The 72,089-nt window shown below is 37.5% G+C and overlaps 2 protein-coding genes across 2 annotated transcripts; one reads left to right on the top strand and one right to left on the bottom strand.

Moving 5' to 3' along the window:
* Positions 1-16,773: 16,773 nt before the first annotated feature.
* Positions 16,774-18,021, bottom strand: LOC108704595 (C3a anaphylatoxin chemotactic receptor). The gene has a single exon (XM_018241215.1). It carries the CDS (start codon positions 18,019-18,021, stop codon positions 16,774-16,776), a length of 1,248 nt encoding a protein of 415 aa, XP_018096704.1.
* Positions 18,022-43,412: 25,391 nt separating this feature from the next.
* Positions 43,413-49,191, top strand: LOC121398240 (lipopolysaccharide-binding protein-like). Its single transcript, XM_041577156.1, has 7 exons — positions 43,413-43,588; positions 45,527-45,641; positions 46,477-46,605; positions 47,031-47,186; positions 47,649-47,712; positions 48,265-48,328; positions 48,816-49,191. Exons 1-7 carry the CDS (start codon positions 43,474-43,476, stop codon positions 48,827-48,829), a joined length of 657 nt encoding a protein of 218 aa, XP_041433090.1. The 5' UTR covers positions 43,413-43,473; the 3' UTR covers positions 48,830-49,191.
* Positions 49,192-72,089: the final 22,898 nt, after the last annotated feature.

The following is a 72,089-nucleotide window of genomic DNA, read 5'->3' as shown; positions in this document are numbered from 1 at the left end:
TGGGGACTGTGCTCATTCATGAATGGGATCAGTCATTCTGGGTGCTATGATATTTAGGCACATCACGCACATTGTTTGCGGGTGCTTTCCATGTAAGTGACTGGCACATCCAAGTTCAGTAGCCTCTCCTGCAGCAGAGATATGCCACTCGAGAAAACACCCCATGTGCCGTGGTCCTTATACTCAAAACAAAAAATGTATTGGCTCTAATAAAAGTATAGAAATCCTTTTTTGCTTTGATGTCTTTCAAACATGGAAACTTTTTTACAGAGAAAAAGGCAAATATAGTGTTTATGTAAAATGCCATTATAATAACCTTTTAAATATTTGTTATTTAGAAAAAAACAGGAAAGCATTTCAATGTTTACAGCCATTTAGTCTGTTGCTGCTATAACAGGCTTGTACCATTAGGAACATTAGGGTAATTAGAGAAGAGGGAGTAATTGTTTGCACTCAAAATATAAACCTTGTATACTTCAAAGGTACTCATGCAGAGCAATTCATGAAATAAGAGGAAGGCCATCTCCCATAACGTCCATTTAAAGCAAATAATTTAATTTCTTCTCTGTAATAATAAAACAGTACCTTGTGCTTGATGGCAGCTAAGCTGCATGAATCTAGCTACTACTTTGTGAAATGCACATTTTTTTTACAATTTTTTTAATAAACAAGTCAGAAATGACATCAGGGGGCACATTTACTAAGGGTCGAATATCGAGGGTTAATAAACCCTCGAATTCGACCTTCGAGGTAGAATCCTACGAATTTGAATATCGAATTCGAAGGATTTACCGTAAATCCTACGATCGATCGAAAAATTGTTCGATCGAACGATGAAATCCTTTGAATTGAAGGATTTTAATCCATCGATCGAAGGATTTTCCTTTGATCAAAAAAACCTTAGAAAAGTAATGGGGAAGGTCACCATATGCTAACATTGTAACTCGGTAGGTTTAAACTACCGAAGTATGTAGTCAAAGTTTTTTTATAAAGAGACAGTACTTGGACTATCGAATGGTCGAATAGTCGAACGATTTTTAGTTCAAATCGTTCGAGTCATAGTCGAAGGTCGTAGTAGCCTATTCTATGGTCGAAGTACCCAAAAAAATACTTAGAAATTCTACGTTTTTTGTACCTCGAATCCTTCACTCGAGCTTAGAAAATGTGCCCCCAGATGTACAAGGGACATTTTATTTGTTAATAAATATTATGTATACAACCATCATGTTACATGTGTAACATAACCATATCCTTATATTTTAGAAGAGTATACATTAATAAGTACAAACAAATACTGTATTTATTTTCTACATATATATTATCACCAAGAGATCTAGAATCAGAATCTACAATAGTGTTTCCAGTGTATATTGCTATTGATAACTATGAGAGAATGACAGTTCTTCTCCCATAGATGTCCTACCCTTACCAGATTTTCTTTATGTCTATTACATCTCTAGTGTGACTTCTTACATTTTTGCTAACAAGCACATAAACAATTGGGTTTAAGCAACTGGTAAAAAAGTGATAGAAACCAGGAGGGGGAAATGAATATAGATGCTTTTCATCAGCCTAGTATCTTCTGTTTACTTAGATGCTAGGAGGACAACATATGATGAAGCCAAGTAAGAAAATAGACAAGAACTACCATGACTGTAATTTTGCAAAACGGTCTTGGATTTTTGAACTTGTTGAGCAACAATTTAATTATAAAATAGGATAACAGACAGGTACAACATAGGCAAGACTTAAAATAGAATATAATTACTTTCAAACTGAATCTGCTGTAATCCCTTATTAGAACAACATTTCTTTTAATGATAAGAATATCCCTCTAACTCATTTTGTGCCAAGGTTCTATGCAGCATATAAGATGTCTAACTGGATCACATATTGGGTGATTGGACCAGGTCAGAAATAGTTTTTTGAGTATTTGGCCCATGACCAAAGCACATTGTTAAAGAAAAAACATTGAATTCTGTTTTTTTTATTGTATATTCACCACCATAAAATATAGCAAGGCTTAAGACCAAATAAACATGCACGTCCAGATCTGCTCTTGCTTTTCAATAGGGTTACAAAGATGATAACAGCATTGCCAACTAGACCCACTGGACAAGATAACATAAGCAACACTGTGCTGCTGTAATTAATCATAGTACAGTTCTACTTTGGATTTCAGGCTCTGATGTGTATTTCTTAGTAGAAAGGCAGCCATTTTGAGAGATTATTTTATCTTTTTCATTACAGCCTGCAATTAAAAGAACATTTACAAAAGTTACAATTGGTAATGAAAGGCACATTTGTTTCAGGGCAGAGAATTGAAAGGGACAGACAAAAGCATTACATATACAAATAACTTAAAAAACTATAAAAACAGCGTAATGAATTTATATAGCAAAATTGCTTAGAATTATATTTTCTTAGATTAGGTAAGATTTGGGGAGAATGATACCTGAATGCCCAGCTTGATTTAAATGTAAGTTCTGTCCTAGCACTTGGAACTTTTTCTGAAAGTGTATCAATATTTAGATTTGTTTGTAACCTATATTAGTTAACATCCCTGACTAAAGGCTGGACCTAAAGAAGTCACTGCTTTAGAGTACAATTTGGTGTTTGCAGAAATTCTTGCATTCTCTTGTTGCTCTTGGGTGCAGTACTATAGCTGTTTACAGCTTTTAGCTTTGGTTGTGCTGGAACTAATACTAATCATATTACTGGGGACATTGTGAAAATTCTATAGAGCTGAAATGTTCCATTTAGAAATACACTAATTAGGTATAATAGAGCAAACTGATACAGTAAATCTCATTTTAGCAAATGCTTAGAGATGATGATTTCCATTTAGAAATACACTAATTAGGTATAATAGAGCAAACTGATACAATAAATCTCATTTTAGCAAATGCTTCGAGATGATGGTTTCTAGTCATTGTAATACCATAAAACATTAATGTGTGCTGCTTTCATAAACAAGACCTTCCTGATTTTTAGAGCTTGCTGTTATATGCTTAAAGGAGAAGGATAGCTACTGTGGCAGTTCATTGTTGATAGATTAGCCAGAATAGTGCAAGCTGGAACGCTATATTTATTTTGTAGAATGCTTTAACAGAACTAGGATAGCAGCTTCCATATTAGCTTGGCGTGACATCACTTTTTTCCTGAGTCTCTCCCTGCTCACTCATAGCTCTGGACTCAAATTACAGCAGGGGGGGAGGGGGAGAGAGGAGCAAACTGAGCATGCTCAAGCTCTAGCCCTGGAGGTTTATGCTAAAACATTCTGATACAGAAGCCCATGTGTATACGATAGAAGGACAGAAATGTGACAGAGGACTCAGAGCAGCATTACTCTGAGGGTTTATTGGTATATTTATATAGACCTTTCTGATAAAGCTTACTTAATTTTAGCCTTTCCTTCTCCTTTAAATTGTAGAGGTGCTGTAAACTTTGGGAGCAATAGAAAACATTTCCTTTCAAGTATGCGAGAGGTACTCATAGGTGATCTGTGTTTACAAAAAATAATTAAGGTTAAACCTAAGTGAAACCTATGTAGCTGCTAGCTAATCTAGAGGAAGGATAAAGAACCCTATCTGAAGCCTCTCCAATTTGCCTTAGAAGGGGGAAAGATCCTTCTTAATGCTTAAGATGGCAATTAAACCAATATCTGAGTCATCTTTTTGCCAACAGCTAATTTCATTTACCATGTATTTGCTAAAAAGTCAGCCCTTGAAGTTATCTATCTAATGTATCTGCCAGAACAACCACTTCGGAGAAAGAATTCCACAGCTTCCCAGCTCTCACTGTAACAAAATAGTTTTACAAATTAAGATGGATCATCCATTCTTCTTTTCTGAATGGGTGCTGGATATGTCTGGTGGAAGGAACTGCTGGTTATTAAAGCATCAGAGGGCATGGTGCAAATTGCAAAAAAATGGGTGCCATCTGCAATGTTTTTGCCACTTGCCATGCATGCAGAAAAAAAGACCATTCTTCGCTAAAACTGAGTGCAGGGACCTGTGTTCACCCCCATGAATACAGCTTTTGGCAGAGCTGTGTTCATGAGGGGCAAGTGCATCCCTACATCCCTAGCCTTCGACAAGTTAGGGGGTGTTAACCTAAGTAATGAACAGAATGAGCAAACAGATTTCCAGCAAGACTGAAGTCCATGTGATACAGTTCCTTTATTGATTAACAAAATTGCTATAGTTCATAAATAATGCAATTGATATGTCTGCAATTTTTGAGAAGCAGATCTGTTTGTTTTTGCTTTGCATTAATTCAACAATTCTGCTTGAATCCTGATCTTGCCTTCAAGGAGAATTTCAAGTGGGTACACTTCTGGTTTGTATGTTGTGTGTAATATATATGTTGAGTGACGAGCCCTATCTCAAAGCTACCTTCATAAAGTTTCTCTATGCAGTGTTATATTAACTTACTGTTTTTCAACCACCTTAGTGAGAGAGAGTGTGTTTTTGAAAATAACCATAATGAAGAATTTGTGGCACCTGATTTCAACCTCAACTAAATAGCGCCTATTAAAACTTTTTTGGAGCTCCCTATGGATCCTTTCTGGTCTCTGTCTATTAGAATTGCGTGGTTGGTGTATCCTAAAAGGTCCTCCCTTTAAAACCTCTAATATGTGGGTAGCCACAGCTCTACCTTCACACAGGGAAAGCTGTTCTCTTTTAGATCTACTGAAGAGTAACTTGTCAATTCAGAAATAGTATGATCATTTTCACTGATTATATATAGTTTCTTATTTTCATGACTTGACACTTTGCCATTTCTTTTGTTTCTACCTTATTTATGTACTGATATTCTGTTCCATACCATTTCAATCACATCACTAATCTGATGCCTTATTCTCCTGCTGACCAGCACATACATGATGGGGTTTAAACAACTGTTTAAATAGGATATACTGATCAGCAGGGGTGTGTGGTTATGCATGCTGTGTAGCAGCTCACTGTTTTCATTGTGCTCCGCTACCAAGAGAACTACATAGGAAGAGGCTAGTGGAGTCCAGGAAAGAAAGTAGACAAGCACCACCATGACTATAATTTTGTAGAGCCTACTGGAGTGGACAGTTTGAGATTTCTGCACTTGCACTGCCATCATTACATTGGAAGATATGATTACACACAGGGGCACAATGTAAGTTAATATTAAGAAAGAAATCATAAAATAATCTCCTAAGAATCTAATCTCTTGAAGTCTCTCAAGTGTCTCACTACTTGAACAACACCATTCACCGCCACAATGTTTCTGATTGGGAAACCCCTTAGGATCCTGTGGTGGAGCTGAACCCATTCTGTGTGACATCTCCGTTGATGACATATTATGTATTTTGACCAAACCAGTGATTGCCCTGCTAGTATTATGCCATTTTCCACTTTCATCAGAAATATATGAATACAAAGTTTTAAAGGGGAGGCAATACGTTTTTCCACTACTTTTATATTCACCACTAGAAAAGTATACAGGAATGCTTGTTGCCAGTGCTAATGCCCAAATACAAGCACAGGTCCAGTAGGAAATATTTTGAGAGTAAAATCTCATGTGCCACATTGGTTTAATAATGGAAAGAGCACGATCAGTATTTAAGGCCATGATGATTAAAATGCTGGCAAACATATTACATACATACAGAAAATTATTCAGTTTACAAAGTTGCAACCCAAAGCTCCAGCATCCTCTTATAAAAACAATAGCATCTAATGGAACACAGAGGAGAAAGGCAAGGTCTGCCACGGCCAAGTTCAGAAACCAGATCTTGCTCTTGTAGTCCTTCATTTTAAACAGTGTTACAAAGATGACAATGGCATTGCCAACTAGACCCACAGGGTAGGCTAGCAGAATCACAATGAAGCTGCTGTACCAAATTGCCGTGTCACTGTTATTTGAATTTTCCATCTTTGAAAGGTATTCGATTATGGCAAAGCAGAAATTTTGAGTGATCATCTCCACCTTTTCTGTTAGAACCTAAAACTAAAGCAGAAGGGTGAGTCGGCATTAGCATCTGATTTACAAGATGCAAGTCAGTTGGGTTTGTAGCTGTGGCCTGCTAAAGGTACCATACTACCTTGCAGCTGAAGGCTGGTGTTATTTCCAGGTTTCTTTTTTACCTTTATGAATAAAATAAATGTGCACACAAAATTTTGTTTGGTTTAGTGCTTTGTATCTGCACAGTTAAAATGAGCTCTATTCAGCCAATAGTTTACATTTAATTGCATTCATCTTAATAATAGCATTAAGGGCCAGATTTATCAAAATGTGAGTTTAGAGACAAATTAAAAAAAACCTCACCCACGTTCTATTCATTCCTATGGGATTTTTCTAACTGTATTTATCAAATGGTGAGTTCTAACTTTCACCCATTGATATACAGGTATGGGATCCGTTATCCGGAAAGCTCGGCATTACAGAATGGCCGTCTCATTATAATTAAATAATTCATATATTTAAAAATGATTTCCTTTTTCTCTGTTATAATAAAACAGTACCTTGTACTTGATCCAAACAAAGATATAAATAATCCTTATTGGAAGAAAAAACAGCTTTTAGGTTTATTTAATGTTTACATGATTTTGTAGTCGGTACGAAATCTAAAAATCTGTAGTAGGTATGAAGATCTAAATTACGGAAAGATCCGTTATCTGGAAAACCCCAGGTCCCGAGCATTCTGGATAATAGGTCCCATACCTGTATACATTTCTAAAAATCCCATAGGAATGAATGGTGAGTTTTCTTTTATTGAGCTCTAAACTAACACTTTAATAAATCTGCCCCCTAAGTAAACAATTCATATATGTTTATATGTCTTCTGTGTTTTATTAATCATCTTATTCTTCAGCTCTCCAGTTTGTTACTGGGTAGTAAACGTTAATACAGGTATGGGACCTGTTATCCAGCATGTTCGAAACCTTGGGTTTTCCAGATAATGGTTATTTCTGTCATTTGCATCTTTAGACCATAAGTCTACTAAAATGGATCTTCTTTGTATTTGGATCAGTCCTTTGAGCTGCTAGTAATATTTTAGATGGTACATAAGTCTACTAAAACATTGAATAAACTGAATTGGCTGGTTTTGCTTCCAATAAGGATAAATTACATCTCAGTTTGGATCAAGTACAAGGTACTGTTTTTTTTATTACAGATAAAAAAGAAATAATTATTAAAAATCTGGATTATTTGGATAAAATGGAGTCTATGTGAGACGTCATGTCTGTAATTTGGAGCTTCCTGGATAACGGTTTCTGGATAATGGGTCCCATACCTTTATTAATCATTCTGTAAAACTCAAGCAGTTGTCATTTTTACTCCCTTTCTTTGACAAAAAATGTACTGATAAAATGTTATTTTGCCTATACAAGTATGGGATCTATTAGTAGGAATCCCATTATTTAGAATGCTCAGAATATCATTTTCCAGTCCTATTTTAGCAAACAGTTCTTATTTTTTTTACTTGCTTTTCCTCTTTTTCTCTGTCACAATAAAAATGTACCTTTCACTTGATGGTAACAAATCTAGCATAAATCCCCATTTGTAGCAAATAAACGAATGCAGTTTTTGAATTCTAAAATATTTCTAGCAGCTCTAAGGACTATTCTAAATAGAGAGAAGATCCACAGGTCCCATGCATTCTTGATAATAGCTCACAACTTCCTTGTGAACCTATCAGACAATTCACAGGCACATTTCAGTAGGATAATTATGTTCTAAGGAAATATATTGACAAATTGTGTAATAGATTCATCAGAAAGTTGAAGAATATGTCCCAGGCAAAATGTTTCACATTACAGAAATACATGTCCTACCTGAATCCAGCAATTAGTATCTTATGTCGTTGCAAATCCTTAAAAGATAATTGCTTTCTGCAGCTGATTCCAGCAGTATCTTTCACTGTGCCGTACAACAGCTTTTAGCTCTGTGCTGCTCAAATATTAGCTATAGCTCTAGGGAAAATACATCATCTACCAAACACTCCATTTTGAAAAACACAGTAGAGAGTAGGCAATTTAAGAAAAAACACACTGTTTCCAGAATAAAAAGTACATTTATTATAGCATTATTATACATTTATTGGCTTATACAATGTTAATGTTTATACTGAGCAAATAATTATCTAAAAGGGTAATACAATTTAATGCAATTAGTCCTTACAATTCAGTTAGGATGTATTCGTATCTATAACGATTCTCATTACAAATATTGCCCATGTAGCAAGAAATTATAACATTTTCATATGATTGACGGTATATTGTATTACTGGTCTACTGGTGATGTTGAATGAATGGAAGGTTGTATTGAATTTTAGTGGATGAGTGTCTTGTACTTCTGAATACTATAAACAGATATATTGATGACTGTGCTTCTGAGACTTGCCCTGGCTAAATTTGTTTTCGTAGCCATCATTGTGTTTTAAGAAGCATCTGGGTCAGCGTCCCATTGACTTATGCCAAGTTAAACAACAATAGCAGTTTAGTCCTGACCACTAAAAGTTTCAAAATAAAAGCAAATGAATGGGGTATAATTGAAGACTGGTCAGAAACAGTATGATATTTTTCGCTGATTATATTAAGATATTTCTGATTATTTCCATGACATAACAAATAGCGTTTTTATGATTGTTACCTATTCTTTTGTTTCTGTCACCACTTTATTTATATGCTGATATTATATGCTGATATTCTGTGCCATATCATTTCAATCACATCACTAAACTGACACCTTATTCTCCTGTTTACCAGCACATACATGATGGGGTTTAAACAGCTGTTTATATAGGATATACTGATCAGTAGTATATTCCCCACTAGAAAGGTATACCGGAATGCTTGTTGCCAGGTCCAATAGGAATTTTTTTTTAGAGTAAAGTCTTATGTGCCACGTTGGTTAAACAATGGAAAGAGCACAATGAACATGAAAGGCCATGATGATTGAAATGCTGGCAATCATGTTACATGTATACAGAAAACTATTAATTTAATGAAGTTGCAACCCAAAGTTGCAGTCCCCTCTGAAAAAAGCAATAGCATCTAATGGCACACAGAGGAGAAAGGTAAAATCTGCCACGGCCAAGTTCAGAAACTAGACCTTGCTGTTATAGTGCTTCATTGTAAACAGTGTTCCAAAGATGACAATGGCATTGCCAACTAGACCCACAAGGTAGGCTAACAGAATCACAATGAAGCTGCTGTGCCAAATCACTGTATCACTGTTAGTTGAATTTTCCATGTCTGAAAGGTATTTGCTTATGGCAGAGCAGAAATTTTGAGTGATCATCTCCATCATCTCTGTTAGAATCTAAAAGCAGAAGGATGAATCAGAGTCTGTTGCTTGTGCCTTGGCTAAACCAGTGCTGTATGTTTGCTCATATACATCACACTCTAGGCTTACATGAGCTCATGTTCAAAATGTATCCACCATGTAGCAATTTTAGCTGAATTCCACTGTCATAACAGGAAGCCCCTAAATAGCGTGTATTGCAACTGCTGAGTGATGTGCCAATATGGCAAATTGGCGGGCATGGTGCCACTTTTGGTGTGCTTATGTGCATGGTGTGAGTAACGGCATTAGCATCTGATTCACTGGATGCAAGCCAGTTGGGTTTGTAGCTGGGGTACCATAGAATTTGCATCAGCTGAAGGCAAGTGGCAGGTTTTCCTTTGTTCTTGGTTGCTTTAAATAAACCTAATAACTTACATAACTAGCTCCAATAGGAATGTGTAGAGAAGTAAGTACCTTTGTGAAGGGGACAACGAACCGACTGCTACTGGAACCTTTGGATTTCGTCTGACCAACAATGCCTAGTATTCCAGATCCGGGGAACTTGCACAAAGAAACACCGACGAGTGGATCAGAAAAACAAGTTCCGTTTATTGAAGGTCAAACATAGGCTTATATAGGTTATAAGTAAAGACGTCCCAAGACGTATCAGCATAGTTATTAGCATAGTATATGTCTGTAATAGGTATATCCTTCAGGATGGACAAGATAGAAAAAAGAGACAAATATGTGCATGCGCGTTAGCTAAGATATTTTGTCTGAGGCAAGCTGATAATATTGTTTATAGTACATGATGACACTTATGCAAGGTTGTGTAAGAAGAGACAGTACAGGGTCGTACAGAAAAACAAGTACAGAGGCCTACAAGGGTCGGCACGTAGGCATGTTAACCCTTCAAACCCCTCTTTGATCATAACATGATCATCTAATGGGAAAAAGACATATGAGAATGTATTTTCTTCAACTGAGAATTTTCTGAAGTACGTATCATAGAGCAGATATGCTTCCTAAAAGAACAGGAAAGATATAAATTGAAAATAACAAGAAGAACAAGAATGACTGTAACAATAACAAGGGGATAAAAAATAGAATGCATGATAGCAGAACCAGTAGGTGACCAACCAGTAAGCACATCATAACAATGGTGTTGTAAATCATCTTGTAACCGAGAACCTAAAGAAATTAATCTGTGTTTGGTAGCAACAGTTTTAACAACAGTATCATAAAATTTATCAGTGTGTTTGCGATATGCAGCAACAGTGTCAGTATGATGATGAATAAGTGAACGAAACAGAGAAACAGGGAGTTGATAATTGGCAATAGGTAAAATTAACCTAAACTATAAACTCACCTAAATGCAAATAACTGTATTGAGACTACTATGCTCTGAAGAGGGGCTAGGCCTGTCTTCAAAACCAAGAACTCATTCTTGACCAGCAGAATTAACACAACTACATGCTGGAGAATTCCTAATCCATCTCAATCTTGTTATTTGCCTAACTATACAAACTACTTCAGTTTAAAAGAATTATCATGAAGTATTACATATCTAATTCAACCAACACCCAAAAGATTCCATGCCATGTATTTTGAAATATTGCGTTTAGTAAACACAAGTCTCTTTATCCATGTTCCAGTGCCGTTTAGAAAAGATGGTTTGAATAAAAGCATCTGCAAAGATATTGTCCCACTTATAGTTCTTAGAAGTGATGAACTTAGTATACTTGCATCTCCCATGATATAGTCGTGTTCTTGTAGAGACAGGTGTCAGCAAACATTTTCTTTAAAGTGCTTTGGAAAGAGACATGGAAAAGACGTCCGTAATTAAAGTTAACTGTGAAATAAGAATGGTTCCCATCTATCACCGATTTTGAATTATCAATAAAGAGTGTACATTTGAAATCATCATCATCATAAACATGTAGCAAGAAAAACGAGTGCCAAAATCTTCCACATGCTCAGTTGTTCTATAGAAGTAAACAAATTATAATGTTAGAAACTACTTTTATAAAGAATTTCAGAGTCAGGATCTTAAATCCTGACACGGTAGATTTGTTTAGCCTTAGGTTTTGTACTTTGAGAAATTATAAACACTGTAAGTTTATAAAGGGCATAAAATTATAGCAATATAATGAAAACCATGAACAAGAAAACACTATCTTGCTTAAGTAAAACTAAATATATCACTAAAATGGAAACCTTTAAAAGGGTCAGAAAAGAAAGTATTGCCAATACCTGTATTTGATTTCAACGGGGTGCTCCCACTTTTATTCAAGGTGCTTCCAGACACTTAACAATGGATCAAACGTTTCGGGACCGCATGGCCCTTCCCCTCATCACTGAGGAAGGGCCATGCGGTCCCGAAACGTTTGATCCATTGTTAAGTGTCTGGAAGCACCTTGAATAAAAGTGGGAGCACCCCGTTGAAATCAAATACAGGTATTGGCAATACTTTCTTTTCTGAGATTTATACTGGCGTGTGGCTAGGCCAGGGCCATATATACCTGCATCCCCTGCTACGATTATTTTCTAACCTTTAAAAGGGTTCCACCCCTTATGCCTAATTGCCCTTGTTTCATATTGTAACTCTTATTTACAATTCCCCAAAAAATATTAAACTTTACTATGGTAAACAATTCTCTTAAAAAGATTGTGGCGTGATATTAAAAAAAATAGTTGCTGTTACATTATCCTAATCTACAATTGCTATGGCAGGAGCTGAAGTAGCAATAATACAGGTACCATAGCTATTCTCTGGTAACCAAACATAAGCCCATGTACCACATATAAAGTAGTAGGTAGATTTCTATGTTATTAATCCATAAATAGCTAATTTTATTTTAGAATAGAATAGGTTCCAACACTCTATACTTTTCTTAAAGTTAGTATCTGTCATATTAAGAGTTGTTTTATAAATACCATCTTCTGCTCGATGCTAAATTCATTAGCTTCATCTTTAGTTGCCTGTAAAAACACACTTAGACCAATCATTATTTTCCATGTGTCATTTAAACATGTTTAATGCTTTAATAGTGCTATTTTCCAAGCCGTATATAAATAATAATTGTTATTGTTAAACTAGTTTATGAGCAGAAATTGGGAAAACTACCATGGGTAGTCCCATTGAATCAGTTGGCCTAATGCCACACACCCAACAGTTAGTTTTATTGGCTCCCTTAGTTATTCTTTTTTTGTAAAGTTATGTAATGATTTGATTGTTCATAAAAATTACTTTTGCTAAAGGACATATGAACGAAACCAAAAATCAGCACTACTCAAAATACAAATACATGCTTGTCGGGTACACTTGCTCTACTACAATTTGAAACATGTATCTATATATCTTTGTTATGTAATTTTACTAAAGTAGGTATTACTGATTGCACTTAGAAAGGACCTTCAAACCTTTGGTCCAAGCTGTTCCTCACATGCTTTTTAATCACTACCCAGTCACCCGGTTTAAGATAGTGTGAACCAGTATTCACATTTGGATCTGGAATAGAATCAAAAACATATTTGTGTATTTCATTTAGACATTTCTGTACAACAGCTACATATACAATCCCATTCTTAGGGCTGACCCAAACAGAATGTCATAGGGTGACAGGCCTCTTGGATTAGTGCATATTGAAAACAAAGCAATGGAAGGAAGTTAACCCAAGATTTTAATGTTTCTTTCAGAATCTATTAAATTGTATTCTATATAACACCATTTAGGCTTTCAACCTTCCCAAAGCTCTGAGGGTTATTTTTATTTAAGACATCTGCCCTGTAAAATGTGTACCCCTGTTACTTTCAATATAGGTTGGTAAAGAATACCTACACATTACCTCATTTAAAGTTTCTTAGCAGTTGCTTTTGTTGTAGCCTTAGCAACTTGGCCATGCCTCAGGCCATCCTGAGAACATGTCAATACATACTGGTACATATTCATATGGACCTACTTTAGAAACATCACCTTCTGGAATTTTGCAACCTGCTTTGGTAGTCAGATTAGGCACTACCGGATGGGATGCAATAACAACTTTGAGATCCTGCTGTGAGATCCTGAACAAAACACCACTCATTCTTGCCGGGCTTTTTAATTGGCAAGATGGGTTGATCTTGTGAATTAACACTCCCCTGTCAAGTAACCCTTGAATGACTGGGCGAATCCCCTCTCCTTGCGCCCTGTACAGTGGGTGCTGTGAGAGTTTGGGCAGGGGGGGCCCGTGGGTCTACTTGTTTGGACACAGGTGGGATGGATGACATCAACTAAATGTCCGTCGGTGATAAAGCCCATACATCACCTAGGACACATTGTAATTCGGGAAGTACCTTTCTGTGCCGCTTGCTGTAACCGCTTCTGACACCAGACTGAAGGGGACAACGAACCGACTGCTACTGGAACCTTTGGATTTAGTCTGACCAACAATGCCTAGTATTCCGGATCCGGGGAACTTGCACAAAGAAACACCAACGAGTGGATCAGAATAACAAGTTCCGTTTATTGAAGGTCAAACATAGGCTTATATAGGTAAAGACGTCCCAATATAGTGACGTATCAGCATAGTTATTAGCATAGTAATATGTCTGTAATAGGTATATCCTTCAGGATGGACGATAGAAAAAAGAGACAAATATGTGCATGCGCGTTAGCTAAGATATTTTGTCTGAGGCAAGCTGATAATATTGTTTATAGTATATGATGATACTTATGCAAGGTTGTCTAAGAAGAGACAGTACAGGGTCGTACAGAAAAACAAGTACAGAGGCCTACAAGGGTCGGCACGTAGGCATGTTAACCCTTCACTTTGTGAATAAAATAAATATACACACACATTTGTGTCTATTTTAGCCCTTTGTACTTGCAGTTTTGAAATGAGCTCTATTAAGCCATTAGTTTATATTTATTACTATTCATCTTAAAATTTACATTTACTGAGCAATTCATATGTTTTTTGTGGTTTCTGTGTTTATTAATTATTTTGCTCTTCAGGTCTGTGATTTGGAATATAAAGTGGTACCCCTAATGCTAGCCAAAATGGGGGTGGTATGAATGACAAATGGTAAGAAGAATACGAGAGGGACCTAATAAAAAGACAAGTATTAAAATTGCTTTGAGGTTCTTGAAAGTGGCGGAACAAGATATTGAGCCACAAAAATGTACAAGGAATACCAGTGGGATCTTGTCTCAGTAAGCATACTAAAAGATAATTATAAGATGAACTTCCCATTTAAAACCAGCTATCTAAATATCCAGTACAAAGCTCTGACATTCTGAAAGTTAACTCTTGTTTAAGGACCCCAACATTGCAGGCTTTTAGAACCTTAGGAGAGCTCCCACGTGTATACTGGATATTAGGTGTTAATTTAACTTATTGTTACATTCAAATGCCAGTATGTATTTAAATAGTTTATATTGCAATGTATCATAATTTGTTATTGCCCATCATTCCATTTTCTGCATTAACTTCCAATTTATTCCAGACCAGTTTAAAATCTGGATTGACTTTCTATTTGTGTTGGTGTTTACTGGGAATTATGGATGCAAACTGGGTGTTACAATAGAGAGAAAACTGTCCTGCTCATCAATACAATGTTTCAGAGACAAAAACGAGTATAGTACAGTATTTCATCATTCTAGCAATAACCTTGAAACATGAAGCAATTGTCATTTTTACTGCTTGTCTTTGACAAAATAGGTGCTATTAAAAAGTTTTATTTTGCCTCTACAGATATTGACTCTATTATCAAGAAACCCCTTATTAAAAATTTTTATTTTATGATTTTCCTTTTCTCTTTCATAATAAAACAGTAACTTTTACTTGATGGTAACTAATCTAATGTCTACATGATTTATAGCAGCCATAAGGACGCCAAAAACACCTTTTTGAAAAACACAGTAATTAAGCAAAAATGCTGTTTCCAAAATAAAAGTACATATATTGTAAAATTATACATTTATTGGATAATGAAATGTTAACTTTTATACTGAGCAAAAAATTCTCTAAAGGGATAATGAGATTTTATGCAGTTAGTCATTACAAATCATTGCCCATGTTAGGATGTCCCTAAGTAAAAAAAGAAGGGAATTTGAACATTTTTCAATGACTCTTGGTATTTTATTCTACCCTAATGGTGATATTGAATGAGTGCGAGGGTGTATTGAATTTCAGTGGATATCTCACCATACAAGGTAAACAACTCTTGGTCAGGAGACACATTTGCCAAAAAATGCTATCATGCAGGTTAGGTTTGTAGGAGTTGTCATCCTACCAAATATAACCAGAGTTAAATAGTTAGGGACCATTATATGGGGTTTACTTTGTTGTGGTATGGTGGTGTGACAATTTTGAATTCAAACCTCCTGTTTTTGAAAGTATATGCACTTGCATAAATACTAAATAAATAGTGAGATGGGAACCAGAGAATTTTTATTGATCAAAACCCTCTCTTCCTATACCTGTATGATAACAGGAACAGGTACATGAACTACATGTATTAATTAAACAATCCGTTCCATACACATCAGAATATGAATGTTACTGTTAAAGAAAGTCATTATTAATAATGATGTTTTTGGAAGAGCAATCATTAAACAGAAAGCAAACAAACAAACAAAAGAAGATCACAGGTGTCCCCTAAGGGGACGAGCGTCAATTTTTTTTGTTGCAGCAAATTTCCCACGGCTAATTTTTGTAGCAGTTTCGCAAAAACACTCGATGTTGGCGAAATATGGAAATTTGCCGCAAATACATGCCTGGTGAATAAATTCGTCCATCACTATTTGATCTATTTGGGTTCTAGAACTGAGGTAAACTTTGTGACTTTTATTACATCATGCCTTTAGTCTTCATACACTGTTCCATTACTTTCCAACCATAAATATGTGGGACAGATGTGTCCCTCCAAAACAATTGTATGGTTCTAACCTGACGAATGTACCACTGATGTCTTTATATGACATCATGCTTTTATCACATATCAAATACAGGGTATTTTTTCTAAAATGGTTAAGGTGCAACGTTAGATTGAATTATCTTTACTGTACGCACTTAAAACTGTGTGTGCATAATAGTGCCTGGGTTAAAATGAAAACATAATTTTTTGTTTTCAATCAACATTCTTTTGTATGCACCATAATTTGTTCTAAGGTTTTGGCTCAATATATGTATGCGTATAGCTTAGAGCTGCCAAATTGTTGGGCACCCCCAGTAAGAATAATCTCGAAATTTTTTGCCTAGGGTGGTGTGCCTTTTTATAAAAAAAAACACACTGGCCAAGGGTTCTTTGTTGTAGAGCACGGCACCCTCATGTTTTAAGATGGAACCTATTTTCTTCTAATCTCTAGTGTCTAATTATCTGCAACATCTATAACTATATTGTTTTGTAATGTTTGAAATATTTAAAGCACAGTGTTGTTTAAAGCCATATTCAGTTGCAAATGTAGAACACTTAGAATGTGAATGGAAAAACTTGGAATTTGGTGTTATATTTACTTCTCTATGTTGTTTTTCCCTCATTAGTTGTCCTAGTTGAACTGCTCAGTGTTAATTTCTCTGTGCGCTCATTCGTGCTCCTCTTTGAACTGGTATTAAACTCTTTTAACGTTAAACTCTTTATGGAAACCAATAAAATGTCTCGAGCTTGCTTTCCTATCAGCACGTATATAATCGGGTTCAGGCAGCTGTTGGTATAGGCAATGCTATTCAAGAGAGTCAAAAACACACTAACGTTGAAGACCAGTGAAATATTCATAGTAGTCATTGCTGTCAAGAAAACAATGTAAGCTATAATCAGTGGTGTCCATGTTATGAAATAGACCAGTACTACTGAAACTGTGATTTGATATGCTCTAGAGGTCTTTGTTGACTGAGATTTCCATATCTGACAAAAAATTACTCCATTGGAGATAAGGATAACACAGAGTGGGATGAAATATCCAATGACCACAATAGAGATTATAAAATAAAGTGTCTTAGATATGGCTGCAGACCATATTGCCACTGTCTCTTCATTGGCACAACACTCATTGTCTATACACTGTTCTCGCAGATGTGGAAACCTGATGAATGTCCCATGATCATTATTTGTATTGCTTGTCGTGTTAGATATTGACAAGCTGCTCCCAGCATAGCTAAACACATCTTTTTTTGCAGTGCTGTTACTGTATTCCTGGTCATCCTGTCCAAGAATTAGCAAAGAACACACTGTTTGATTACCTCCTGTATTATATACAGCACTTACAAAAAGTGCCGGAAGACTAGACAGAGCCGTTAGTATCCAAATACATGTGCAGGTCCTGTAACAAATGGTTTGAGTAACAAACTTGTGATGCCACAATGGTTTGGCCACTGATATGGCACGATCAACATTGAGGGCTGTCATGATGAAAATACTTGTGTACATGTTGAATGTTGAAAAGAAATGATAAAGTTTACATGCATAGGATCCAAAAGGCCAGTTACCTGTTATCGCATTAGTTGCATCAAGTGGCAACCACAAAAGAAATAGAAAATCAGCTACAGCCATGTTGAGGAACCAAATTTTGGATTTTTGCTTTTTAATTTTGAACCCTGTGATGTAGATGACAATGGCATTGCCTAAAAGTCCAATAACACTAGTCAGAACAAAGATCCCAAAAGTAACATAACTTATAGCTGTTGTGTCAATGTTTGCTGCTCCGCCATTAGCATAGAGATAGTCCCACAAATAAAAGCAAAGGTTTTCTGAGGCTTTCTTTATGTCCATAATTGATCTGAAAATTGAAAACAATGACACTTACTAAAGAGAGAAAGCAAAAACAGTGGTATGAGTTAAATAGCTATTCTTTTTAATTTCCCTCTACCTTTAAAGCCTACTTTCAAGTAGCCCATAACCAACAGATATTTGATTTTTTTTTAATATTAAAGGAAATATTTTTGTTCAGAACTAATTCATTGCCTAAGGTAAATTTGAACAATGTTTCTTAAAGTATTCTGTCATAATTTTTATGGTGTAGTTTTTATTTCTAAATTACACTCTTTACACTGCAAATAATTCACTCTACCATATTGGTGTGTAGGCAGCCATCTCAGGTCAATTTGCCTGGTCATGTGCTTTTAGAAAGAGCCAGCACTTTAGGATGGAACTGCTTTCTGGCAGGCTGTTGTTTCTCCTGTTCAATGTCACTGGATTTTTACTGGATTTTTGAGTGCTGTTCTTAGATCTACCAGGGAGGTGTTATCTTGTATTATGGAGCTGCTATCTGGTTACCTTCCCATTGTTAGGCTGCTGGGTGGCCGTACGGAAGGGGGTGGTATCACTCCAACTTGCAGTACAGCAGTAAAGAGTGACTGAAGTTTATCAGAGCATAAGTCACATGACTGGGGGCACATGAGAAACTGACAATATGTCTAACCCCATGTAAAATTTGAAAATTAAATATAAAAAAAACCAGATTACTCTTTTAAAAAAAACAGATTTCAGTGCATAAGTCTGTTGGAGCAGCACTATTAACTGATGCATTTGGAAAAAACATGTTTTCCCATGACAGTATCCCATTAAATGAAGTAAACAAATCTATTTTATATCGTTTTATCCAAAAATGTAATTGCAATTTTCTGAGCCATATAGCAAAATCATATTAGGGCTCCAAAAAACTCTTCATAAATGTGTATTAAACTGTCAGTCAGTGTTCTACTTTGCCTCTTCTTCCTCAGTAGCTACACTCCCGGCTGTTTCTCCTAGGTAAAGTTGGCTGCCATTGAGAACCTTCTGTATTTTTCACACAGTGGTCTTTTTAATAAGTTGATTGTAAAAATCATTGAATGTAAGACCAGTACATGCCATATACTAAAGCTTTTTTTAAATAACCCCTGTGTTGTGTTTACATGATGCATGTGCCCCAACTTGGCCCCCCATTATCAAAGGCTGAAAATGGAACTCCCTACCTTCATATAATACCCTTCCTATCTGATATCTCTCTCTTTATAATAAAATGGCACATTATAAGCCTATGGAGTAATATTTACACATCCAATTCCTTGCAAAATCATATCACTTCTGCCTTTAAAATATTTCTTGTCTTAATTTTCAGCTTTAAATAATAATAGAAATCTCATTTACAGCCTCAGTTTTTGAATCTATGAGGGTTCATTCATCAATGTAGCTTGTTTTACAGTTGAACTTCCTCATTCACACAAGTCCTTGCAGCAATTCAATGTTCCTGGTTTCAGTGGTGATTAGTACATTTATTTAAAATATTAAATTATAAGCTTCAAGTGATTAGAGTCCGTCCTATAAATAATGTTATGAACTGCATTTCAAAATATAAATATAACAAGTCGTAGGTTGTTACCGGTCCTACCTGAATTATTAGTCCTGCTGCTACGTCTTGCAGTCCAAAGGAATTACTGATTATGCGTATTTCCTTTATATCTGCAGGGGTTTGCCCTTGCTTTGCATATTTAATCAATATAATTACTGTAAAAGTGTTGAGTTTTTATTCATATGGTCTTGGATAGTTTTTACTGGAAAACAGACATTTTCCACCATTAAATTATTAAACATGCAAACCCAAGAAAATAAGTATAATACAGTCTTAAGTGATTTTTTTGTACCTAATACAGGTATGGGATCCGTTATCCGGAAACCCATTATCCAGAAAGTTCCAAATTACAGAAAGGCCGTCACCCATAGACTCCATAATTATCAAATAATTCAAAATTTTAAAAATGATTTCCTTTTTCTCAGTAGTAAGAAAACAGTACCTTGTACTTGATCCCAACTAAGATATAATTAATCCTTATTGGAAGCAAAACCAGCCCATTGGGTTTATCTAATGTTTTCATGATTTTCTAGAAGTCTTAAGGTGTGAAGATCCAAATTACGGAAAGCCCCGTTATCCGGAAAGCCCCAGGTCCTGATGATTCCGGATAATAGGTCCAATACCTGTACTAATTTATTAATCAAGTTTATAAAGCTACATCTTAAAGTGCTCTCCAATTTTTGATACACAAAAATCCAGTTACAATAGCACAGTCTAGAGCTGAATAGTAAATACCGTGTGGGCACTGTCCTAATTTTTGGGAAACCTTGCCTACAGCTCAGGTGATATTCATGTGCAAAAAAATATTGGCCTGTTAAAAAAAAATGTAGATTTTTGCAGTACAAAATAAATCAAAAATTGGCTCTGATTCTGATAAACAGAATTTTATACAGTGCATGTAGAATTGTTCATGTACTGTTTACAAATAGGGGAAATAAGTAATAATTAGGATTAGGAGACCCTGTAGGTCTGCTTCCCACCAGCAGTGGAATAATCCCTCACCATACTTTAATATATTTTGTTAGATAACTTCATTAAATTAAGTTTCCAGTGGTAAGAAGTAGTTATTAAAGTAGTAAAGATAATGAAAGTTCTAAAATGCCATCAAATGTCAATAATTGTGACTAGATTGTAAGTGAGAATGAATATATGGATGGCACAATACATTTTTCATTCTTCCAAAGGAATGTTGCTTAGAGGAAAATAAGCCAGGATGACATATGAGAAGAAAGAGCCAAGTGAGCCTAAATTAGATAATAAAAGATATTTTGTATGGTATAAATACTTTATAGCCGGTAGAAGAAAAGGCATTTTTTATGCAGGTGGTGTAGAGGTATGGTAACATGTACATGTAAATGTAAATTGTCATCTGCTTGCAATTATGTTGGCACGTATCTCTACTAGTGATGGGCGAATTTATTCGCCAGGCGCGAATTCGCGGCGAATTTGCGCGATTCGCGCCGAGCGAATAAATTCGCGAAACGCCCGCGAAAATTCGCGGTAAAAATTCGCCGGCGTCAAAAAAAAAAATTTCCGAAAAAAGTCGCCGGCGCCAAAAACGGGCGCCGGCGTTGGAAAAACGGGCGCCGGCGTCAAAAACGGGCGCCGGCGTCAAAAACGAGACGCCGGCGCCGTTTCGCGAATTTTTCGCCGTTTCGCGAATTTCGCGCGAAATTCGCGAATTTTTCAGCGAAGCGAAACGGCGCAAATTCGCCCATCACTGATCTCTACATTTTGTTTAGTGTATATATATAAATTTGTGAGGTTTAGTCAGGTCTGTGGTATGATATGCCTCTAATTTCATTTGGCATTAAATGTAATTGAAATGTATGATCCTATGGAATTAGAATCTCAATTTTATGGAGATTTAATTTGTAGTTTGTATGGGAGCCAATTATTTAGCAGCACACAACTGCATTGTTTCTAACATTCACACATTTCTAACATTCAGACCAATGTCTTTAGCATCATAGCTTTTGAACACAAATTGAAATTAGAGCTAACTTTCTGCCATCTTACAAAAATGTATATTCTAACAAAACCTTCAAATAATTTCAGTCCCTCCTATATCAACCCTAAAAGGAGATCTTAGAAATAAAGGCTGTTGTTACCATTTATCTTATACACAAACCTGCAAGGTTAGACCGGGTTGTGGTTACTTATTGCAACCAAACAGCAGTTCGTTTTTTCTGACTGTTTTCTATTAGTACACGACAATTGTCAAAATGGAGTAAAGTCTGTGGATAACAAATTTTTGACGTGAGAATTGCGAGACAAAATTTTGACGTGCAACAAATTTTTACACCCATTAGAATCTATGGGCATCATTTTTGCGGTAAAACTTCACTGGTTGCTAAACATAAGTAGACCAGGCACATATTACTCCAATTAGGTATCTCTATTTATGATTGGTCAAAAAGCTTGCCCCATATCCAGATGTGTAGATGTGTTTCAAAATCATTTCTCATTTTTGGGAATATAACATTTAAATTTTAAGCCAAACAGTAGCAGTCCTTTAACCAAAGAAGAAACTATACAGTATATTTCATGGATAGGTAAAAATAATTGTAATTCCAAACAAACAGCTTTAATTCTAATGACTTTCTCTTTGCAGTTTTGATCCATATACTGTACAAAATTGTTGGCAACAGTACAAGTGCACTGCTTTTGAGAATATAGGGAAAAAAACTGCATGTAACAGAATATTTTGTATGTTTCAGTGGAATTTTTTTGTAGTAAATAAAAGCCTTGAGTTACTGTATGTGATCAGCTCTGTTTTAATAATCTATTAATCAAACATTAATAGTACAACAATGCCATATAGTTTACAATTAACCAACATAATATGCCGTTATAGGCTGAAACACCATTAATAAATTTTTTTTTTAATCTAAAGATTTAATTGAATTGTCGGCAAAACAACTCAAATTTATCGGATTATTGGACGAAAGCAAGCACAAATCACGATATATAGAAACACCTTCAAGGACATCTGCCTTTGACTTTTGACTTTTGCATGACCTCGACAGGTTTTAGCTGGAGTATTTTATGATTCGGATTTTTATTCATACAGAAAGGACTGGACTACTGTAAGAGGCACATTTATCAAAGGTCGAATTTCAAATTCATGTGAGTTTTTTTAAAATGCCCCTAAACTCCCATAAATTCATAATTCATCCAATCAAAATGTATTAATACAATCAAATTTTTAAAACTCATATTAATTGAAACGACCTGAAAATTTAATTGAATTCAATCAAACTTGCTTTGAGTTTTTAATCCGAAAAAAACTTGAATGTCAGGAAGGCTGCAAACAGCTCTTAATTGATCCCTGGACTTCTCCCATTGACATTGACTTAAACAGCAATTCGGCAGGTTTTAGGTGGCGAGTAGTTGAATTCGAATTCTTAAAGAGCCAGAATATGATAGAATTTTTAAAAAAACTCGAATCAAATTTGAATAACTCCCTAGTCATATTTGACAGTTTTAATAACTGTGAGAATTAGAATTTTCAATTTGACCAATAATACTGTAAAACTGCCTCTTAGTGTCATATTTCTCCAAAAAGAGGAAAACAAATAATAATATGGGTGGTATATACACTGCTTTTCATTCTGGGAGACTTTACTTTGTCCCATTCCCTGTGCCTGTACATTGCTTTAAATGTTGCTGCTTTGTGTCTTCCTCTACAATGAATTTTTTTTCAGACGCTATGGGGCCAATTTACTAACATTTGCATTTTTTTCATTTCCCTGAGTCAAAATTTTATTGCGAAAACTTATTTAACGAATTGCTCTAAACCATGAAAAAATTGATATTATTTAAGTGTAAAAAACACAAAAATCTCAACACAAAACTTGGCCATCTGAAAGATGGAGAGGTCATATATAGCAGCACTTTAGGATGGAACTGCTTTCTCACAGGCTGTTTCTCCTGCTCAATGTCACTGAATGTGTTTCAGTGGGACTTGGATTTTTACTCTTGAGTGCTGTTCTTAGATCTACCAGGGAGCTGTTATCTTGTATAAGGGAGCTGCTATCTGGTTATCTTTATATTGTTAGGCTGCTGGGTGGCCGGAGTGAAGGGGGGTGGTATCACTCCAACTTGCAGAACAGCAATAAAGAGTGACTGAAGTTTATCAGAGCATAAGTCACATGACTGGGGGCACCTGGGAAACTGACAATATGTCTAGCCCCATGTAAAATTTCAAAATGAAATATAAAAAAAATCAGATTGCTCTTTTGAAAAACAGATTTCAGTGCATAAGACTGTTGGAGCAGCACTATTAACTGATGCATTTGGAAAACACGTTTTCCCATGACAGTATCCCTTTAAATGAAGTAAAAAATCTATATTATATAGCTTTGTCCAATAATGTAATTGCAAGTTTCTAAACCATATAGCAGACTCATATTAGGGGTCCAATAAACTCTTCATAAATGTCTATTAAACTGTCAGTCAGTGTTCTACTTTGCTTCTTCTTCCTCATTTGCTACACTCCTGGCTGTTTCTCCTAGGTAAAGTTGGCTGCCATTGAGAACCTTCTGTATTTTTCACACAGTGATCTTTTTAATAAGTTGATTGTAAAAATCATTGAATGTAAGACCAGTACATGCCATATACTAAAGCTTTTTTTAAATAACCCCTGTGTCTACATGATGCATGTGCCCCAACTTGGCCCCCCATTATCAAAGGCTGAAAATGGAACTCCCTACCTTCATATAATACCCTTCCTATCTGATATCTCTCTCTTTATAATAAAATAGCACATTATAAGCCTATGGAGTAATATTTACACATCCAATTCCTTGCAAAATCATATCACTTCTGCCTTTAAAATATTTCTTGTCTTACATTTCAGCTTTAAATAATAATATAAATCTCATTTACAGCCTCAGTTTTTGAATCTGATATGAGGGTTCATTTATCTTCAACCGATCATCAATGTAGGTTTGTTTTACAGTTGAACTTCCTCGTTCACACAAGTCCTTGCAGCAATTCAATGTTCCTGGTTTCATTGGTGATAAGTACATTTATTTAAAAGATTAAATTATAAGCTTCAAGTGATTAGAATCCGTCCTATAAATAATGTTATGAACTGCATTTCAAAATATAAATATAACAAGTCGTAGGTTGTTACCGGTCCTACCTGAATTATTAGTCCTGCTGCTACGTCTTGCAGTCCAAAGGAATTTCTGATTATGCGTATTTCCTATATATGTGCAGGGGTTACCCCTTGCTTTGCATATTTAATCAATATAATTACTGTAAAAGTGTTTAGTTTTTATTAATATGGTCTTGGATAGTTTTTACTCGAAAACAAACATTTTCCATCATTAAATTATTAAACATTCAAACCCAAGAAAATAAGTATAATATAGTCCTAAGTGTTTTTTTTGTACTTAATACTAATTTATTAATTAAGTTTATAAAGCTACATCTTAAAGTGCTCTCCAATTTTTGATACACAAAAATCCAGTTACAATAGCACAATCTACAGCTGAAAAGTAAATACAGTGTGGGCACAGTCCTAATTTTTGGGAAACCTTGCCTACAGCTCAGGTGATATTCATGTGCAAAAAAATATAGGCCTGTTAAAAAAAAGGTAGATTTTTGCAGAACAAAATAAATCAAAAATTGGCTCTGATTCTGATAAACAGATTTTCATATAGTGCATTTAGTATTGTTCATGCACTGTTTACAAATAGGTGAAATAAGTAATAATTAGGATTAGGAGACTCTGTAGGTCTGCTTCCCACCAGCAGTGGAATAATCCTTCACCATACTTTAATATATTTTGTTAGATAACTTCATTAAATTAAGTTTCCAGTGGTAAGAAGAAGTAGTTATTAATGTAGTAAAGATAATGAAAGTTCTAAAATGCCATCAAATGTCAATAATTGTGACTAGATTGTCAGTGGGAATGAATATATGGATGGCACTTTTTGGCACAGCACATTTTTCATTCTTCCAAAGCAATGTTGCTTAAAGGAAAATAAGCCAGGGTGATATATGAGAAGAAAGAGCCAAGTAACCCTAAATTAGATAATAAAAGATATTTTGTATGGTATAAATACTTTATAGAAGAAAATACATTTTTTTATGCAGGTGGTGTAGAGGTATGGTAACATGTACATGTAAATATAAATTGTCATCTGCTTGCAATTATGTTGGCACGTGTCTACATCTAAATTTGTGAGGTTTAGTCAGGTCTGTGGTATGCTATGCCTCTAATTTCATTTGGCATTAAATGTAATTGAAATGTTTGATCCTATGGAAGAATCTCAATTTTATGGAGATTTAATTTGTAGTTTGTATGGGAGCCAATTGTTTAGCAGCAAACAGCTGCATTGTTTCTAACATTCACACCAATGTCTTTAGCATCATAGCTTTTGAACACAAATTGAAATTAGAGCTAACTTTCTGCCATCTTACAAAAATGTATATTCTAACAAAACCTTCAAATAATTTCAGTCCCTCCTATATCAACAGCAGTTCGTTTTTTCTGACTCTTTTCTATTAGTACACGAACATTTTCAAAATAGATTAAAGTCTGCGGATAACAAATTTTTGACATGCAAGAATTGCGAGACAAAAATTTGACGTGCAACAAATTTTTACACCCATAAGAATCTATGGGCGTCATTTTTACGGTAAAACTTCACTGTTTGCTAAACATAAGTAGACCAGGCATTACTCCAATTAGGTTTCTCTATTTATGATTGGTCAAAAAGCTTGCCCCATGTCCAGATGTGTAGATATTGTTTCAAAATCATTTCTCAGCTTTAGTAATATAACAAAGTGAAATTTTGGGCCAAACAGTAGCAGTCCGTTAACCAAAGAAGAAACTATACAGTATATTTCATGGATAGGTAAAAAATTTGCTTGTAATTCCAAACAAACAGCTTTAATTCTAATGACTTTCTCTGTGCAGTTTTGATCCATATACTGTACAAAATTGTTGGCAATAGTACAAGTGCACTGCTTTTGAGAATATAGGGAAAAAAACTGCATGTAACAGAATATTTTGTACTTTTCAGTGGACTTTTTTTGTAGTAAATTAAAGCCTTGAGTTACTGTATGTGATCAGCTCTGTTTTAATAATCTATTAATCAAACATTAATAGTACAACAATGCAATATAGTTTACAATTAACCAACATAATATACCGTTATAGGCTGAAACACCATTAATAAATGTTTTTTTTAATCTAAAAATGTAATTGAATTGTCGGCAAAACAACTCAAATTTATCAGATTATTGGACGAAAGCAAGCACAAATCATGATATATAGAAACACATTCAAGGACATCTGCCAGTGACTTTTGCATGACCTCGACAGGTTTTAGCTGGAGTATTTTCTTTTTTTTTTTGAAATTGGTTTTTTTATTGAAGTCTCGTCACAGATTTAAATATACATTTAGCTGGAGTATTTTATGATTCGGATTTTTATTCGCACAAAAAGGACTGGACTACTGTAAAAGGCACATTTATCAAAGGTCGAATTTCAAATTGATGTGAGTTTTTTTAAAATGCCCCTAAACTCCCATACATTCATAATTCATCCAATCAAAATTTATTAATAAAATCAAATTTCTAAAACTCATATTAATTGAAACAACCTGAAAATTTAATTGAATTTGATCAAACTTGCTTTGAGTTTTTAATCCGAAAAAAACTTAAATGTCAGGAAGGCTGCAAACAGCTCTTAATTGATCCCTGGACTTTTCCCATTGACTTAAACGGCAATTCACCAGGTTTTAGGTGGCAAATAGTTGAATTCGAATTCTTAAAGAGTCTAAAACTCCCTAGTCATATTTGACATTTTTAATAACTGTGAGAATTAGAATTTTCAATTTGACCCTTAATATTGTAAAGCTGCCACTTAGTGTCATATTTCTCCAAAAAGAGAAAACCAAATAATAAAATGGGTGGTATATACATTGCTTTTCATTCTGGGAGACTTTACTTTGTTCCATTCCCTGTGCCTGTACATTGCTTTAAATGTTGCTGCTTTATGTCTTCCTCTACAATGATTTTTTTTCAGACTTTATGTGGCCAATTTACTAACATTTGCATTTTTTTCATTTCCCTAAGTCAAATTTTATTGCGAAAACGTATTTAACGAATTGCTCTAAACCATGAAAAATTTGATATTATTTAAGTTTTTTAATAACACAAAAAGCTATTCACACAAAACTTGGCCATCTCAAAGATGTAGAGGTCATATAGAAGTCAATGGGAGCTGTCCTTTGCAAATTGCAAAAGCTTTGATTGGGGCTTTTAGAGGTTCCCATGGTTATTTGGTAAATGCACAACAGTTTGTATGAAAATTAGATTTTCAAGGTTTTCATATTTGGATTTTTCTTTTTTTGTGCCTTTATACAAGTTTTTAAACGAGTTTGGTCAAGGTTGAAAATCCTCTAAAACTATAAAAATTCAAATTTTGGGCCTCTTATGGAGTTATTTATCAGCATTTAAAATTGTTGATGGAATTAGTATTTATTGATGCTAAAACTCTTGACTTTGAATAATGTTAAAGTAAAACACAGAATAATAGCAAACGGTTCACTAACAGAATGAATGCATTATTTCCACTACAGTCCTTAAGGAAGGTGTGAGTGCACTGCAGAAGCAACTATTTCAGATTCATCAGGCTCCTATAAATTTGGGTTCCTGGGAAGTGGCGACTACAGATTTTTTAGGTGAGTGAAAGAAGACTTACGCCTATATAAATGAAAAAAACAGGACTCCACGTGTGACACAAGGTGCAAAGCAGTAATATATAGATATGGAACAACTTTCCTTTTAGTGGTACTGAAATGATGCCAGAAATACATAGCTTACATACATTTAAAACCTACAAAATTGAAGGGTGTCCTAGTTTGAACTCTCTAATTCTCAGGATTAATCCTGGTAGGAATGTAAACTTGGATGTTTTGTCATCCACGCTGGAGGTGATTAAGTGTGGACAGCTATGTCCAATCTTCCATAGCCCTTATTGGGTTACAATGCTTTAATACTGTCGCTTCATACAGTCAAGTCACCTTAAATGATAGAATTTTTGAGAACATTATAGTGATAAAAATAAAGAACAAAAACTGATATTGGAACAAAATTTGCTATTTCCCATCTGATTAAAATGAGTGCTTTTCGGTTTCTGCAGAATGCTATATTAAAGTTATTACACATTAAATGGGTGTCCTGTTGGGCACTGACCAAATACCCCCTGTGCCTATTTGTAAAAGAAGCCCTGCACACTATGCCTTCTGTTTTTAATTTGGAGTTATTAGCTAACACGATTGACAGTTCATTTTCATATCTCTTGACCTTCATTTAAGGCTTTAGTAAGAACTGTTCTCTACTAGTTACTAGTTCTTTTAACATTGCTTCTTGGCAGCCTGGCTTTAAGAAAGGTCGCATGCCCAGCTACTAAGTTAGTCCTATACTGTTTTTATTGAAGTTGATAGACGATGGGATGTTCGCTAAGACCTGCATACTTGCTTTTAATGCAAATACACTAGGGAAATCTACAAACTTTGTAGATATGAAATGACAAATTGAAATGAAAATTATTTGGTTTAATCTAAGAGTAATCTGATGTTATTTAGAAGCAGGATTATGGTGGTAGATCCACGTAATGAACAATGAAGTTTGTTTATAATATGGCATGGTATTAAAAGTTTTTTAGTCCCTTAACTACTAGTATTCCTAACATTGTATGTCACCCTACAGCGTGCTAAAGTCGAAATGAGGAAAGAAGGAAACAAAAACTGTTGAACCTAATCTAATATGGTACATAAAAAAGTATGCAAATCAATAAATGGTTAATTCAGTCAATAAATCACTACACAATAAATGAGAGAATTAATGGACAATGATATTTCATAATCTGGATGGCAGAATTCAAATGGGTATATTCCAAAAAGGGGAATTCAAATTAAACCAAAATCATTGAGTTCATGATGTATATAAGAGCCCACTGGAACTCATGACCCAAGAACTGTATAGAAGAATCTATACAAAAACATTTAATATAGGAAATAATCAAAATAATCAAAATAATAAATAAATGTTGTTCTAATGCTTAAAGAAGGAAATAAGGAAATATTGCAGTTGGTAACAATTGAGCTCTATCATCCAGGACCCAGTGAAGCAGTTCAACTCCCACTCCCTGTTCAAACCCTTTGGTGTTATAGTGTCCAATGTGTGTATCCAAAAGGCCTCTCTTCTCAATAACGAGACCTCAACATCGCCCTTGCGGGCATTGGCAACAGCCCTATCAATTATTTGAAAGGATATACACAAATTACCGCCATGGCAATCCAACAAGTGTTTTGCTACAGCGGAGCAGGTATCACCTCTAGACACACAATTCAAATGTTCGGATATTCGTTTTCTAACCGGCCTGATTGTCTTGCCTACATATTTCAACCCACACATACATGTGATCATATAAATAACAGTGTTGGTGCCACAATTAGAATAAAATTTATTTTGTGGCGTTTAAAGTTACCATTGTCAGTAAATTCTTTTGAAGATCTCATGTACCTACACGAACCACACTGAGATACCCCACATCTATGGGGTGGGTCGCATTGGTTTGTTCTCCGTAAATAGACTAGGGGATAACTGAGAACCCAGAGTCCTTCCTTTCTTATATGTAAAGCTTGGTTGTGAAGGCAAAACTTTTTTCAAATGAGGGTCCTGTGTAAGTACTTTCCAATATCTATTAACAGTTTTACGGATAAAAGGTGTATCCTTGGAATAGGTAGTGATTATGCGTGGAAAATTAATATTGGCAGCCCCATTACTCTCCCTAGAACATATCCGTCTACCCCTATTATACTTAGTGCTCAATAGTGCTCATCACGACTCGTGCCGACCGCCCTATCATATGCTGATTTTATATGATATAAAGAGTACCCGTGTTCTGTAAAACGATCCCAAAGAGCCATAGCTTGGGTGTTAAAAGACTCCCATGTTGTACACAGTCTCCGCAACCTCAAAAATTGGCTTACTGGAACGCTCTGTAAAGTGCTTGACGGATGGCAGCTATTGGCATGTAAAGTAAAGTATTGCGGGTAATCGGTTTACGGTAAAGGTCTGTAATGATATTATTTTTATTGTCCACTGAGAAATTGATATCCAAAAATGCCCTGTGTGTCCATGCCGTCCATTCAACCTAGTTTGCTCTTCATTTGCATGACCGCAGCCAGAGCGGTTCCGGATGGTTTGTTCTGACTACAGGGATCGATACTCGCTTACCAAATTGCAGCCACGGTGTGTGCCCCCACACTACTACAAGTTACGACCAAACACTCTCAGTCCTGTTTTATTGGTAGACATGAAGACAGCACCTTTAATACCAAAGTCACAGGGTTCAGCATTTCCTTTGCACTTATTTTGTGGAGGGATGGATCTGGTAGACCAACAATTGCCCCATAAGACTGCAGCACCCATATTTCAGGTGTTCAGGTGCACATGTCTGGAACTATAGGGTACATCTTTATCATATTAGGGTGTGACTCCATTTAAACTGGTTTTACATATTAAGATCAGATGTCACACATTGCAGTAATTCCTATCAAATTGAGTAGCAGTTGTTAAAATATTTCCTTAACTATATACCTGGATTACTGTGTTTGTTTCTGAAGGTTCAAATTGAGTAGTTTGACAGCAGGAAATAGGGCAAGGAATTCAATGCAATTAGGGAACTTCCTCAATTATGTGCTAAAAACAGTATAGAATAATTATGGTTTTTTTTGGAAAACTGTAATTAATGTTATAAATTTATCATAGGGACATCATCACTTGTACTGGATTTGGACCAAGTTATATTTATCTTAAAATAATGTCATAGGCTTATATATTAAATTTGTATTCCTTTCTATAGCACCAGCATATTCCACTGATCTTTACAAAGATTATATATTATTCACATCAGTCCTTGCCCCAGCAGAGCTTACTGTATATGTCATCTAAATTCACACAGACACTATGGTTAGTTATGGGCGTAAACCCTTGCAAACACAGCGAGAATATACAAGCTCCTTGCAGGTAGTGCCTTGGCATTGAACCTAGGACCCCAGTGTTTGTAGTGAACCATCGTCTTTAGGTTCAAGTACAAAGTAAGAATACTTACTCAGGTATGGTAAAGCATTCAGCAGAATAAATATAGCATTCTAGCTTGCACTATTGTGGCTAATCTGTTGGCAATAAACTGTCTTGGAGCTTTCCTTCTCCTTTAATATACAACTATTAGAAATATAAAGAGAGGTGACTACCATAATCTGCATAGTAACAAGAGCATTATCATGTGGATTAGCTAAATTTATACATCTCTTTTAACAATTTTAGCTGGAAAATGGGGCCATTAAGTGTGGGTACTTTTGATGGTACAGCTTAACTTGGTTCCTTAAAGAAATTATAGACAAACACAACAAGTAAAATCATGCCGCTCACCAAGAAGATGCAAGTCCAAAGTCTTTGGAGCCCATCAGCATAGACCAAGTAGACACAATGATCCTGGTAGTCTTCACTTGACAGGGACCTACAGCGCAAATTTGTTACCACTGTTAATTCACTAAAATGTGAAGCTGTGTCTCAACCTTTGAACGTGGGTGAGTTTTTGCTATCGTTACTTCGGGCTGGGCAAGTATTTCACAGTGAATTTTCACTAACGTTCATTTCCGCCTAGTGAAACTTCGCTAGCACTCTTACGCTAGTGGCTTCATTTTATCAATTCGTCTGGTCTGAGGTTGTGAAGTATACTCTGGCAAAAGTGGTAATGTTCAGTAAAATTCACATTTTAGTGAATTCAGGAAGTAACGACCGTTTCCCAGAGTCCCAGAAAGTCGGCCACTTCACACTGAATCAGTGAATCTGCCCCATTGTTCCTTCTCTTCAGGTGCAGCTTGGTCCTGAAGGACTGATGAAACAGCATTAAAGGGAACAAGTAGAGCAGTTTCTTTTACAACAAAAGTTATGTAGATTATACATAGTACATTACCTTAGTGCAATGAGGTCAGAAGTCCCTGTATGGTTCTGATACTTAATGACAGCAACTGCGGATGGAAGCAAGTAGTCATACAAAACACTGCCCCAAGTTCCCAAGACCTCTGCCTTTTGATGTATTTTAATTATTTGCTTTTTCATATTTAGTTTTTTTTTTTTTTATAATGTAATCATAATTAACGTTAGGTTTTAGTTTGAGAAATACTCTGGAGGGTCAGTTATATAGTGGGGAGGTGCAATACTAGTGGGCCTTTCTTTCTCTTCTCTTAGTTATATGTTATTTTACTGGCCTTGCACACCACTAGCTTTCATTTTAATGGAAGGTGCTGCCCAATATCACTCTAGTTCCTACCCTTTCACCAAATTCTGGCCTAACACAGGTGCGGTTAGCCTTACTTTACTTGACATAACACATGCTTTAGACATAGTTGTGCTCATATTCCCTAGAACCAGGTATCCTTTTCTTTAAAATTGAATTCTTGTATGGAACAGCCATTCAAAATTGACTTTTGCTAGGAGGGCAGATTAGGCAAATTGTACCAGCAACTTAAATTCCAGGTATTAAGAAAACAAACCTTTTTTTATACCCTAACTAAAATTTTCCTAATGGTATCCCAATTCCTTTAGACCCTAGGGTCCCACCCCAACGGCATCATTGTGTGAACATGTTTGAACATTCTTACTGCACCCTTGTATAAATGTAAAAAATATTATCTGCCATAGCCCTTAGTAGGTTACAATACTTTAATACTGCTGCTTCATACAGTCAAGTCACCTTAAATCACTGGTAGGCCCAGATCAAAGATTCACATGATAGAATTTTTTAAAAAGTTATAGTGATTAAAACTGATACTGATATTCGAACAATAATAGCTATTTTTCATCTAATTTTAAAATTAGTGCTTTTCAGTTTTTGCAGAATACTATATTAAAGTTATTACACATTTAATGAGTGTCCTATTGGGTACTGTCCAAATACCCTCTGTGCCCATTTGTTAAAGCCCTGCACACTGTACCTTCTGTTTTTAATTTGGAGTTATTGTATTGTATTAGGTACAGTTTATTTTCATAGCTCTTGACCTTTATTTCAGGCTTTAATGAGAACTGCTGTCTACTAATTACTAATTCTTTTAACATTGTTTCTTGGCAGCTTGACTTTAAGAAGGGTCCAGTTGCCCAGCTACCAAATCAGTCCCGTAGCGAATGCTGGTCTTCAGTTATCTATCTCTGGGGTTTTAATCGAAATTGATAGACGATGGGATGTTCACTTTGGAAGACATAACTGTACTACTATAAAAGTGCATGCTTACTTTATTGCTTTTAATGTGGATACACTAGGGAAAGCCTGATAAAAACTTTGTAGATATGAAATGACAATTTGAATGGCACCTCTTAAAATTATTTGGTATCACTTAAGAGTAATCTGATGTTATTTAGAAGCAGGGTTATGGCAGTAGATCCACGTAATGAACAATGAAGTTAGTTTATTATAAGAAAACTATTAGTATTCCTAACATTGTATGCCAACCTACAGACATCTTATTTACCCCTACTGAGTATGACCTACTGATTTTAGTCCCTCTGCCATTTGACTTCGGCAGGCCTTTGTATTTTAGGTATGTTACCTACTATAATGGACTAGGGTGACATAAGATAAAATTAGACCACTTCACTAAAGTCAACAGAATGGACAACTACCTAAATTTACATGGATGGCTTGTAAAGGCTACCTCTGATATGGTATGGCAACTTGCGATCAAACACTTCTCAGTCCTGTTTTTATTGGTAGACATGAAGATGGCACTTCAAATATCAAAGTCACGGGGCTCAGCATGTCCATTGGACTTATTTTGGGAAGGAATGGATCTGGTAGAATAACAATTGCCCCATCAGACAGCAGCACCCATATTTCCAATGTTGAGGTGCACATGTCTGGAACTATAGGGTACGTCTTTATCATATTAGGTATTCGAAACTGGGGTGTGACTCCATTCAAACTGTGGTTTTACATATTAAGATCAGATGTCTCATTACAGTGATTTCTATGGAATTGATTAGCAGTTGTTAAAATATTTCCTTAACTATATACCTGACTGTTCTGGATTGTTTCTGAATTTTCAAATTGAGTAGTTAGCAGGAAATAGGGCAAGGAATCCAATCTAGTTAGGGAACTTCCTCAATTATATATCAAATAAATACAGTGTAGAATAATTTATATGTTTTTTTTTTGTAAGACTGTAATTAATATTATAAATTGATCGTAGGTACAGCATCACTTGTACTGTATTGGGACCAAGTTATATTGTACTTATCTTAAAACAATGTTATAAGCATATATTTTATATATTAAATGTGCATTATTTTCTATAGCACCGGCATATTCCGCTGATCTTTGCAAAGATTTTACATTATTCACATCAGTCCAGCAGAGCTTACTGTATACTGTATGGTTAGTTATGGGAGTAAACCCTTGTAAACACAGGGAGAACATACAAGCTCCTTGCGGAGATTGCCTTGTCATTGAACCAGAACTGAGAAAAACTATGGAGAACAAGTTATCTGTAACTTAGAAACTGTAATGTAGAATTTGATGCTTTTTGTGCAAATGTCAAATCAGCTAGTAAGGCTTTAAAAAATATTGTAGGGCTGCGGCACACTTGGAGATTAATTGCCTGTGATAAGTCTCCTCTCCTAATCTCCTGCAAATCCTTTCCGATAGGCAATAATGTAAATCCCTAGGGCATGTGCTTAGGTTGCCATGATTGGCGGTTCAAGCAACCATCCAAAAAGTGACGGGTACCAAGGGCCTGGATGTTGTTTTAGTTACATTAAAAGAAGTTGCCACCCAGGTCAAATGATCCAGGGAATAAAACAGGCATCAGCATGATATGCTGAGAGGTCAATATCCCTTTACTTTGTCATTTAATATTACTATTTAAATATGTATATACACTATTTGTGAGATCCTCAGCCTAACATTTTCTTCTGCTACAACCAACACTCCTTTGCTGTTAAATGCTTATTGTTTTTAACCTTATCTTATTCCAGTTTGAGTCAGCATACAGAATGGTTACACATTCCCACCGTCTAAACAACTGGGTAAGTACCCGAGCAATACCACAAGGGAGGGAAGAAGGACACAAATAACGCTGAACAAAAGAATTTTAATAATTTATGAAGCGGCATGCAAAACCTTGAGACCAAAAGAAAAATCATTACAAGAAGAAACATCTAACTTATAATGGAATGTATTAGTGGACCTTCAATATGTATCTAGACAATTTCTCTCATCAAGGTTACTCCAAAAAGTTTCCTCTTGAGAAGGAGGATCTGGATGAAAAGATGGTAAAAGTATCGGTTCAATGGAAGGTAGAAACAACTTTGGGTAAGAAGTCCTTAATACTACTTTTTCTGGGTAGAAGAAAGTGTAAGGAGATTCGGACGAAAGTGCTCTGAGCTCACTAATTTTCCTTGCAGAGGTAATGGCTACTAACAGCACAGTCTTTAGAGTCAGATGCCATAAGGAGATATCTTCTAAAGGAAAAAAATGGCTTTAAAGACAAAGCTTTCAGCACAAGAGGAAGGTCCCAGGGTGGACAGAGAGTTTTAATAGGCCATCTTTTTCTTTTGCCAAAAAACAAACAACTAAGGGATTTTCAGCCCACCTCGTACTTGAAAATTGCATATGAAGCTGATATCTAAACTTTAAAAGAATTCCAAGACAACCCTCTACTCAAACCGGTCTGCTGGAACACCATGTTAGTGGAAGGATTAAGATGATCATGATTGATCTCTTTGGCCTAAGCTTGAAATAGGTCCCAAACCTTTTAATACTGGGAGCAAGTAGAGGCCTTCCTGGCCCTGAGATGAGTTAAAATCACTTCAGCGGAACAGCCCAACCTGGCTAACCTTCCCCTCTCAATCTCCATGCCTTGGTAAAAGGATGAAGGGGTTCTTCTCTCACAACCTTCGGAGAAGGGTTTCCAGCCATCGAGGCCAATCTGGAAGAATGGCTATAACTTGTAAAAACAGAATATTCCGAAGCACCAAGAAGATCATGGGAAGGGGCGGAAAGATTTACATTAGACTGCCCTCCCACTCCTGGGCTAAAGCATCCACTGCTTCTGATTGTGGATAAGGGTATCTGGAATAAAACCTGGGCAACTTGGTATTCTGGGGAGTGGCCATTAAGTCTATGATTGGAAGACCGCACTTCTGAGTGATTAGTCTGAATACTTTCCAGTTTAGTTCTTATTCTGTATAATCTAGGGGTCTTCAGAAGCATATATATGCCATTTGATTTACTTTCCCTGGTATGTAAACTGCTGTTATATTCTTAAGATGATCTTCTCCCCAGACCATTATAGGCTTTAGTTCTTGGAGAAGTGTAAGACTGTGTAAATGAGAAGTGTAAATGACAGCTGAAATATTGTCGGATTTTATTTTTATAGAAGACGCCTCTATAATATCTGAAAAGGCTTTAAAGCTTTGAAGACCACCCAGATCGCTAAGATGTTTGAGGGCACATCTGCTAGACTTGACTCCCAACACCCCTGGGCCGAACACCCAAGGCAGTGAGCTCCCCAGCCTTCCGCTGAAGCATCTGTGTAGATTTCTATCCAGTAGGGATCTTGAAGAGGAAAACCATTTGACAGATTTTGTTCTACCACGACAGGAGATTGGTTTTGATTGTATGAGGCAGAGGAAGAAGCTGAGCCCAGTTTCTCTGATATCTGTCCCATAGGTCTAAAAGACTATTAGGCCATTAGACCTAAAAGTCTCATTGTTTGTCTTGCTGAAATCGGTGTCAATTGCTGTGTCTTGGCAACCTCTGCCTGAATATTCAGAATCCGCTCCTGAGATAGCTTGACAGCAAGGTCTAGGCCTTTTCTTTGAAGTAGCTTGTTTAACCCCTTCTGCTGCTGCCTCCTTTATCCTGTCCAACACATCCTTCAAACAGGATTCCTCCTTAGGAGAATCCTCCAGTTCAGGAACCTCTCGACAAACAACTCTTTTAGGCATTGAACCTTTAGAAGGACGGGCAGCAAGGAACTGCAAAATGCAATCTTTACAGAATTTCATGTCCTTAAGCAGTGACTCATAACAGGTAAGGCACGTTCTCTCATCAGGAGGAGGTAAATGCACAGGAGATAGAGACATACTCATTGTAAGGGTGGCTAAACAACTGGCATGCAGGCAGAAATGGCTGTGGGCAAGCTCCTCTACAAGCCGTGACTTTGTACCTTAACAGTGGCGCATAGAGTGATGTCAGTGCCACCTCTGAAATTAACCAGGCAGATATCTGCTCAGATGGAGTGGGGAACATGCAAAGTGAACCATTGATAACGAAGCTAGTTCAGAACCCTTGACCTCCAGGGCCCAGCACCGGGACACTCCTCTGGAGGCTGAACGGTGCGGCATCGGATGGGTAGGGAGTCAGAGAAAACTCCCCATCTGGTAAGAGTCTGCAGCTGCTGACAGAAAGAAAAAAGACACGGAGCAGGAATAGGGAGGGTATTTTATACTGAGGAACTTTCCTTCTGTGACCCACTGATACCGGAGGAGTTAACCCAGTTGTTAAGATGTTACGGAGGGGTTGGCTAGAAAAGTATGTTGAGGAAGCACACTAATAAATTATTTATTTCTCAAAATCCTTTATAAAAAGGAATAATGCTTTCCATTCACAGGCCCCAAATTTAATTACGCTTGAAGGGTCACCAACTGAAAAGCTTGCCTTCACCCATCATCCACAACTGGCTCCATCTTGTGGATTCATAACCAACTAATAGAACAATCCCCCAACTCTGTATGTCCATATATGTCCCAATGGGGATTTACAACTACAACGCAGGATTTATGGACAAAAATTGGGATGGCTATACATATCTCCTAATGTTAGCATTAAAAAAAGCTTAAAATATGCTGTTTTAATGGTTCATTACCCCCCCCCCCCAATATAAACATGGTATTGTTCCTGTGTCTTAATATGGTGGCTATGCCATATTTGGGCACAAAATATTTTCCATTCTTCCAAAGAAGTTTTGCGTAGAGTGAGCCTAAGAAGCCGTTCCAGATGTTGATGTTGATGAACCAGTAGAAGGAATGTGCTTAAAGTATTCTGCTGCCATTTTAATTAACTTGTTGAAAAGTAATTTGACTATTTAGAAACCTGCAACGTTAAGCCAGGTTGTTGCCACTTATTGCAGCCAAACAGCAGTTTGCTTTTTCCTGACTGGTTGATATCATTAGGTAGCTTTATTTATGACTGAAATAAAAAGCTTGTCCCTTTTACAGATGTGTAGATATTGTTTTGAATCCTTGCTCAGCTTTGGGATCATTGCTTATTTGCCATACTATTCCGATTTAGTTCATTAAAGCAACAATAAAGAAAGTGGCAGCCCTTTAACCAAAGATGAAGCTATAGATTTCATGATTGGATCAAACTTTTCTCGTAATTAGGAACAAACAGCTATAATTCTGTTTTCACTTTGAAGTTTTGATCCATACATATAACAGCTTTCAACTGTACAAAATATTTTGTGCTTTTCAGTGGGTTTTCTTACCAATAACAAACAAATAAGAACAGCCTTGAGTTACTGTAAGTGACCATCTCTGTTTTAATAATTTATGAATCATACATTAATAATACATTTTTAACTAAACATAATTTGCCAAAACACTCTGAAACCACCATTAATATATTTTTTATCTTTTAAAATTGTGCTTTAAGCGGCAGTGGACATTATGTTTGAATAACATATTGTCAGGACTCCCTGACCTCCCTCCCTGGTGGTCTAGTGGGCAGCGGGGTCCACCGCCACTTCTGAGAGAGGAGCAAAGTTAACGGTTCTGGCCGAGCAAAGGGGGTGATCGTCTCACCAGGATACTGTAAGGAAGAACACCCAGCACCGGAATTCACTTCTGGGCGCCCCTAGGCCGTGCGGTCCGACCAGGCGGCCGCGCGGTCCTAGCGCCCGCCTTCCCAGCGCGCCGGCGAAAAAACGCCGGTGCAGCTGGTGCAGTTGAACGGCGGCTGGGCGGCATGCCGCCCCTATTTCTTTGCCGCCCTAGGCCCGGGCCTATGTGGCTTTGCCGCAAATCCGGGCCTGAGAACACCACTAGGAACAGGCAGGCCGGGCTGTTAAGACCTGGCGGCATCCAATTAGCCGAGGGCTCCTCCGTAGGTGAAAGGCGGCAGTTAAAGGCAGAAGTGAGAGCTGAGACCAGGGAGCTTAGTTTGGGTTCTGGATATAGGGTGCCGAACGTGACACATATTCTGTATTGGTCAAAATCTTTAAAACATTTTTAAAGACATTAGAGTACATTAGCGTACACATTCTTTTGTATACATTATTTCTAGCAGATTTACAGTGAACAGACTTTTTTTACAGGAAGATAAAAGTGCAAAGAAAATATTCTTTAGCATGCAGATTGATGTCTAATAATAATTTAATAAAACAGTAGGAACTTTGATGTTTACAGTTAAATATAAGAAATTAAATAGAAACTTAAATCAATGTAGCTACAAGGTAAGCAGTGGATGTTTATGCCTGTATTTGTTATCTCACGGGAATGGAGGTTCTGTCTATAACTGTCATAACAGGTCCCAACTTTCTTGTAACCCTATTTGACAATTCACAGACATATATCTTTTAGGCCATTGTGTGGATATATGTTGATAAATTGTCAAATAGGTTTCCCAGAAAGTTGAAGAATAAATCCTATGAAAAATCATTTACATTGCAGAAATATATGTCCTACCTGAATCCGGCAATCAGTATCTTTCACAGTGCCGTGCAACAGCTTTTAGCTCTGTGCTGCTCAAATATTAGTTATATCTCTGAGGAAAACTCACCAGCTACACCAAATACTCCATTTTGAAAAACACAGCAATTTAGGACATTTAAGAAAAAAAAGTACATTTAGGGGGTTTATGATAGGTTCCCACAGAGTAAACGCCAGGACAGCAAAAGTCTCTTTAAAAAAAAGGCTTTTATTTTAGCTGGCATCAACAGGTATAAGTATGAGTTCTTCAGAGACTGACCAGCCTGGGGTTTAAGGGCTCCTGATTAGCCACCTCAGGCTAATCAGACATAGATGGTCAGCGTGTAGCACCCTACTCTGCTACAGGGTTATTTATCAACGGTCACATTTTTTATTTTTTAATACAAGGGTTAAGGTGCAAAGTTGAATTAAATTATCTTTATTATATGCACTTAAAGCTGTGTGTGCCCAATAGTGGCTGGGTAAAAATAAAAAACAACTCAACATTCTTTTGTATGCACCACAATTAGTTGTGTGCTTTGGACTCAAAATGTGTTTGTGAATAGCTTAGAGGTGTGCCTTTCCATAAAAAACACACTGGCCCCAGGGTTCTTTGTTGTAAAGCACTGCACCCCCATGTTTTATCTCCATAAAAAGACTATGCATATCATGTATAAACATTATTTGATACAATTATTTGCATAATATCAAACAATATATTGCCTTTAGTGAGCCTTTTGCAACTGTATTATTTTGTAAAGTATCAAATGTTTGAAGCCATACTCTAATGGGGGAACGTAATATGTTTCGCTAGCGACAAAAACCTGCGCAAAGATGCTTGCGAACGCTATCAACCGTTTGCACCCTTTTTGACTGATTACAGACCTTAAAAACGTAATCTCAAAGTTTGCAACCAAATGGCTTGTGCGAACATTCGCAGTGTATGTAATAAAATTTCACGATCACACAGTGTTATTTTGCGACAAAATATTTAATGAAACTCCAGAGCAGATTTATGCTTTTTAATTTTGAACCCGGTGATGTAGATTACAGTACCATTGTGTAATAGGTCCATAATTGATCTGAACATTTTAAAGCCTACTTTCTAGCAGCCCATAATCAACACATATATTTGAATTGTTGGTAGTTACTGGTCCTACCTGAATTATTAGTCCTGCTGTTATTTTGTCCCTAGTAATTTCTAATTGCTTCTATTTCCCTTATACGTGCAGGGTGTTTCCCTTCCCTTGCTTTGCATATTTAATCAATGTAATTACTGTAGAATGTTGAATTTTTATTGATATAGTCTTGGATAGTTCTTTACAAGTCCTACGTTTTTTTCATTACCTAATACTAATTTATGAATTAAGTTTATAACGCTACATCTTAAAGTGCTCTCCAATTAAAGCAATTGATACAACAAAAATCCAGTTTTAATAGCACAATCTAAAAGTTTTTCAAGAGCTGAATAGTAAATACAGTGTGGGCCCTGTCCTAATTTTTGGGAAATCTTGCCTACAGCTCAGGTAATAGATATGCATGTGAAAACTGAAGTCTATGGGTGACCATTTTTTTGATATGCGAGAAATGCAAGACAAATTTTTGAAACGCAACAATTTTTTTCACCCAGAAGAATCTATGCCCATCATTTTCACTGTGAAATTTCACTGGTTGCTTTACATAACTAGACCAGGCATATATTACTCCAATTATGTATCTCTATTTATGACTGGTCATAATCTTGCCCCATATCCAGATGTGTAAATATTGTTTGAAATCCTTGCTCAGCTTTTGGGAATATAACAAATTTAAATTTTTGGGCCAAACAGTAGCAGTCCTTTAACCAAAGAAGAAGCTAACATAATATGCCAATATAGGCTGAAACACCATTAATAAATGTTTTTTTTATCATTTAGAATAAGATGCTGATGTGCTTTAAAAAGGGGTAATGAGCATGTTGTTTGATGTAGGGTGTAACCTATTCTGTATTTTTTTTTTTAAATCACTTTTGTAAAAATACACTTGGGTATACATATTCCATTGTATATGTTGTTTCATGCAGAAAGATAAAAGTGCAAAGGAAAATTGACCATGTAGATGAATCTATAATATAATAATAAAACAGAAGGTACTTAGATGATTACAGTTAAATAAAATAAATTAAATAAAAACTGAAACCAATTTAGCTCCAAGGTAAATTGTAGAAGGTGATACATGTATTTGTTATCCCATGGGGACAGAGGTTCTGTGTAAAAAATACTTTTTAGGATATCCACTATGGGGATAATATGGGGGTAGGTAGTACATCAGGTCTAAATCTCCTTTAAAGAAGTCCGCAGCCACAAATGAGACAGCACCATAAATAAGTAGCAGGAAGTACACATTTTCAAAATCTGAATTTGTCATTTCATTACTCCTCTGTCCCTGCATGTCTCTTAAGAGAGGTATTTGCTAAAACTCAAATATATCTAATTTTTTTATTAAAACAAAATCGACTTAACTCCCATCCATGAATTTAACTAGATTATCAAAAAATCTGCTCAACAATGTTGCAAAAAAAAAAAAAAATTGCCCGTCAATTTGAATCCAAAAACTCGATTCAATTGTATTGTCGGCGAGACAGCTCAAATATATCAGATTATTGGATGAAAACCAGCACAAATACCGATATCCAGAACATCTTCAGGGATACCTGGCATTAACTTCTGCATGACCTCAACAGGTTTTAGCTGAAGTATTTTATGATTTAGATTTTTAGCAGCTTTGGGGTATAATGAAATTTCTAAAAATTCAAGTTTTTCCCCTCTAAAATTTGAGTTTTCTTCATTAAAAACTCAACCAGAAAAATTGGAGGTGTAATAATAGGCTTCAATACTGGAAAGTAAAAATGTGAATGAAAAATTGTAGCACCAAGCAGAGAATTTTCCATCTGGTAAAACAGAATAGGTGCATCAAAACCAGTCAACCCAGAATGGCTCCAGTTCCTCATTCCTGTTTCCTTCCTTGTTAAGCCTTTAAATTGCCTTGACTGAACATATATATAGGATGAGTTTTAGGCACACTAAAGACTTGTCTTATTTGTTTGAGTGCCAGGTACCTCACACACAGCAGACATGGGCTTCACCTACAAGTTAACCTTTTTGTTTTTTATGGCCGCCTTTGTGGGGGCAGTGGATAAAGAGAAGCCAGACTTTGCGGGGATATTCAAACAGAAAGGACTGGACAACTGTAAGTGTCATATTTCTCCAAAAAGAGGAAACCAAATAATAAGATGGTTGGGAAATACACTGCTTTTCATCCTGGGACACTTTACTTTGTTTGTTTCCCTGTGCCTGTACATTGCTTTGAATGTTGCTGCTTTGTGTCTTCCTATATAATGATTTTTAGTTTTCAGACGCTATGGGGCCAATTTACTAATGTCTGTATTTTTTTTATTGCTAAAACTTGTTTAACAAACTACTCTAAAGTACGAAAAATTTGATATTTATTAAGAGGAAAAACCACAAAAAAACACAAAATTTTGCCATCTGAAAGCCGGAGAGGTCATATAAAAGTCAATGGTAGCTGTCCTTTGCAAATTGTAACGTTTAGAGGGTCGCAGAGTTTTTTTGGGCCACTTATGGAGTTATTTATCAACAATTAAATTTTTGGATGGAATTAGAATTTATTGATGCTAAAACTCCTGCATTTGAATTATGCTTTCAAAAACTATTTATTCAGAGTGTAAAATTAGAATGTAAAACTTTTGAAAAGTCAATATGGGCTGTCTCTAGCAAATTTAAATTCTTTTCTCAATGCAATTTTTAAATTTGACCCATTGAAAATGATAGAGTACAAATTTTTGGAATGTTTTAACTAAATAAGCAAACATTTGAATTTTTTTTTGTAAATATTTTGAAGTACAAAAAACCTATAACATACAAATTTGAATTATGATAAATAGGCCTCTCTGATTTGGTTGACAAATCAAATGATCCTGGTTGTATTTATATTATTCTATTATGTTTTATTTATATACTGGCAACGACTAACTAACACAGATTTACATTGAGTTCAGTGCCAGTGTCATCAGGAGACAGCAAACCTGACTGTAAGATTTAAATGTTGGAGGAAGCCATAGTGATCAGAGGAAGCCCACACAGACATGGGGAGATCATAAAAGCTCTTTGCAGATAGCTCCCAATTTGGCATTAAATCAGGACTTCGCATTGAACCATGCTGTCACTCCTGTACCTTGTACAGGTATATGACCTGTTATCCAGAATGCTCGGGACCTGGGGTTTTCCGGATAATGGATCTTTTTTGGGATAACGGTATTTTTTTTACTAATTCGTACTATAAGTCTTCGAGAAAATTATGGAAACATTAAATAAAACCAAAAGGCTGGTTTTGCTTCCAATAAGTATTAATCATATCTTAGTTTGGATCACGTACAATCTACTGTTTTATTATTACAGAAAAAAAGAAATCATTTTTAAAATGCTGAATTATTTGAATAAAATTGAGTCTGTGGGAGACAGCCTTTCCGTAATTTGGAGCTTTCTGGATAACGGGTTTCTGGATAATGGATCCCATACCTTTATTGATAAATTGTTTCAAACATGGCACAGTAACATAAGGGGGAATTTAAGTTGCAAGCATTGTTTAAAAATGCATTCGTGTGAATTTTTAGCGCTGCTCACAATGTAAAGTTGTTTACTGGCGAATATTACATCAATGATTATCGCTAAGCAATGATTAGCGTTAACACCTGCTCTGGCTATTTTGATGCAAATAATGCTTAGTGATTGCTGAATTTTATTACATACAATGTGAATGTTTAGTAAAGCCATTTGTTCTCAAACCCTGCGAGGAAGTAGTAGAGGTCAAATTCTCTTAATTCTCTTGGTACGCAATGGCCGTCACAAGCATTACATTTCCCCAATAGTCTAGTATTCTTGTGTAAATATTAGTTATGTAAAATAGATAATTTCTACACAATGTTGTGATATCAACCTCATGTTTATACTGTAGCAATTAATAAAACAGGCTTTCTTTGATATAATTGTATTTTTTTATATAAATCAATAGCACATGTCAAAATTTCTTCCCACTGCACAGTAAAGTAAGCCACAGAATAATAACAAACGGTTCACTAACAGAATGAATGCATTATCTCCACTACAGTCCTTAAGGAAGGTGTGAGTTTACTGCAGAAGCAACTATATCAGATTCAACTGCCAGAATTTTCAGGCTCACAAAAATTTGGGTTCCTGGGAAGTGCCAAGTACAAATTATATAGGTGAGTGAAGACTCCTGCTTATATAGGTGAAAAAAAATAGGACTCCACGTGTGACCGTGGCACAAGATGCAAAGCAGTAATACTTCGATATGCAGCAATTTTCCTTTTAATGGTACTGAAATTATGCCAGAAGAACATTACCTACATTTAAAACATACAAAACAGAAGGGTATCCTAGTTTGAACTCTTTAATTCTCTCAGAACTCTCATATATTGTTAAAATTAAATGCATGCCACTCCCTCTTCACAGCTTTGTTAGGGTAATGGTAAATTGGACATTTTGTTGATGCTTAATCTCATCCAGCACGCTTTAGAGTCACATTCGGGCGATACATATGTTTTACTTCTGGCGACTTACATTAATTCTGGTAGGAAGGTAAACTTGGATGTTTTGTCATCCACGCTGGAGGCGATTAAGCATGGCCGACTATGTTCCATCTGCCGTAGCCCTTAGTGGGTTACAATACTTTAATACTGCTGCTTCATACAGTCAAGTCACCTTAAATCACTGGTGGGCCCAGATCAATGATTCCAATGATGGGATTTTTGAGAAAGTTAAAGTGACGAAAATTAAGAACAGAAACTGATATTGGAACAATTATTGCTTTTCAGTTTCTACAGAATGCTATATTAAAGTTATTATACATTAAATGGGGTTCCTGTTGGGCACTGGCCAAATACCCCCTGTGCCTATTTATTAAGTCAGTTCTGCACACTGTATCTTCTCTCCTTAACTATTTATAGTTCATTTTCATAGCTCTTGACCTTCATTTTAGGCTTTAGTAAGAACTGTTCTCTATTAGTTACTAGTTCTTTTAACATTGTTTCTTGGCAGCCTGGCTTTAAAAAAGGTCGAGTTGCCCAACTACCAAGTCAGTCCTTTACCGAATTCTGGTCTGAAGTTATCTATCTCCGGGGTTTTAATTGATGTTGATGGACGATGGGAGGTTCGCTTTGGATTTATGTAAGACATAACTGTACTACTATAAAAGTGCATGCTTTACTATATTGCTTTTAATGCAGACACAGTAGGGAAATCCTGATACAAACTTTGTAGATATGAAATGACACATAACCTAAGAGTAATCTGATGTTATTTTGAACATAGGAATAAGTATTCCTAACATTCTATGCCATCCTACAGACATTTTATTTACCCCTACTAAGTATGACCTACTGATTTTGGTCCCTCTGCCATTTGACTTTGATGCGCCTTTGTAGTCAAGGTGTTTTACCTACTATAATGGACTAGGGTGACATAAGATAAAATTTTACCACTTTACTAAAGTCAACAGAATGGGCACCTAGCTAAACTTACTTCCATGGTTTGTAAAGACTACCTCTGATATAGTATGGCAACTTGCATTTCAGTCCTGTTTTTATTGGTAGACATGAAGACGGCACCTTTAATATCAAAGTCAAGGGGCTCAGCATTTCCGTTGGACTTATTTTGGGGAAAGATGGATCTGGTAAACCAACAATTTCCCTATCAGAATGCAGCGCCCATATTTCCAATGTTGAGGTGCACATGTCTGGAACTATAGGGTAAGTCTCAATCATATTAGGTATTCGAAACTGGGGCGTGATTCCATTCAAACTGGTTTTACATATTAAGATCATATGTCACATATTGCAGTGATTCCTATGGAATTTATTAGCAGTTGTTAAATATATTTCCTTAACTATATACGTAACTGTTCTGGATTACTGTGTTTGTTTCTGAAGGTTCAAATTGAGTAGTTAGCAGGAAATAGGACAAAGAATAGTTAAAGAACTTCCTCAATATATAGCAGCTGTGCTAAATACAGTGTAGAATAATTTATATGGGTTTTTTGAAAGATTGTAATTAATAGTAATTAATATTGTAAATTGATCATAGGTACAGCATAACTTCTATTGGATTGGGACCAAGTTATATTGTACTTATCTTAAAACCTTTAAAATCTTTCAAGTACAAAGTAAGAATATGGTAACCGTAAATAATTTACATGTTTCATTATATTGCAGTTGGTTGGTTGAACTTTTCCATAACAAGGTTGAATCAGAACTGAAAACATTGTTGGAGAACAAGGTACCTGTAACTTGGAAACTGTAATGTAGAATTTGATCTTTTTTGTGTAAAGGTCAAATGAGTTAGCAAGGCTTTAAAAAACATTGTAGGGCTTATTTACTAATGACAAGGCAGGGTGCCGGCACACATAGAGATTTAATCTCTTAATCTCCTGCAAATGCTTTCCCACAGGCAATAATGTAAATCCCGGTGGAGAAAATATATCTGCCATTTTGTTTTCCCAAAGTTGCCTTGCGAGGAAACTATGGACAACTTCGGAAAGCAAAGTGGCACATTAATTAATAGTAATTAATGTGTTCCAACTGCGAATTAGTATTTCTGTTAGATTTTTCACTCGTGGTAAAAAATATTTCTTCGTCTCTATCACTCTAAGGTTTACTTATAAGAACAATGGTGTGTTAAGACTTGTAAGATTGTACCTGTTGTAGTGGAAATGGTTAGAGCTCATGCCTAATCGGTTACTGGGGGTTATTACAATGGTTTTAGTAACTACTATGTAATTTCTCTAAAATCTGGCTAATAACCTCTCTGTTCTGTTCTCTTTTCCTTTAGATCTGCCCAGAAATTACTCAGGCTATTAATACTCAACTGTTACCCCTTCTGCAGAATCTACCAGGTAATCAACCACTTATGCACAATGGTATGACAAAAGACTGGATTCCATATTTTCTGAAGTAGTTTTGTGTATGGGATGTAAATACAGTAACTAAATATTTTTTCCTGTCTTAAATTCCTCAGGAGTTTTCATTGTAAAAATATAGCATACATGAAATAATAAAAATCAGAGCAAAAACCATATAATTAAAAACATAAAAACAGTAATGTAGTGGTCCCTGTTTTAAAAGTGACTACAAAAATTGACCACATATCGACTTTTGATTAGTCTCTGAATGAACCTCCTTCTGTGATGGAAATTGAGTTGACACAAGTTATAGTTTTTAATGCCAACAAGATTAAATATACTCACATGGTAACAGACGATTCCGTATTTAAATAAGGAAGGTTTTGGTTTAGTACAGATTTAATATACATTATTCCTAAAGTGAAACCTACTTTATCTTAAGCACCTATGTATAATCTTTAATAACATTCTCCATTCACAGGGGGAATTTTTTGATGCACACCGTATTACTCTACCCTTCTCTCCACCGGTGATGTCCCTGCCTCCAGATCAGGATCTCGTGGCTTACTCTGCTGTCTTTAAATACTTGTTATTTTGATTCAAAAAAATGCTGGGGCTTGTATAACTGATTATATGCTAAAAAAGACAAAATCACCTCTTAAGATCTATCATTTTGTTGATATATTCTATAAATGTATATCTTTTAGGGGGGCATGGGCGAGTATTGTGTTTCATGATTGCTTTCATCTTCCTTTTCCTCCCCTTAACAGTAATTACTAAAGTGGGCATATATTGTAACAAATTAGTATTTCCCATTGCATTATACACCTATAAAAATAAAAAGAATATTCTTTAAACATTGCCTTTTGTTCTGCTTTACTGCAAGTGTCTCCAAAAACCTCAGACAGCACTGTATTAATTCTGAAATGGAGCACAGAGACCTGCGTCAGTTCTTTTACTTGCAAGACAGAGTAAATGGTGCAAAGAACTTGTTAGTTTGCACCCATTTTTTTGCACTTTACACCCTGCACTGTAGGTAGTAAATGCCATGCAACACTAAATTTTGATCGTTACTTTTCCTACAGGCTTATGTAAAACTAAAATTTAATTCAAACTACATTATGGGCTAATGTATTAGCTCCAGCAAATGTATACTGAAGCCATGTGTGACTTCCTTAACTAAGGCATGCTTTTTCTGTTTGATTACCTGGCTTGCTGCTGATCAGTTTCATTTTTACCCATGTGGGTTTTTCAAAAAGCTTCTTATTTTTTCTTAAAACCTGTTTAGGGAAAAAAAAGATTGGCAGCAGGCTGATGTAACCACATACGGAGACCATTTGTGAGTCAGGAACATGCGTGGCTTTGGTAAATGATTGCTCAAGCCTGGAATCTCAAGCATTAATAAATCTGCTCCTAAGATTCATCAAGATGTATAATCACCATTATAGTATTGTATAAAACTGCTTTACTTTTGGTCTAAATGTAGATGGAAATTCAGAAGCCAGAGATCACTTGTGGTAGAAAGATGAAGTTTATTAGATACAAGCTGCATTGATTGTGCACTTTCAGGAGTGAGAATACCAAACAAAAGAATCACAGGGTGTTTATAGACTTTTCTTGGTCACAGCACACAAAGATAAGCTTGTAAGAAACTTCTCCCAGAATGTTAAATTGAAGTTCTGGACTCAGGGACTTAAAATATTGGGACAGTACCAACAATGTAAGCATTGCACAATGCTGCTGGTGAAATTTGCCTATACAGGATCAGCTATTACAGTTATCCCTGTTGTTAGTTATACTAACAGATATACAACATAATGTAAATACTAAACAATAAAGAAATGAAGAAAAATACCACCCATCAATACCTTTCAGCCATGAAAACATGTTCAGTGTGATTAGCAAGAACCTCCTTATTTGGTTAACTAAATGTTTTTCTACTTTTTCTTCTACATTATAAGTGTCATTAATGTCGTTACAAACATTATCTTGACTATAGTGCCTAAACCATCTTGGCAAGCAGGGAGATAGCTACAGAACTTCTTTCTTTAATTTCTGAAGCTCATAACCCAGGTGTCTTAATTTTCATTGTCAAGCAACATTCAAAGATCTGACTAAAGACCTGGCTAAAGACCTTCCAAATGCAACACCTTTTAACCCATGGGATATCAAACAGGGCTTTAGTGCTACCTTTGCTGGCATCCTGTTTTAACTAGGAGGTGTGCAATAAAAGAAGCGTGCATGAATATACAACAAGTAGAAATATAAAGAGAGGTGACTACCATAAGCTACATAGTAATGAGCATTATCATGTGGTTTAGCTAATTTGTCATATAGATCTCTTTTAACAATATTAACTGTAGAATGGTGCAATTAAGTGTGCGTACTTTTGATGGTGCAGCGTCACTTGGATCCTGAAAGACATAAGCAAGTAAGATAATGATGCTCACCAAGAAGATGCAAGTCCATAGTCTTTTGGAGACCATCAAGCATAGTCCAAGTAGATACAATGATCCTGGTTGTCTTCACCTAACAGGAACCTTCAGCCATAGCACTGGAACCTGAAGTCTTTCTCTTCAGGTGCAGCTTGGTCCTGAAGGACTAATGATACACTCTTATAGGAAACAAGTAGAGCAGTTACTTTTACAACAAAATGCATAGTATGTTCCTGATGCTTAATGACAGCAACTGCAGATGGAAGCAAATAGTCACATAATAAATCAAACCATAAAGCGATCCAGTATAACATGTTTGAGACATAGTTGTGCTCATATTCCTTAGAACCACTTATTCTGTATAGGGCACCTTTTTCTTAAAGGGGACCCATCACCCACAAAAGTTATTCAAAATACTATTTTATCACATTAATCAAGCAGAATGAACTTTAATTACACTATATAAATTATTAGAATCTTGTTTCCTTTGGTCTGGGAATTCATAATTATAGCAAGCAGGCATGAACCATTTTGTGGACACTGTATATTAAGGCAAAGCCTTTGCATCATCTCAGAATCTTGTCTGTGCACCAGAATGGGGGACCTAATGTCCATCCCCATGCACTGGTTACCGAATTAAATGGTGAAGATAGCGGGGGAATGTGAGGAGAGCAGTGACATCTAGGAAGAGCTGAATGGAAAGTGAAAGTAATTGTCTGCAGACAATATTTGATTGACAGCTGAGATTTTTCAATGAGCTTACAACAGCAATGAATGCTTTAATAAAAAATAGAAATTGTATTTCATGTTTAATTTGATAAGGACTTTTATTATACAGATTTTTGTGTCTGAGTGACAGATCCACTTAAAAAATGTAATTCTTGTATGGAACAGCCATTCAAAATTGACATTTTGTACTAGCAACCCAAAGTCCAGATTTTAAGAAAACCAACATTTTCTTTAGAAGGAAATATACTCACCCTGTTGGCATACAGGCTTCTAGAGCACAAGCTTAGGTTGCCATGATTGGCGGTCCAAGCAGCCAACCAAGAAGTGACATGTACCAAGGGCAAAAATAAATAGATGTGGTTTTAGTTACATTAAAAAAGGGAGCCACCCAGGACAAATTATCCAGGGAATAAAACAGGCATAGGCATGATATGCAATGAGGTCAGTATCCCTTTAGCTTTTTACAAGCTAAATTACTTTGTCATTATATATTTTTTCTGTACTAGCATGTGTCTTCAATATACACATTAAATTTTGAAGCTTTCATTGAAAAATACAATCTACTGCCTAAAATGTTTATAAAAGCCAAAATTCTTATGATGATGCTACTTACCTATTACAGCTTGTAGCCTGTCTGTAGTAAAAACTACATCTACCAGTGCAAGTACAAAAAGAAATGAAAACTGGATATCTCCCTGCCTTATATAGCATTGTCATATCAAAATGCTTTGTGTTATCACTTGAAAAATAATATACATATAATTCTGATTTCTTTGGTTTCTAGAGTGGAAATAAAGCTTGCAGTATTATTGAACTAACTAACTTCCTGTTAAACCACTTGAAATACAGATTCAAATGGTTGCAATTAAAGTTTCTGTTCTTTCACTTTACTACTGTAGGGGGAATGTAACTTAAATTCAGAAGCATTATTTCTACCTCGAATAAACTCACCACCTGAATGTTTGCATATTTATGCAAAAACCTGAATGTAAAAAACTCAAATAAATGCAATCAGGAGAAAAACTCAAATTTATCGAATGTTCAAACCACTGAATAAAACCCAAAAACCATGAAGGCAAAAAACATCTTCAAATAGTTCAAGGGACCTCTGCCATTGACTTCTACATGACCATGCAGCTTCGAGGCTTAATAAATCTCCAAAAATGTAAGTTCTTTTTTAACCAGAAAAATGTGAGTAAACTACCCTTGAAAAAACTATAATTTTTAATTAAATTTTTCACAAAAAACACAACATAACCTTATAATAAGTATGACATAATGACAATAAAGGTGCTGAATGGAAATAGGTAATGAATTTATTTAAGCCTTTTGAAGCTATAACATAAGGCCATGTTCCTGCACCTCAATGACTCTCAATGCACCTCTTCTTAACTATCTTCTTAACTATCTTCTTAACTATTTCAAATAATAATAGACTGTAGCTTGGGGAACAGGCTACATATTATATAGAGGCTTCTCAGTGACAGCTTGTTTGTCTGACTTTACTCCTTGGGAACAAAGTTTTCCTTTTTTAGAGCAAGACATAATAGAAACCATAGATACTGTATTTTAGAATTAAAACAATAGGTAAAACATATGTTCTGCACAAGCCTTATTCAGTTAACCTAAGGGAATACTATACCCTTAAAACGCTTCTATTTTTTGTTGTTACTGGTCCTGTACTGTACTATGTGCTCACAGTAGTAGGGTGGGTGAAAATGAATACAAAATTATGGGCAGACAGAAAAATAATCTGTATAATTAAGAATAATTTGCATTTTACAATCTCATAATATCCAACTGACATCCATTGCACTGACACTTTTATTTTACATGGCACATTTAGGAAAAGGATTTTTGGGTGATTTTTGCACTAAGCAGTATTACTTACAATGTGCACTGGTGCAAACTATTCACAATTTGTCTTCCTCTTAAACTATATTTAATGCATGCAGAATTGTTTGCAGAAAGCAATCACTTTACACATTGCTAATATATTTTTGTTGATGACTTCTACTACATCTTTTTATATGTTTTCACATAATTTGTTTTATGTACTAGGCTCACATGTGCATAGCCCAAGCTTTTTTTATATATATATATCAATGTACCGCCATGGTTTTTCTGCTTCACAGGTTTGTTGTTAGCGCAGCACTCATTGTCTATACACCGTTTTTGAAAATGTGGATTTGGGTTTTCTGCTTTTTTATTTTAACCCTGTGATGTACCTGACAATGCCATTGCCTAAAAGTCCAATGGTACACGTCCGAACAAAGATCTCTAAAATGGCCTAATGTATAGCTGTTGTGTCAATGTTTCTTTCATCACCATTAGCATAGAGATAACTCCAGAGGTATTCAGAGTGCATAATTGATCTGAAAATTTCAAACAAAGAAAGTTAAAGTCAGAGGAAAAGAAATGGTATGAGCTACTGTATATAACCAAATCTTTATTTGTTGCCTCCCTACATCTAAACCTTTACATATCATAATGAGACCTAGCAAAGAATTATCAAATATATATCGAGAAATTGTTATACTGGAATATATTATTTTGTACTTTTAAAAAAGGGAAACATGACCAGGTGACTGATTAAGTCATTATGATTATGGGGAACCAGAAGGTGACACAGGCCAGAGGCTGGTGAGCTGGTATCCCTGGGGCTTAGAGTAAGCAGGGCTTTAGTTCTCCTAGTGATCTGCGAATGGATATCATGTATTGCACAACTTGTTACTCCATTGTGGCAATAATTCATCTCAAATTTGCAAAATGAAACCCAAATTCTGAGCAGCTTTGTTACAACCAAATTTCAAATTTTTTCCATTTAAAAGCCCCAAATTTCACTACGCTCAGCGGCGTAACTAAAGAGGAAGCATTCCCTTTGGCTGCAGGGGGGGTCCAGGAGGTATAGGAGCCCATGAGGTCCTAATTCATATACAACTAAATAAAAACTGGTAAAACTGGTCAACCTGCGTGCCTGAAAAATAATTTACTGTGGGGCCTGAAAAATAATCGAAAATAATCTACTCTGGGGCCCAGTAATATCTAGTTACGTAACTGACTGTGCTTGAAGGGTCACCATTGAAATAGCCTGCATTCATCATAAGGCGTTCCAATGCCTTATCTTCTGTGCTTCAGAGGATGTGGAGAATCGGGTATCTACCTACATGTATGGTGGCTATGCCATATTTTGGCACAACACATTTTTCATTCTTCCAAAGATGTTTTGCATAGAGTGAGCCTAAGAAGAAGTTCCAGATGTTGATGTTTTAACCAGTAGAAGTAAGGTGCTTTTTTGAGTTAAAGTATTCTGCTGCAATTTTTTTAATGCAGGCAGTGTAAAAGGAAGGTTATTATAGTAAATTGTACACACGGGCTGTAAATGTTAGTGTGTGTGTGTTTATATATATATATATATATATATATATATATATATATATATATATATATATATATATATATATATATATATATATATATATATATATTGTGAGTTTGTATTACATGCCATCAATTTAATTTGGCATTAAATTCAAATGATTCTAAGGAATGAGAATAACTGACGATTTTGATTCAGTTTTATGAAGATTTACTTTGTGGTTTGGATGTTAGCCATTGTGATAAATAGTTTGCATATCTGCTTTTTTTACTAATGATGCCAGTGTCCATAGGCATCATAGTTTTTGGAGCATAAATTATTTAGAAAATCTGCAAGGTTAAGCCTGTCAAACTTCACAAAACTACAAAATATGTTGTGCTTTTCAGTGGTTTTACATCTTACCAATAACAAATAAATAAGAACAGCCTTGAGTTACTGTAAGCGACCATCTCTGTTTTAAAAATGTATTAACCATACATTAATGTAACTAAACCAAAATTTATCAAGCGAGTTATAAATACCAACCAACAATATTAATAATAATGATGTAGGACAATATGGGCCAGGGTGTACACAAACAAACCAATATAAATGAGAAATACAAAAATTGGGACTTAAACCCCCAGCCCATAGGCCCTAAAAGGTAAATATTGAAAATCACAACAAAGTCACCATAAGTAAAAAGGCAATATTTATTCAACACCATGCCATAAATACCCTAATAAAAACAACTTAAAAACAAGCAGCGCTGCATGTTGGGGGAGGGATACCTCAGATTATAAATGTAATGGGTGCTAAAGGCACCATTAACATATATAGCAGAAAAATCAAACGAGTCTGCACAGATCAAGTCTAAAGAAAATATTCCAATATTAACGTGAAGGCAAACTGCCTAAATAGATGTAGTATAGATGTAATATTTTGGCAGACTCGATTAAAAAAGCCCAGAGTTTATAGTGCGCACCATCCCAAGTTGTATATGAATCCAAAATTCCAGACGTATTTGGCACCTTCCGTGCCTTTATGTTTGTAGATGGCTACTATGTCCCAATTTTTGTATTTCTCAACCATACATTAATAATACGTTTTAATCAACACAATTTGACAATACACTCTGAAACACCATTAATATTTTTTTTTATCTTTTAGAAATGTGCTTTAAAAAGGGGCAGTGGACGTACTGTAACCTATTCTGTATTTGTCAACATTTTAAAAATACATTTTAAAGACATAAAGGGCAGGGATGAATGAAACTGAATGAACTCACAACTTGAATGATTTCTAATTTAAGAAAAAACTTGTATCAGAGAGTTGGTTGTTAATTAATAGATTTTTTGGCAAAAAAAAAAAACTTAAATAATTGGAATTGATCCAGTTTACGAGAAAACCCTCCGAAAAAATTTCAAACATAATGAAGGCTATTAACATCTTCAAATGGTTCAAGAGACCTCTGCCATTGACTTCTACATGACCTCGACAGGTTTTAGCTTTTGGTATATTTTCGGATTCAAGCTATTTCCAGGGTCAGGGTATAATAAGTCTTGAAAAATATATATTTTTTTTTAAAGAACCCAAAAAATTGATTTTTGACTCAAAAATAACCTCGATAAAGTAGAATTTTTCTTGGAAAACAGAACTCAAACCTTAATAAACCTGACCCTTAGGGGCACATTTACTAAGGGTCGAATATCGAGGGTTAATTAACCCTCGATATTCGACCAGGAACTAAAATCAGTCGAACGATTTAGCGCTAATACTTCGATCGAACGATTAAATCCTTCGAATCGAACGATTCGAAGGATTTTAATCGTTCGATCGAACGAATATCCTTCGATCCAAAAAACATAGGCAAGCCTATGGGGACCTTCCCCATAGGCTAACATTGAGTTCGGTAGCTTTTAGCTGCCGAACTAGGGGGTCGAAGTTTTTCTTAAAGAGACAGTACTTCGATTATAAACTTCGAATTTCGAAGTGTTTTTTTGGCTACTTCGACCATCGAATGGGCTAGTTCGACCTTCGACTACGACTTCGAATCGAACGATTCGAACTAAAAATCGTTCGACTATTCGATCGTTCGATTCGAAGTCGTAGTCGAAGGTCGAACTAGCCCATTCGATGGTCGAAGTAGCCAAAAAAACACTTCGAAATTCGAAGGTTTTTTTATTCGAATCCTTCACTCGAGCTTTGTAAATGTGCCCCTTATTGTAAAATGATTAATTTATTGGCTAATGATATGTTACAGTTACAAATAGTTAGAATTTATGGCAATGTACTGTATAATAATCTCATTACAAATATTGCCCATGTTAACATGCCCCTAAGTAAGAAAAAGTAGGTAACATTTTTGAATGACTGATGGTATTCTATTCTACCCTACTGATGTAGAATGAGTGGTATGGTTTTCGGAAATTTGTTTACACACAACATGATGAAAATACTCGTGAACATGTTGAATGTTGAAAAGAAATGATTACATTTACATGAGTTATATAACTATAACATTATTTTTCATTTCCCTCTAACTTTAAAGCCTACTTTCTAGTAGCCCATAACCAAAAAATATTAGATTTTCTAATATTAAAGGAAATCTTTGCTTTAAGAACTAATACATTGCCTAGGGTCAATTTGCACAATGTTTGTAGACAGATCTATATTATATAGCTATGTGCAATGCACAACTCTGTCCAATGATGTAACTGCAAGTTATTGAGCCCCCACAGAAAACTCATATTAGGACCCCCATAAACTTTTGGAATAAGACATCATTCATAAAGGTCTATTGAACAGACACTGGGCTTCCTGTTCCTCAGTAGTTACACCCCTTGGCCATGTCTCCTAGACAAATTTGGCTGCTGCTGAGAACCTTCTGTTTTTTTGACACACTCTCATCTCTGTAATAAGTTGAATAATTTAATGAAAGACCAGTACATGCAGAATACTAAAGCTTTTTTTTTTTTTTTTAAATAACCCCTGTGTTGTGTTCACATGATGCATATGCCCTAACATGACCCCCCCATTATCAAAGGCAAATCCTTATTTTCAGATAATACCCTTCCTATCTGATATCTCTCTCTTTATAAGAAAATACCACATCATAATTCCTATGGAGTCATATTTCTGGCACTTTCCACATTCAATTCCTTGCAAAATCATATAATTAATGCCTTTAGAACATTTCTTTACCTTTCATGTTTAAATATAATATAATCTCTCTCTATCCTTCATTCACATTGATGTGATAAGAGGCTTAATTTATCTTCAACCGATCATCAATGTAGTTTAATGTCCTTGCAGCAATTAAATGTTCCTGGTTTCATTGGTAATTAGTACTTCAAGTTATTAGAGTCCCTATAAATAATGTTATGAACTGCACTTCAAAATATAAATATAACAAATTGTAGGTTGTTACCGGTCCAACCTGAATTATTAGTCTCGCTGCTACTTCTTGCAGTCCAAAGTAATTTCTAATTATATATATTTATTTTATACATGCAGGGTTTTCCCATTGCTTTGCATATTTAATCAATATAATTACAGTAAAATATGAAGTGTTAAATAAAAAAATGGTTCAGTAAATAACCCCCCTAAATATTGGACTTTAAAAATATATTTAAAAAATTGTAGCACCAAACAGTGAATGTTTTTTTTCTGGTAAAACCAACCCAGTCAACCCAGAATGGCTCCACTTGCTCATTCTGCTTCACTTCCTTGTTTTTATTTCTAAATTACACTGTTTACACTGTAAATAATTCACTCTACAATATAAATTTTCATTCCTGAACCAGCAAGTGTAATTCTTTTTATTTGCAATATTGGTGTGTAGGCAGCCATCTCAGATAATTTTGCCTGGTCATGTGCTTTCAGAAAGAGCCAGCACTTTAGGATGGAACTGCTTTCTGACAGGCTGTTGTTTCTCCTACTCAATGTAACTGAATGTGTTGCAGTGCGACCTGGATTTTACTATTGAGTGCTGTTCTTAGATCTACCAGGCAGATCTTATCTTGTGTTAGGGAGCTGCTATCTGGTTACCTCCCTGTTTTTCTGTTGCTAGGCTGCTGGGGGGAGGGAGGGGGTGATATCACTCCAACTTGCAGTACAACAGTAAAGAGTGGCTGAAGTTTATCAAGAGCACAAGTCACATGACTGGGGGCACCTGGGAAACTGACAATATGTTTAGCCTCATGTCAGATTTCAAAATGAAATATAAAAAAATCTGATTACTATTTTGAGAAATGGATTTCAGTACATTTTGAAAAAATCTTTTTTTTCCATGACAGTATTCCTACATATTTCTTTGGCTGCAAGTACATTTAAAATGAGCTTTAAGCAGAAAGACTTATTTGTTTGAATACCAGGAACTTAACACACAGCAGACATGGACTTTGCCTACAGATTAACATTTTTGTTTTCCATGGCTGCCTTTGTTAGGGGAGCAGATGCAGGGAACCCAGGGTTAGTGGTGAGAGTAATGCAGAAAGGACTAGACTACGGTAAATGTAGTCTAAAAGCTGCCGAGGTCTTGTAGAAGGCAATGGGAGCTGTCCTTTATAAACTGTAAAATCTGTGCCTTGAGCTTTGCACAAAAGTTGTACAAAAATGAGAACTTCAAGTTTTTCTTATTACTATTGAGATTTGTTGCATGTTTATATTTTTTGTGCTTTTTACATTTGGATTTTTTAATAAATATGTTTGTATTGTGTTCTTTTAAAATACGAGTTTAGTTGAGGTTGGAAAAGCCTCAAAAATTAGAATTTTTATAAATTGGTCTCTTTAGGGAATGATTTATCAATGTCACAATTCATTTTCTAAAAATTCAAATGTAAAACTTTGTTATCTAAAAGTTGCCAAGTTCATGTGAAATTAAATGGGAGCTGCCTCCCTGATTTGGCTTGTTTTTAACATGACAAATTAAATTATCCTGGCTGCATTTATATTGTGCTATAATGTTTTATTTATAGAGTGTCAATGGTTAACACACAGGTTTAAATGAGTAGTAGAGTAAGTGCATGTGCACTAGTGTCAGCTTCATCAGCCAAAAAACCTGCTTGTAATATTTAAATGTTGGAGGAAGCTGTAGTGCTGAAACCCACACAGACATGGGAAGAACAAAAAACCGCATACAACAGAAGTGTGGGAAGAACTAAACTCACTGTAGTTAAATCCTCACTGTTCTCACTATTAAAAATCTTTTTAACAGTTATTAAGTATGGTGTGTGTCCCTAGCCTTAAGCTGTTTCTAAATCTTGACTAACACAGACATTTTTAATCTCCAGAAAACAAATGTCCTGGCAAAGGTGGCAGTGACTTCTGGGAGAATAGTAGGTTCTCTCGATCTTGACAAGTGAGTAATTTAATATATACAAATGTAAATATAATCTATGAAATCTATTCTATGTACTGCAGAATGTTTGGATCCCTTTTAGCTGAACCATCTCAGAATTTAATTTGGAACCTTTATGAGTAGTGCTTGTTATACTTTTGCTGTAATTGTCAGTCCAAGCATCCAGTGTCGGACTGGCCCACCGGGATACCAGAAATACTCCCTGTGGGCCCAGGTGTCATGCTGCTAAAACTCCCTGTGGGCCCTCATGCTGCTAAACATTTGGCCTATTTCATGGCCATTCCCTATTTTTATGAGAACAAAGAGGCTAAATAGATGAAATAATAGATTATAGTATTTAAAGAAAGGAGACTAGGAGAATAGAGGTTGAGTGAGGAGAGGAAGAATGATAGTACTGAGTGTGGACCCCTGCTCTAAGGTTTTTGGGCGGGCCCCTGGTGTCTCAGTCTGACACTGCAAGCATCCAACCATGCAGTGATGTGTACCAAGGGCCAGGAGATAGATATGGCTTTAGTTAAACCCCAGGACAATTGATCCAGGGAATAAAATAGGTCTGATATACACAGAAGTCAGTATCGCTTTCGATTTTTTTACAAGCTAAATCACGATGCCACTGTAAATATTTTCTTTATACAAGCACATATATCTTTAACATACAAATTCAGTTTTGAAACTTTTAAATCTTTTCATAGAAAAATAGTCTACTAACAATGTACTATTTATAAAAGCCAAGAGTCTTATGATGTTCCTCCTTACCTATCATAGTTTGTAGCCTGTTTGTATTAAAAACCACACCTAGCAGTGCAAATACAAATATCTCCCTGCCTTTGTTTAGGTTTCCTCTTCAATGTTATCTGCAGAGAGCACTGTGACCACTGTTTTTGCTTTATAAGGATTTCTTTATCACTTGAAAAATATTATTCTTATTTATTTTTTTTCTGGGGTGGAATGAACTCTTGTTCACTCTGATATTGGACCCTTTCCAGTGAGTCATGGTCTTGTTCGCTTGCTGGTTTCCCCTTAATAACCGCTGATAAGCCACGATCCCCTTCTTACCGATCACCGGAAGTATCCAGTGTAAGCTCCGCCCCCTGTTACCATGGCGTTCCGAAAGCGTCACTTAGCGCAGGTATCGCCTCCCTCTATGCTGTGCTTTGTAGGCGTGTATTCATACCGCCGACCCCATTTCCTTGTACAGTACTCAAGCACCATAAACAACCCGACCCTAGGGTGCACACTGGAGGTAAACCCAGTGGCAACACCTTACGTCTTTGGGAGTATATTTGTGCACATACCTGTGGGTCACGGTATTGTCCTTCTCCACTGAAACACAGCACTTCTCTATTGTTACGGAGCTCCAGAGCTTTCATTGGTCTTCCTGAGATCATTGCTATATATAGCCTTCTTATAATATCGGGTCGCCAGCACACCGGTGTGTTTTGCTGCAATAGGACATCCTCCTTCTTTAGCCTCTCCTCTTTTCCTAGGGATATAGATATATTCCTGTAAACAAGCAAAAGAGCAAAGACTTACACTCAACACATTCTCATATTGCAAGTCGCATATTTGAAAGAAACACTGTCCAAAGGTGGTTGGGCATGTCATAACCCAACAAATAAATCCACATAAAGACAAACACAGTCCAAATCATGAAAACTTTAAACTCTCAGTTGGAAGGACCAGAGTTTGACAGTCGTCCTCCCCAGGCAGTGCCATATGTCCTTAGGCTTAAGTCCCTCTGTGAAACTGCCATGATTTACGTATCACTCGATGTTGGCCCTCTACCCACCATCCCCATAAATACACCACACAATATTTTGGGTAAAAAGGCTGCAGGTTATTTTATTCATAACTCTCTTAAACTTATGTTAAATTATTCACCACAAACATCATCATTATTCTATAACACGTAATAACATTCCTTACATGGGTAACAAAAACACAATAGCGGCTGAAGGCTGCATATACTCAAATAATTAACATATTGCTATATGTAAAATACAAGCCACTGAAGGCTGCATATAACGTTTAACACACAATTTTGCAATAACTAACAGTTTTCACTTATTTCCATGCCTGCTGTGCATCCTTTCCCCTAAGCCTAGCCCCAGGCCAATCTCACCTTATCCCTTTTGGCTACCTATTAAGGCAGCCCCACTACGCCACTGCACTGCCAGCGTAAACACCTTTATGCAGGCCGCGCCACACCATACCCGAAGCGCCCTCTCCACACCCCGAGCTAAGTCAAGGTTAAAGATGTCCAGGCCAATTTCCGATAAGTGAAACCCATCCCTCCTATAGTAACCTGGCAATGCCTTTTCCAGATCTTTGTGCCATATCACCACCCCACCTGACCGCCTAACAAACGCACTAAGTAACTTGTTCAGTTTTATCCTGCTCCTTTCCATTGCAGAATGGTCACGGGCCCACCTCCAAACCAACCTGGGTACCATCTCGGACCATACCACCACCACCCCAGAAAACCAAGACCGTATCTTGTCCACATCCAATTTCATTAACCTGACCAAATTCTTCTGGCTCATGACTCCCATATCATTACCACCTGCGTGTACCACCAAAACGTGGGAGTGCTCCTCCCCTGCAGCCGCTTCCATCAGTCCATCAAATAAACCAGGCCATTGTAAACCTGGGTAACCAAACCATTTAACTGTAACTTGATGTTCCGGAAAGCCCAGCTGCACTCCTCCCCTCCGAACTGTGGCTCTCTTTTCTGCCCAACTCACAAATGAGTGTTCGACTATCCAAATTCGGTGACATCCACCTTAAACGAAACAATAATCAAAGCCATATGCAAAATAACCAGTCACACTTCAACCAACCCAACATTCCCATGTAGCCAGTAACTCTCACTCCAACTGGCTAGTACGAATGTAGCTTTTAAATCTCCTCGATTCCCAACGGCCAATCCGTTTTACCACCGTCTCCCCCAGGCCCAGCCGAGCCATACTCTAGTGGAGCCTTCCCCAACCTTGTTAAGCCCAACCTGAATAACCTCACTAACTGAAAATGGGTGAGGGGCGTGCCATCCGCAAGCATAAGGAAAGGGCCTTCCCAAGACGGGCGAATCGATAAAAAGTGTCTTACATTAGCACATGGGCAAATACTCCCGTCGTGGAGTGCATATAACACCACTCTACGACCCTTGCCCGTTTGATTGGTCTTGGACTTACCAAGCCAAATATCCACTCTCAGTGCCCAACTCTACATCCTTCCGAAATATTCCTCCGGGGGCCCTCTTGCTGTTACTCACCAATTCCCCCACCCTAAAAGCACCAAAAAAGGCAAGAACAAAGGCCACTTGGAACAACTGTACCTCATACTCCCTCCAGTATCTGAACCAACTCCTGTAAAATTGTAACTGATAACGGTCGCCTCTCGTCCTGTCGGCTGTGACCCCTCCTCAACCCCTTAAGAGCTTGCCGAACCACAAAACTCTTCGTCAAATCCTCCCAACCCCGCACCTTAAACCAAAAGGACAGGGCAGCATGTCCCTTCAAAATTTGTGACGCCGACTTACCCTGCTCCGCCATCCAATATACCCACCAAAACATGAGTTCCTCCCTGTCCTGGTGAGAATGTATACCCCCTGTCCAAACACTAAGCTGTTCCCACTCCCTCCAAACCTTACCATATGATGTCCATGTGGCCTCGGCTAACGATGACCTCACTTACCCTCCAATCCAATCGTCCCGAGCCGCCACAGATGTTCCGGGAAGCGATGGCCCCTTTTGTCCGCCAGCGGAGCCAGCTGACGGAAACGTTCCCACTGAAACCGAGATAAAGAGTCAGCAATTTCATTTTGAACTCCCGGTAGGTGCACTGCCCGGAAACCCACATTCAAATGCAAACATCGCAAAATCAAAATCCTCAAAAGTCTCACAACCTCACCCGAGGAGGCCGACTGCCTGTTTATAGCTTGCACCACGCCCACATTGTCGGACACAAAGATAACTCTCTTATTCATCAACACTTCACCCCACAAGTACAATGCGATGACAATAGGAAACATTTCCAGAAAACACAGATTTTTAGTCAAACCCAAATCCGACCACTCTTCAGGCCACAACTCTGCGCACCACATACCATCCAAATACGCCCCAAAGCCACTGCTTCCGGCTGCATCAGTGAAAAGATGAAGTTCTGCATTAGTGACCTCCCTCTCAGGGAATATTACCTTCCCATTGACCGTGTCCAAGAACTGCCGCCAAATCATCAAATCTTGCCTCACCTCTTTCGTCACATGGTGACGAAAGAGGTGATGGGGTGCCCCTGCTCCCCTCAGCAATTTTCCCAACCTGTGACAGAACACTCTCCCCATCACAATCACTCGACACGCAAAGTTCAGCCTGCCCAGTAAAGACTGTACCTCTCTCACTTTTGCCTTGTGTCTGCACCCTAGCCTATCCACCCAACCTTTTAAGTCAAGCAACTTGTCAGGAGGCAGACCGCATTCGCCCGCTACCGTATGAATTTCCAGCCCCAGAAAATCATCGAGATAATGCACCAAATTATTTGAAGCAGCCTTCACTCGGACCACCCATTCCAGAAACTAGCTAAATTTTTCAGAAAGTGAGCAAGAAATCGAGCAGCCCATTGGCAGACACAAGTCCACATAAAAGCAACCGTCCAGAAAACACCCCAATAAATTATGACAATCCAGGTGAATTGGGAGTAAATGGAAAGCTGACTCTATGTCTGCTTTCGCCAACCATGCTCCTGCTCCCGCTCCCGCTCCGTTAACCACCGCCAAGGCCTCGTCAAAAGTAGTGTATGATACTGAACACAATTCCGGGTCAATATCATCATTCACCGATGACCCTTTCGGGTAAGAAGTAGATGATGAATGAGTCGGAACTTCCCAGGCTCTTTCTTCGGAACCACCCCCAACGGAGATACTCTCAAGTCCTCCAGTGGGGAGGCTGCAAAAGGACCCGCCATCCTGCCCAATTCCACCTCTTTGCAAAGTTTTTGTTGCACGATCTCCCGATGTGTGGCTACCGATCGTAGATTCCTGTGTACCTCCCCACTTGCCTTAGGTTGGAAAGGTATCCGGAACCCCCATCGAAACCCATCCCGCAACACCACCGCGCCCCCTTTCTAACGTACCGCTCGAGCCAAGGTCGCATCGCGTCGAGGTTCACCGGGGTCTTCCCCTTTTTGACCCTCAGTTGGTTTTGCCCCCCCCCTTACCTCTCTTGAAACACCTGGCATAAGGGTGGGCTCCTCCGCAACCTGAACACTCATGCTTGTATTTGCATGAAGTTCCCCACTTACATTGCCCCTCATTGAATTGCCAGCAATATCCCAGTTTGTTGACCGCCGAGGAGGACCCTGTCTGTGCCTCTCTGAAAGGGCAGCGACTTCTGTGTGGTCATCAGGCGCAAGCACAACGGCATGTCCAACTGATCCCAACGCATCCCTGGGTTGGCCGCTGCCTCTGACGGAACTGATCGTCATACCGCCACCACGCCAAGCCATCGTACACCCTATACGCTTCCCAAATCCCATCTAGATAGCAAAAAAGCGGGGAGCAGTGTTCGTGATGTTTTTCCCCAATTATACTGGCCAAGGTGCAAAATGCCTAAAGCCAGTTCCCAAAGGTTTTGGGTAGCTTCCTATAACGCTTACTCCTCTCTTCTTCCTCCTTCTTCCCCTCTTTGTTATCCTGATTCTTCCAAAGGGAGCAGTGAGAAAATTTCCACAAATTCCCCTTTCCAAATTTTCTCTTTAACCTCCTTTTTTACGTGAGTGCCTAAGGGGCCAGCAAACGACACATAAGCCCCCCTCTGAGCTGCCTCTGGTATGACTCCTGATGTCGGCCCACTAACACCCCCTTTTGGGTCTCCCGAGCTGCCCTGTCCCGTCCCGTCCTGAACCGCCGCTACCGTAGCCGAGGCCGTTGCCCCAGTGACCACTGGGCCTGTGGACCCCCGATGCAAAGTCCCCGTACTCCCGTTATCATCCCCCTGAATCCACACCCGTGACACCCCTCCGACCGACTACCGTGCTTCCCATTTCCCCAATAAGTCCTTCAACCCAGTTATGAAACCCAATGTATCGTGTGACCCCGAGGCAACATTGGATGACTCCCCACCTGACCCGCGTAAGGCACCCTCCGTTGGCGCCGTAGACCTGCCGTGCCCGCGGTTGCCTCCTCATCCCCCGACCGAATTCGGTGCCGGTTCCGCGACCTCGATTCCCTTGCCGGTGTCCCTCTGTCACCGGTGTCATCAGACCGTCCTGGAGTCCTATGGGTGGAGAAGCAAAGAGAAGAAACAGTACGCTCACGAACTGGGGATCCCACTGTACTCCCATGCCTGCCACTCCTGCTGACTCTATAACCCGACCGGCTCCTAGACCTGTGGCGCTCCCTAGGTCTGCTCCTCCTGTGCCTGTCCCGTGACCCATCCCAGTCCAGAACCCTCCTAGGGCGACTCGGCCGCATGTGCACCAACCTACTCCTACTGCGGTCCCTCTCTGGCCCGATCCTCCTGAGCTCAGTCGGGCCCCCCCTTTCCCTAGAGGGGGAACGCACCAACCGGACCTCATCGCCACCACTCCTAGCACCGCTGTCACTGCCAGACCCCGTGGCTGCGGCCTCCTCCCTAGCCACACTGGCGCATCCGGCCACCTCCCCCCTTGCAGCCCCGCCTGTGGCGCCCAACTCCCCTGCCTGGGAGCTGCTTGAAGCCAGTACCGCCCGAGCCTGGCCCTTTGCCGGACTCCCCACCGACAACCCGACCGTTGCGCTCCTCCCCCTCCTCAGAGGCCTACCACCTGCACCCGCGATGACCGCCCCAGCCGCACTGCGGCTGCCTCCCTTGCCTGGAAGCGGTTCCACCACTCGTCCGCGCTGCTCCGTCCCGTGAAGTCACCGCCGACTGCACAGCTCTCATCGTCGGGCTGGCGCTGCTTCTCCCTCTGCCGCCGACCACAGGGCTGAGCCGTTCCGGGGGCCTAGTCCTCCTTTACAGCCTATGCTGCACCGCATTCCCTGCCTGCTGTGATCAAGCTCGACCGGACCCAGGAGCGTGACCAGCTTCTTCCTTATGCGCTCCCCGTCATGGCCTATCAAAGCCAACCTGAGGCCCTGCACGATTTCCGCCGGTTGCGTCATCCTGGGTAAACGCTGTTACCCGTATCTCTCTCCCCTCCAAGATGAGTTCCCGCCACACACACCCCTTATTTATAGGCAATGCTCCTCCCCTTTTTACTCCTGCCTATTTTCCTACAATCCCCATAATTCACCACTGCCACACACCATCCTCCAGCCCTACTCGTCCCTTAGTCATGCCCCGTGTCGCTTCACCTGTCTCAGGAGGCGCTTTATGGGTTTCTTTCCTAGTAAAACGGGGACATTGGTAACGTCTCATTCAGCCCTTTCGGGGCCAGGGTATCAAGTTTATAAATCCAACTGGATTCTCTTTGTAGAAGTAATAGACCTCTGTTCCCTCCTCTCTTCAGTGTTGGTACATGATCTATAATCATGTGCCGAAATTGGGGTAGAGTGTGTTTCTGTGCCAGCCAATGTCTAGCTACAGGTTGGTCCGTTTTCCCTGTGGATAAGGCACTCCTTATGGCACTCCTTATAGCGCTCCTGTGGTTATTCATTCTTTCTCTATACGTGGTTGACGCTTTGCCCACGTAAAGTAAACCACAGGGGCACCACATATTAACTTGTGCAAGTAACCCTATGGTCAATTTGAAATTTAGTCCCTGTCCATGGGTGTGTGAAAGAAGCTCCTTGTGCCATCCCACTGCAAGTCATGCATCCTGTGCATTTGAAGCACCCTTTCTTTAGGGGCTTATCCAGCCACGTAGTTCTCTTTTTTTTGTTTTTGAGAGTCAGTCAGGTTTTTTACCACAAGTATGTCACTCAAATTATGTCCTCTCCTAAAAGCTATGAGTGTTTTTTTGTTGCGGAAGGGTAGGTTGTGGTCTGCGTTGATAATCTCCCATCTATCCCTCAGTGCCTTTTTCACATCCACACTACTGTCAGTCCACTCAGTTGAAAAGATCACCTCTGGAGGGTTCCTCAGGCCACTAGTGTCCTGTTCATGTATGACTTCTTGGGTCATCAGCTTTGCTCTCTGCAATTGATCATTAATCAGGTCCTTAGGATATCCTCTCATCGCAAATTGTTCAGCCATCGTGGCCAGTTGTAGTTCCGCTGTTGTTCTTACTGAGTTGTTTCTAATGATCCTCAGGAACTGTGAGTAGAGGACCCCCCGGGACATGTGTGGAGGGTGATGCGAGTGTGCACGTATGAGACTAAATTTGTCTGTTGGTTTCTTATACAATGTAGTCCCTAGCTTCTCATGATTTTTGAAGATAGTTAAATCAAGGTAGTGGATCTGTACTTTGTCATAGGACATCATAATTTGATGGGAGAATCTATCCGGTTCAAAGCATGATGGAACTCAACTAACTCACTTTCTGTCGCTTTCCATATCACCAACAAATCATCGATGTAGCGTTTGTATAAAAATATCTTATCAGCACCCATAGGTAGTAGCCAGTTAGTTTCGTAGTGCTGCATGAATAGGTTTGCAAAAGAAGGGGCCACGTTCGACCCCATAGCTGTCTCTGCCACTTGTAGAAAAAACTCTTCATTAAATACGAATTACGTGAGAGAATCAGGTCAAGCAACGATATTAAGAATTCTATGGGGCGGTTCCCCTTGGGTGTCTTGATGAGAGCTTCCTTGCAAACCTGTATACCCATATCATGCGGAATTACTGTATACAGACTCGACACATCCATGGTGACTAGTATGCTATCAATAGGTATCACCATCTCCTTCAATATTGACAGCAAATGTTTGGTATCCTTGATATACGATCCCATGTTCTGTACTATCGGTTGTAGGAAAGAATCTATGTATTTGGCCACCGGCTGAAACAAAGAATCTCTAGCTGATTCCGTGGTGAGAAATAGGCTCGTGCTCTCATCGATCCACCCTGCTGCTAGTGCTGTTCTCACCTGTATGTCTAGTCCACTTTTGTAGTCATAAGTGGGGTTACCTCTGAGTCTTCTATATGTTCTAGTGTCTGTCAGTTGTCCCTGTATTTTCTCTATGTAATACTGTTTATCCAGTACCACAATAGCTCCCCCCTTGTCAGCCTGCCGGATGATGATATCCTTATCTGCTTTTAGGGTCTTGATAGCTTCCCTTTCTATCTTGGTTAAATTGGGGAAAGTCTGATGAATCTTCCCCTTCATCTTGGATATATCTTACCCTATATGCCAAAACCCCAGAAAAATAGAGAAAGGGAGTGTTGAGGTGTCTAAGTAGGTGGACACACCCTCCTCCCTCTCTAATGCTAACCAGTTCAGGCAAGGATAATAATACAGTGTAAATAAGTTACTGGCGTAAAACTAAAACTTCACCTTTAATTCAGACGATTAAAAACTAGTACACACAGCACTGGGCCATGCCCACACAACACATCAAACACAATTTAAACAGATTCACTACTCCACAACCCGTGGATAGTGCTGGACAGTCGCCATAAAAACATATATTAAAAACTAATGCAAAAAGGTGGAAGGTGAGGGATTCATCAAGCAAAAAAATGTGTATATAGCTCAATTTGTGTGTGCATATAAATATAGCACAAATTGTTAGGGATGATGCATGTAGGTATCCCTTAACCTTTTAACCAGTAGGCCCCCCCTCCCCTGTTCCAAATTCTGCCTGTCTACGTGGGGAGCGGATAGGGGCTATATCCCCCACCGTCCACCTATGCTGCCCTACGCGTTTCGCTGTTAGCAGCTTCTTCAGGGGCATAGGTACTGTCTGTGTGGCCAGGACTGTCTTAAATAGACTCCCATCGGCGTCCCTTGTGGCTGTAAGATGACGTCATATCCGGACGTCGCAGTGTCATTCTCTACTACCGTTTCCTAATTCGCGGAGGGTTCCGCGTAATTACGTCAATGCGTAAAATACGCATGCGCAAAGATGCTTTGCGTGCCACTCTAGGCACATGCCCTTAGTTGCGTAAATGCGCCAATGCGCATGTACAGAAGCAAAATGCCCTTACTTGCGCAAATGTGACAATGCGCATCTACAGTGTCCCTAATAGGACTTTTCACAGAAGTAGATACAGTTGTTGATAGTAAGAATCCAAAAATATGGTCTAAATATTGTAATACAACCACCATTAGCAGGTAGATGATGGTTCAAATAGCATGGATTTTTTTCACCCAATCTTTACTCGGTTCCCAAGAAAAAGTTAGCACAAAGCTTAGTATATATTATATTATTGGAAAAAAGGAGGGTATTGAGTAGCTGGACTTCATAGAAAAGGAGCAAAAGTGAAGTCTTCATTTAGTCCATGAGGTGACTTGGTTCCCATGGAATAAATCCATTTGGCTTCTTTTTGTAATAATTTCATGTTGAGATCTCCTATACGGGTAGTGCTCAATACTTTTTCAACCACAATAAAATGCATCATATTGGTGTTGCCATTATGACATATGTTAATGTGATTAGCTATTGAGGTGTTTCTTTTATGCCTGACATCTCCTACATGCTCCATTATTCTTCGTCTGAATTCTCTGATGGTTTTACCTACATGTTCAATGCCACAGGCGCATTGCATCACATAAACACCTTGTTTCTTGCAATTGATAAAGTGTGCTAGATTGTGATGTATATTGTCCGTTTTTCGAAAAATTGTATTACTTTTTAATATAAACGGACAGGCAACACAGTCACCACATTTATAGCAACCTTTATACTTATAGCTTAGCCAAGTGTCATTGTTGGACTGGACATAATGGCTTCGTGTTAGTTGGTCACGTAAATTGCGACTTCGTCGGTATGTCACCTGGGGTCTCACTCCCAATACTTTTGAGAGATCGGTATCTTGTAGAATATGCCAGTGCTTATTAAGTATATCCGTGATTTCATTATGTTGTTTGCTATAGTCACCTATAAGTCTAATTGTATTTTCTACTGGTTTCACTTGATGGGAGGATGAAAATTTATTCTTCACCGTAAGGAGTGATTTCCTTTCCTTACTAAGTGCTCTATTATATGCCTTTTTTAAAGAATTGCGGCTATAACCCCTTTCTTTGAATCTCCAGTACAATTTTTTTTGCTTATATTTTAAACTCATTAGCTGAGCTGCATAATCTTTTGACTCTCAAATAGCGTTTTTTGGGTGTTGACTCTTTGCGTGCAGGAGGCTATTGGTTGCTGTTTCTTTGCGGTAAACTGTGGTTGATAAATTGTCATTAGTGGGATTACGGTAAATACGAATATCGAGAAAATTTATGGTGTTTTTATCAATTACCGATGTGACCTTAAGATTTATGTCATAGGTGTTCAGTAAATTGACAAATGACGCAAATTTACTGGCCGCACTAGTCCATATCAGGACTATATCATCGATATACCGGGCCCAGAGTGGTATGTGTTGTGTATATTCGGCCATGTTGTCACCAAAAACCCAGTTCCTTTCCCACCACCCAAGATACAGATTTGCATATGTCGGGGCGCAGATACTACCCATAGCAGTTCCTTGCTGTTGATGGTAATACTTATTGTTGAAGGTGAAATAATTGTGGGTGAGGACAAATTCCAATAGTTCTAATACACAATTATTATGTGCTGTGAACTGTTGTCCTCTTTGTGCAAGCGTGTCTCTAACTGCAGTTAGGCCTATCTTATGTGGATTGCTAGTGTAGAGAGACTCCACATCTAAACTAGCAATATAGTGATCTTTATCTAACGAGATACCCTCAAGATGCTTTAACGCATCAGTAGTATCTTGTATAAAGGAAGGAAGACACTTGACAAATGGTTTTAAGATCTCATCTACATATATACTGGTAGGTGCAGCA

This window comes from Xenopus laevis, chromosome 9_10L (genome assembly GCF_017654675.1).
Source record: "Xenopus laevis strain J_2021 chromosome 9_10L, Xenopus_laevis_v10.1, whole genome shotgun sequence".
NCBI lineage: Eukaryota > Metazoa > Chordata > Amphibia > Anura > Pipidae > Xenopus > Xenopus laevis.
Note: the sequence above shows the minus strand (reverse complement) of the source record. Positions and strands in the feature narration are given on the sequence as shown.

Coding starts and splice junctions, on each gene's coding strand:
- LOC108704595 (XM_018241215.1), bottom strand. CDS start 18,021: ATGGACATAAAGAAAGCCTCAGAAAACCTTTGCTTTTATTTGTGGGAC.
- LOC121398240 (XM_041577156.1), top strand. CDS start 43,474: ATGGGCTTCACCTACAAGTTAACCTTTTTGTTTTTTATGGCCGCCTTT. Junction 45,642..46,476: donor GCCAAGTACAAATTATATAG/GTGAGTGAAGAC, acceptor GTTTCTTGGCAG/CCTGGCTTTAAAAAAGGTCG. Junction 47,713..48,264: donor AAACATTGTTGGAGAACAAG/GTACCTGTAACT, acceptor CTTTTCCTTTAG/ATCTGCCCAGAAATTACTCA.